Raw genomic sequence first — 60,948 nt, 5'->3', positions numbered from 1 at the left:
CCAAGGTTCTGACCCAGAACAGCAGCCGATTTGGATTTCAGAGAGATTAACCAAGGTTCTGACCCAGTGATTGTCTGGAGTCGGGGGCCTGTTTGTGTGTTTCCACAGGGAGAACAGCAGCTGATTTGGATTCCGGAGAGATTAACTAAAATCCTGACCCAGTGATTGTCTGGAGTCGGGGGTCTGTTTTTGTGTTTCCACAGAGAGAACAGCAGCCGATTTGGATTCCAGAGAGATTAACTAAAGCGATTTCTACAGACCAAAAAGAAGATGATTTAGCTCAAATCCATAATAGCTGATATCCAAAACTCCAATTTGGCTATCCTTACATCTGCGACAGAACCAGGATGCTTTTTTTAATATCTATTTTATTATTGCCCTTTCCCATATCATGAAGTTCTATTTTATTTTTTTGAGCTCATACAGACCTAGGTTAATGTTTTGCTGATCAGTTCTATTTTTTTTGACTATAGAGTTTTTAAACATTGCAATAGAGATTTTACCTGTAAAAAGTTATAAGGCCTTTACTATTGTGTTATGTGTTGTATGTATTATATTATGTGTGCACACTTGTGTTTTGTGTTATATGTTTGAATGTACGTATGTCCAATGTACATATTTCTATATATCATATATGATGAGCGCTCATGAAAAGATGGATCCAAATATTTTTTTTTTTATTCACGTGATTTAAATGGTTTAATTTAAATTGGGTAAATAACTGTTAAGAATTGTTTTAATATGTAAACAAAAAGGAGGTTAACAGATCTGTTTGTTTACTCTCACCTTTAGTTTTCATTATATTTAATAATTCTCTTCACTATAATATAAATTGTTAAGAAAATTGTTTTCTTTTAAGAAAATTGTTTTCTTTTAGTGCCTTCTGGAATGTTACCTAATTTTTTCTTTAGCCATTATTGCCAGAATTTCTATCTTCATCCCAGTGCCGATGAAGATAATATAAATTGTTAAGAAAATTGTTTTCTTTTAGTGTCTTCTGGAATGTTACCTAATTTTTTCTTTAGTCATTATTGCCAGAATTCCTATCTTCATCCCTGTGCCGGTGAAGACAAAGATAAAACTAATCTACAGTTTCTGCAATAGCCATCACTGAACTGCTTACAGAACTTGCACTGAACTGCTTACAGAACTATGTGTCATTTGTATGCATTGTGAACTATCTGTTGGTGCAGCGACTTGTGGTAGTGTTGGGGTATTTTTGCTGATGATATCATCGGTGGTACAATTTTCCCAAAAGGAGCCGTCAATTGACTTGGTATATCTTCCTCCCTTCTGCTTGTCATGATCATTCAGCTAAAATTTGGGGGTCAACAGAGGTGAGGCAAAGAACCTCACCCCCCCCCCCCCGCTGAGACCTCTCCACAGGTGTGGCTGTACTGGACCGGTAGTCAATGACGGGTAAGATCCAATTACAATGGTACCAACCTAAGACAGGAGGCTGACGCCCTGAGGTCAGCTCATCCGAAGACGGGTAAGGACCATATGTATTGGACAACCTAAGGCAGGCACGGTCCATAAGCCACATGCTTGTTGTTTAAACAGAGAGGGGGAGATGTTGAGAGCCACAGCCAAAGGGGCCCCAGCAAACTTCCAGCTGCCAGCAAGCTTCAGACTGCCCCAGCAACATCTAGCTGATTGGCTCCTCTGCAGTGATGTTCATTGGGCTGTTTCCCTGCCCTTCAGACTGCCAGCTGATGATTGGCTCACAGCTGCCCCAGCAACATCTAGCTGATTGGCTCCTCCACGGAGCTGCTCATGGGGTGACTTCTTTGGCTCTGCCCACGCAACCCAGCCAATCGGCCTCAAGAGGAGGAGGATTGTGGGAGGTTGAAAGGCTGGTGTGGGGGAGAGAGGCTTGTGGAAGCCGGTGGTGGCAGTTGGGCTCTGAGGGTTTTTCCCTGGAGCTGTTTTGTTTGGCGTTTGTAGTTCTAAAAATAAAGTTAGTTTCTTTTTGACAAGTGGCTCCTGATTTGTGCCAAGCCAGACTTCGGCATTGTCTTTCTGATTTCCATGTAATTTTTATTGTCTCAGTGGCCCTTTGTGAAAATCCAACCCATGTCTGTCTGTTCCTTGATCTATTTGTATTGGTGCTGCTATACATTGTTCTTGTCTTTCTAATCTTTTTCCTTTCCTAAAACCTTGTCTAGCCATAATAGTGGGTGCATTTTGATTGATATTATTTGTTAATGTCAAACCTAATTGATCTAAGACATCTCGTCCCCATAAATTTACGGGAAGATAATCCAATACATATGGCTGTATAGTTCCTTCACATCCTTCAGGATCCTTCCAATCTAATAGCATTGCACTTCTATCGGGATTAGTCGCCACTCCTAGGCCTCGAAGCGATTGAGTGGCTTGTTGTAATGGCCAATGTTTTGGCCATTCTTGACGAGAGATGATGCTAAGATCTGCACCTGTATCCAGTAGCCCATTAAATTCATGTCCTTGAATATTTAGTTTTAGCATGGGTCGAGAATCTAAATTTAAAGAAAGCATAGCCCAATCTACACCTGTGGAGCCTAATCCCTTGGAACCTCTTTCTACAACATGACTGGAAAATTTATCATGTAGGCTTGGTATTATTAGTAACTGTGCTATTCTATCTCCTGGTGAAATTACTGATATACCCTTTGGAGAACTGGCTATAATTTTTATTTCACCTTCATAATTGGAATCAATTACCCCAGGACTTATCAAAAGTCCTTTTAGAGTAGAAGAGCTGCGTCCCAATAATAAGCCTACTGTTCCTTTGGGAAGAGGTCCTTTTACCCCTGTGGGAATGATTTGAACTCCCATCTCTGGAGTTAGTACTGATTTGGTGGAGGCGCAGATGTCCAACCCTGCGCTCCCTCTGGTTTGTCTGATGAGGGATCTGATGTGCTGGGCACTACCCTGATGGGGTTGCTGGGGTTGCTGGGTTCCTCCAGTGCTCCGTATATTTGTGGTTTGGGGCCCCGGAGCATTGGGGCCCCCTGTCCATTTTTTGGCAACGGAGCCCGATGCCTTTGTCCACGATATTGTGGATAAACACCTTGTCCTTGTTCGTTTTTTGATAATGGAGTACCCTCTATGGTGGTTTGAGGACGGTATTCATTAGCCCAATATAATGGAGTACCCTCTATGGTGGTTTGAGAACGGCATTCATTAGCCCAATGTCTCCCTCTACGGCATCGTGGGCAAATACCCGGTATTCTACTTGTTTGATACCTAGTTTTGTTAAACCCTCCTCCTATGGGGCAATTCCTTTTAAAATGTCCTGTTTGTTGACAATTGTAGCATGTTCTTGGCCTGGCATCTAAAGCCTGTTTTACTGCAGCTGCCACAATTTGCCCTTGTTCATTAATGTCTCTGGCATCCAAAACCTGTTTTACTGCAGCTGCCACAATTTGCCCTTGTTCATTAATGTCTCTGGCATCTAAAGCCTGTTTTACTGCAGCTGCCACAATTTGCCCTTGTTCATTAATGTCTCTGGCATCTAAAGCTTGTTTTACTGCAGCTGCCACAATTTGCCCTTGTTCATTAATGTCTCTACATAATTTAATATATGTGTTTAAATCTTCCTGTTTCCATGGTCTAATGATATCTCTACACCAACGATTCGCTTGGTCATAAGCCAGTTGTTTTATAAATGGCATTGCTTGTTCTGTATTCCCAAAAACTCTGGTAGCTGTTTGAATAAGCCTATCTACAAATTCAGCGTAAGTTTCATTAGCTCCTTGTATTATCTTAGATAATTGACCTTGTAAACCTCCAGGTTCTTGTAAAGACTTCCATGCCCTAACTGCATCTACAGCAATTTGTAAATATACACCAGGATCATATGCAAGTTGTTGCTGCCGATCCTCATAAGGTCCCTTTCCTAACAACATATCTAGATTTCTCTGAGGATAACCAGCTGCTGCATTTCGACTAGCCGTCTCCTTGCAAAATTCCTCATTGGCAACCTTCCATAACAGGTATTGTCCTCCATTTAGCACAGCTTTACACAAACTAGCCCAATCTGCTGGCGTCATGCTTAAGTTGGTAATGGATTCGACCAAGCTTACAGTGAAGGGTGCTTGAGGACCATAGGTTGCTACAGCCTCTTTTAGCTCCTTCACTGATTTGAAATTTAAACCCTGGTAAGTTCGCTGCCCTCCTACCTCAAATACAGGGCATACTTGAGATCCTGTCTCAGGATCCAAACTATCAACTGCGGGGGTTGGGAGTCTCTTAGCATATGGAGGTGGTGCTGTTGATTGGACACTTATGCCCTCTGGTGATAGAGTGCTGTTAGTAGCAGTCTCCTGTAGAGGTGGCGCTGTTGGTTGAACACTTATGCCCTCTGGTGATAGAATGCTATTAGTAGCAGTCTCCTGTAGAGGCGGTGCTGTTGGTTGGACACTTACGCTCTCTAATAAAAGGGTCTTATTAGCAGTCTCCTGTTTTAAATTTTCCCCTGATAGATTTTTCTGCTCTAAACTTTCTTCCTCTGTCTCACTATCTCGAAAGACCTTCTCTTTCACTTGAATCTTTTCCTCTTTCTGACTAACTTGAGAGACTTCCTCTTCTACTTGAATCAATATGTCTTCTTCTTCCTCTACCTCTGTCTGAACTGAAGGCTTTGGACTAAGCAAACTAGATACCAACGTCCACAATGACAATGTGCCAACTGGCAGAGTCCCTGGGTTGTTCTTTTCTATTCTTTTTAAATCTTCACCATGATGGTTCCATTGTGATATATCTAACAGCTCCTCCTTAAAAAGCCATGGGCTATATTCTTGTATTACATCAACGTATGCCCTGACTGCTCTTGATTTTACTGGGAAGCTTCCTTCCTCTAACAATTTACTTAACACTCTTTCGGTTTGTTTTTTACTAATTGCTGATCCCGTATTTCTACTATAATACAACCCAACAAGATGACGCCAAACAAAACCGAGACAGAATCCAATAAAAAGGGAACCACACAAAATCATTATAACAGCCTTTCTATCCTCCTGACATATGCATCCGTCCTTTCTCCCTATCTGTTCCTCAAACGCAAATAGTTTTTCCTCAGATGTGAGTGGTTTTTCTTCCCTCTTACTCATCTCCAGGGACAGGAAAGTTAAAACAAAAACGAAGCAAAACAAAAGAGGAGACTTAGAATGGCTCCCCATCCTCTCGCCCTGCCCTCAGGGGCGAGCAGTTTACTTACCCTCAGTTGCTCCCCGTGCGAGCCACCAAATGCCGAAGTCTGGCTTGGCACAAATCAGGAGCCACTTGTCAAAAAGAAACTAACTTTATTTTTAGAACTACAAACGCCAAACAAAACAGCTCCAGGGAAAAACCCTCAGAGCCCAACTGCCACCACCGGCTTCCACAAGCCTCTCTCCCCCACACCAGCCTTTCAACCTCCCACAATCCTCCTCCTCTTGAGGCCGATTGGCTGGGTTGCGTGGGCAGAGCCAAAGAAGTCACCCCATGAGCAGCTCCGTGGAGGAGCCAATCAGCTAGATGTTGCTGGGGCAGCTGTGAGCCAATCATCAGCTGGCAGTCTGAAGGGCAGGGAAACAGCCCAATGAACATCACTGCAGAGGAGCCAATCAGCTAGATGTTGCTGGGGCAGTCTGAAGCTTGCTGGCAGCTGGAAGTTTGCTGGGGCCCCTTTGGCTGTGGCTCTCAACAAGTTGGTTTGCAAGTTTCCAACATAGTAAACAGTGTACTATTTTTGCCTGTGTATGGAGAGATTGAGGAAATAATTTTTAAAAGCCTATACATAATAAAAGTCATTGTTGCATGGATAAACAAACAAAACAAACCTTCCAATTGCTTCCCTTGACGTTCAAAGCTCTACACAATCTGGCCCTTGTTTAACAGTCAACCTTTATTGTGTTGCTTTAATTCTTATTATTGTCTTTTCCTTCCCCCGACTGGGCCCTTCCTTTTCTCATTAGAACGAGCATCTTTGAGAGCAAGGACCTTATTTTTCTTGATCCCTAGAGATAGAGCCCTGCCTGATACCCTTGGGTGCTCAATCAATGTTTACAATGCAAAAGACAGATGCAGATATTTAGACTAGGGACTGTGGCTATTCTTTGCTCAGTCCTGGTGGAGACTTTTGTGTGTTTCACTAAACAAGGGGTGGGAATCTTGGGTCAGGTGATGGAAGAATGAGCCAGGTTCTATGCATAGCCTGGTGTGTCTGGATATTGTTCTTGTCACACACTGACACCTGGTGGCCCTTTACACACAAAGCTCTCAGCCCTTTTGCAGTTCTCAATGACTAAAGTTCCGGTTCATTCCACTACAGAGCAGTACAACATAGTGTTAAGAGTTTGGGATGGGAAGCCAGCTCTGGGGTGTGTGTCTCTCCCCTTCCAGGTAAGTGGCATGTGGCAGGAGAGTGAATCATTTTGGAACACGATGATGAAGGCGACATCCTAGGGACAGCAGAAGAGGAGCTGGATCACATGACAAAACAGCACATGGGGAAGGACAGCTGAACACTCTTTCGCCCACCCCCTTCCCCGCTGGGGTTCAAAAGGGGAAAGGGGGATGTTATACGCATGACTTCACCCACACTCCATTCTCCAGCAAGTCCTGTGGCTGGGGAGTCACTGGGAAACTCTTTTCTGCAAGAAGGGCTATGAAATACAGCCCCTCCCCTTTTTTTCCTAGTGGCCAAAAATCTATTATGGAAGAATGGGAAAATGCATATTGGAAGTTAACTGTCAGTTTCTGCCACAAATTCTTAAACCAGCTGGGGCTAAATAATCTGAATTACAAATGGACTGATTTTTAATTAGGGCATTGAACGAGGTGATTCAGACCCAAACCCTTGGCCATTAGGCTTAGCTTCATTCTTTGTGCTTAAATGTAATTGATTACACCAAGTAGATTTTTGGATTTTGCAACTCAGAGCCTCGTCTGGTGACATTCTTTTAGAATCTTCTTTGGCTGGTCTCCTATCATTAAGATTTTGCTGAACTGGACTGTTAGCATTATTAGAAAATTTGCTTGTCTTATTAGCATCTTATTATATTTAGCAGGGCCATCTGGAAGTTTCATTTGTCAGGAGACCAGTGGAGAAGTCTGAGTAGTCAGCTCTCTCTTTTTTACATTTGACTGATTAATCACTTTGGAACACATTGTTGACTCCTACCCCTTCCATCGGGCCATTCTTTGTGACCATCAGGGCGGCTTCACTGTTGGAGTTCTGATCTGCCTGATGTATCATCGATGCTGACAAATCCTTCCTGTTCTTTCTATGCTTCCTGCTCTTTCCAGGCTATTCTCTACAGTCACAAATAGAAATAAATGCATATTAATTACTTACAGAGAGGCATCAACTTACCAGAAGAAATGAAAGCCTGAAATATATAAATATTCTTCAAATTAGGTTTGATGGCTCATGCCTGTAACCCCAGCAACACCAGAGGCTGAGCCAGGAGATCACAGGTTTGAGGCCAGCCTCAGTGACTTAGGGACATGTGGCCTCAAAATGAAAAATAAAAAGGGCTGGAGATGCAATTCAGAGGTAGAGTGGCTCTGGCTTCAATTCCTAGTATCCTCTTCCCCGCCCCAATAATAATCTTCTATTTGTTAAAAATCAACAAAAATCATTCATTCAGTTTTTTTGTATTTTAACTTTTTTTGAATCCTTTGAATTAACTTTTCTCTTTTGAATTCTTGCACACTCAACTTTTTTCAATTAACCACCCTTCCCCTTTATTCTTTCCATTCTCCCTCTTCTTATGCTTCTTCTTGAAACTAAATTATTTCATCACTGTAAGAAGGGAGCCCCTATAAACTGGCTCCTTGGTTCTTGCCTTATTTTTTAACAGCATCATGACTGTTGGGCAACAATAAGCTCATCATGGATCTTTCTTGCTTCCAACCTCAACACAAACTTCTTCCAATAAGTCCTGGTTCCTCCAATAAGCCCCTGTTTCTGAGAAGGTAGGTAACACAAATGCTTGTAGTGGGCACTCACTGTTTCAGAGGTCTCAGTCCATAGGCAGCTGGCTCCATTCTTTGGAGCTCAAGTTGAGTCAGAATGGCATGGCTGAAGGGTGAGATAGAGGAAAGAACCTCAGGACATCACACCAGAAAGTGGGGTTAGGGGGAGAGCTACAGCTCCTTTCACCATGGACAAAATATAAATCCCAAAGCAGTCCTCCAATGACCCACTCCTCCTGTCATGCCCCACCTGCCTACAGTTACCACCCAGTTAATTCCTATCGGGGGAATTAATACGCTGATTAGGTTAAGGCTCTCATAACCCAATCATCTCACCTTTAAATTTTCTTGCCTTGTCTCATACTTGAGCTTCTGGGGGAATACCTCATATCTAAACCATAACATTAAACCCCTGCCCCCCAAATCTCATGCCCATCTCACTTCCAAAACTCTCCATAGTCTTAACAGTTCCACGATTGCCCAGAAGCACAAGTCCAAATCTCCTCTGAGACTCAAGGCAAATTCTCAGGGTGAGCCTCTGTAAAAACCAAAAGCATGTTTCATATATCTAATATGTAAAGGTACAGAGTAAACCATTCTAAACCAGAAGGGAGAAATAGGGACATAGAAAAAGGGGATGGGCCCAAAGAAATCCAGCTGGGCATTCAAGTCCTATAGCTCCATGTCCAGCATCTGGGATGTGTGGCTTTGCCCCCATGTCTTTGCCAGTTGTAGCCCACAAGGCCTTTCTCTTGGGTTGTTTTTGCTCTATTCCTGCAGGTTTCCTCAGCAGATGTTCCTTGGTACTGGCATCTCTTAATCTGGGGTCTCTCCTGCAGCTTTGGCTTCCTTCTGACATCTCCACACATCACCCTCTCAGGGGCTGCTCACAGGGACTCTGACTCTGCTGCACTTTGCCTGTCCTCCCTGGACTTCCTTTGCAATCTCAGTGGAAACCTCGATGATCCCCTAACTCCAGAATCCTGTATTCCTGCATAACTGGTACCATGTACTTGCCACCAAGGTCTTGCCACCTCCAGGACCCTGGTTGCAGCAGCCTCTGAGTGCCCAGTGGCTGAGCATGATAAAATAACTTCCTAGGCCCCACCCCTTTACAAGCAGGATGCTACCATGGTCTTTTCTCAAAGGAATTTTTGCTTTTATACATTTTTATTGAGCCTGAGACTGGTGTGCTCTTGCCAATTCTGAGATACCCTCAATCTATTTTTCCTTTTGTTTCTCGGTCAAGTATTTAACAGTCTCTTTAGTGGCTATAATGCTTTCAACCAACTGCAACTTCCTTAGCCACAGTTTTACTCCCACTTTTCAAATATAAGTTTTTCAAATCTTTCTGCTCCTGATTATCACAATAAGCTTGGCTAAAAACTGCCAGCAACACCCCTGCCACCCACTGAAGGCTGTGCTGCTTTGAAAGTTCCTTCATCAGATTAGTTAGTCTGTCTCTTTTAAATTGAGCCTTACACAAAGTCTCAGGACAAGGGGAAAATATAGACAACTTCTTAGCCAGAATATAAAATGAGTTGCCTCTAGTCCAATTTCCAATAGAGCTCTCCTCCTCTGAAATCCTGTGAACCCAGTCTTTACTGTCTGCAGTCCTGTTGGCATGCTGGTCTTCTGAGCTCCCATCAGAATTGCCCATTAAGCTCTGCTTACATCAATTTAAAGTTTTTCCGGATTTAATTTCTGAACTTAAAAAAAAAAGCCTCCAAAAGCTTCTGAACTACATGATCAGGTTAGTCATAGCAATGACCCCACTTTCTTTGCACCAATTTCTGTTTCAGTCAGCTTTTTTTATTGCTGTGACCAAAAGACTTGTCAAGAACAATTTTAAAGGAGGAAAAGTTTCTTTGGCACTCACGATTTTAGGGGTCTCAGTTCATAGACAGCTGGCTCCATTCCTTGAGATAAATCAGAACATCATGGTAGAAGGATGTGGCAGTGGAAAGTAGCTCAGGACATCACACCAGGAAAGAGTGGGGGCGAGGGAGGGAGAGAGATAGAATGCTCAAGATATTTATTTTTTAAGGTTAGGGACTTGCATAGTGTTTATCTTTTGAAATCTATCCATAAAGAAGGTAATTTTTCAAAATATTAGAGGGTTTCTTCAATTTCCCAAAGGGCTTCTCATTCTTTTGCATTGAAAATATTATCTTTAAATACTGTATTTCCTAAAGTAGGCTAATGTAACATTAATTGTTAGATTCTCATTGGCTTTGCCATTGATTTGGTTAATTCTTCAACATAATTTGATTTACAAATTTGCAAGTGAGAAGTATAGTCTTGATAGGTATAATTAATTCAGGAAGAGATGAACACATATGGATTTTATAGTGAACGCCTGTAGAATGCATACATCCATTCAGACTTCTAGAACTTTTATCCCTTCCCTCTTTCCTTCTGAGAAGTCACTCTTAGTCCATGTGTTTCCTAAATTGTTAACTTCATGCCAGACGTCCAGGTTCAAGGCAGTCATGTTTATCTAGCTATAATGTTTTGTTCCTTGGTAGGCATTGGCTAAATCAGAACTAGCAAGATATAATGAAAATTGGGCTAGTGATTTGGGGTCAAAGACTGTCTTCACCTGAGTCTTCAGGGATTTCTAAAAGATGTTGGCAAATGGAGAAGATTATGTTGAGGATGGAGCCAATATCATGGAAGCAAAGCCAAGAATTAGAGAGAGACACTGAAACTTATGTCACCAGGGTTCCTAAGATCTAAAGTTTTATTTTTATGCCCTGTTTTGTGTAGTTTATTATAGGGATTAAGGTAACCTCCCAAAGTCACTTAGGTGGTTCCTCAACATATTATCAGAAATTTGTTTGCATAATTACTACATTATTACAGTACGCCTAGTGGTTATTTAGAGAAGTATAATTAAAAAATATATGTTGTTTAGAATTAATTACATTACATAGCTGGATGTGGTGGTGCATGCCTGAAATCCCAGAGGCTTAGGCGGCTGAGGCAGGAGGATCATAAGTTCAAAGCCAACCTAGCAATTTAGTGATCCCTAAGCAACTCAGGGAGATCTTGTTTTTAATAAAATATAAAAAAAAGGCTGGGGGTGTGGCTTGGTGGTTACTGGCTCTGGGTTCAATCCCCAGTACAAAACCAAACAAACAAAAGGCATTAATTATGTTACAGAAATAATTCTAACAAATGAAATTAAGTATGTTTAAGTATAGTCCTGTTTCTTGAGAGAAGTTTTTAATATTCAATTTTCTTATAGTTTTGATCTATTCAATTTTTCTCTCTTTGTTAATTTGGGTAATTCATAGTTTTCTCAAAAGCTTCCTCTTTAATATAAGGTTAACATGCATAATTTGCATACTGTATCCTTTTTAAATTAAAAAAAAATCTCCTCCTTAGGGCTGGGGTTGTAGCTCAGTGGTGGAGCACTTGCCTCACATGTGTGAGGCACTGAGTTTGATTCTCAGCACCACATAAAAATAAACAAACAAAATAAAGGTATTGTGTCTATCTACAATGTAAAAAATATTCAAACAAATCTCCCTATCTACAATTGTACTTCCCCTTTTTATATTTATATTTTAGTTATAGGTGGACACAATATCTTTATTTTATTTTTATGTGGTGCTGAGGATTGAACCCAGTGCCTCATGTATGCTAGAGAAGTGCTCTACCTCTGATCCACAACCACAGCTCCTAACTTTGTTCAAAAGTTATAGCCCAGATTTTGATTCTGATTTTCATTTGGAACTCCCTAATTTATCTTAATCATACTCAGTAAAAGTTTATCTGTTTTATTTATTTATTTAGAAGAGAGGTAAATAGAGAGCCTACATCCTGGGAACAAATTTTTACCCCTCACACTTCAGATAGAGCCCTAATATCCAGAATATACAAAGAACTCAAAAAATTAAACAATAAAATAACAAATAACCCAATCAACAAATGGGCCAAGGACCTGAACAGACACTTCTCAGAGGAGAACATACAATCAATCAACAAGTACATGAAAAAATTCTCACCATCTCTAGCAGTCAGAGAAATGCAAATCAAAACCACCCTAAGATACTATCTCACTCCAGTAAAATTGGCAGCCATTATGAAGTCAAACAACAATAAGTGTTGACGAGGATGTGGAGAAAAGGGTACACTTGTACATTGCTGGTGGGACTGCAAATTGGTGAGGCCAATTTGGAAAGCAGTATGGAGATTCCTGGGAAAGTTGGGAATGGATCCACCATTTGACCCAGCTATCGCCCTTCTCGGACTATTCCCTGAGGATCTTAAAAGAGCGTACTATAGGGATACTGCCACAACAATGATCATAGCGGCACAATTCACAATAGCTAGACTGTGGAACCAACCTAGATGCCCTTCAATAGATGAATGGATAAAAAAATGTGGCATTTATACACAATGGAGTATTAAGCAGCACTAAAAAATGACAAAATCATGAAATTTGCAGGGAAATGGATGGCATTAGAGCAGATTATGCTAAGCAAAGCTAGCCAATCCTTAAAAAAAAAAAACAAATGCCAAATGTCTTCTTTGATATATTGTCCTTTTTTGTTTTCTAATAAATGCATGAGCACTAGACATTTTCTTCTAAGCTTTGCCTCACCTGAATTCCATAACCATGTTTATTGAGCACTTATTCTATGCCAGGCATAGTCCTAGGCTTTTGGGATACAGAAAACAAACAAACAAACAAACAAAAAACAAAAAAAAAAAAGAAAAAGAAAAAGAAAATCAGGCAAAAATTCCTGCCCTTGTGAAGTTTGCATCATCATCAGGTTTTTTTTAAAAAAAATTGTTTTTAGTTGTAGATGGACACAATACCTTTTATTTATTGATGTATTTTTATGTGGCACTGAGGATCAAATCCAATGTCTCACTCATGTCAGGCAGGCACTCTACCACTGAGCCATGACTCCAGCCCATCATCAGGTTTTTATATGCAACATTCTCATTGCTATCTGGTCCTGAATAGTTAGTAATTTTTATTGTCTTTAATAGCTACATAGGAGTGTTTCTTAACATATCCAGGTGTAGATTTTTCTCATCACTTATCCTAGTTGATTTCTAATTTTATTCCAGTATGCTTGACAAACGTAAATAGAGGGATTTTTGCTGAGATTTCTTCTTTGTCTTTGGACTAAGTCATTTTCTTGTGAATGTTTGAAAAGATGTGCATACTCTGATGAATGTTTGTTAGGAGTGCATTTGGTTAGTCATTAACTGAGGAATAATAATAAATAAAGATGATAACATAAAGTAATTATAATAATGGTTGATACTCATACAACACTTAGGCATTTTTCCATGGTGCCCTAAGCATGTTACCTTTACTTATTTCATCAAATCTAATACATCTTCAACTTTAAAAATGATCAAGTTTTTATTTATCATGTTTTACTGAAAAAATAGTCACATGGAATCTTAACTTTGAAAGTAATGGATTTCATCTTCCATCTAGTGTAGGATGCCTTTCTATTGCAACCCTGACAAATGACCTTGAGTTTCTGTTTAATATCTTTGATGAAGGGCCCCTCATTATTCTGGTTCCACAGGAGGAAGCTTACATGAATGGTCAGTATTCCCTTCCTCCCTCTTTCTCTTCCTTTCCACCACAATTACCTTTTGCAGTTTTTCTTGCTCTTTTCTGTGAGTAAAGTGTGTTTATAAATATATAATGTTTTAAGAGGCCAGTACTCTTATAATGTCCCATAACAATTGCACAATAATGTATTGTGTTTATTTAACCATAAAGGGCATAAAATGCTTAAATAAACACAGTAAGTACAAACAAGTTCTTTTTTTTTGTTCATTTGTTTATCCAGCTATTTCGCCTTACTGAAAATATTTTCATTTCCTCATTGAGTTGTTCTGGGATCTTTGTTGAAAGTCAACCTTATATGTATGGGATTATTTCTGGATTCCTTATTCCATTCTATTGAGCTATTTGTCTTTAAGGGAATACAATACTGTCTTTATTACTGTGGCTTTACAATAGGGCTTGCAATCAGGCAGTGTTAGACCTTTACCTTTGTTGTTCTGTTTAAATAATGGTGGCTTTTATATCCCTTACATTTCCATACACGTTAGAATCAATATGTCAATTTCTAGAAAAATACCTATTAGAATTTTATTTGGGATTTCATTGAGTCAGAGAGTGGATACCTGATCAATTTTAGCTCTCAAAGCCATGGACATCTCTTGCTTATTTAAGTTTCAAATTCTCTCAGTAATGATTTTTTTTCCAGTGTAGGGATCTTCCATCTGTTTTGTAAAATTTAGTACTAAGCATTGCTATTGAAGGAATTTAAAAATTCCATTTCTAATTGTTTGCTGTTGGTATACAGACATACAATAAACTTTGCATATTATTCTTGTACACTGTGACTTTGACAAATTTACCAATGATCGACTGACAGCTGTTTTGTAGATTTTCTAATACACTATCATGCTGGCTATGAATAAACTAGTTTTTCTTCTTTACTTCAAATCATCAGGTTTTTATATGTTTTCTTGCATTATTATACTGTTAAAAAAACGTGTACATGAATTTTCATAATGGTACTATTCACAATAGTTAAAAGGTACAAAAATCCCAGCAGTCCATCAATAGGTGAATGGGTAAACAAGATGCAGTATAGTGGAATATTATTCAACCAGTAAAACAGAACAAAACAAAGGACCAACCCATACTACAACATGGATAATCATTCGGAGACATTGTTCTAAGTGAAAGAAGCCAGACACAAGAGATCACATAGTGTATGACTCAAATTATATGGGTAGGTTAATTCATAGATACTGAAAACAGATTCATGGTTGACAGGATCTGGGGGGGAAAGGGAAGCAGTAAGTGATTGCTGAATTGTCACAGGGTCTCTTTTGTGGGTGGGGAAATGTTTCAGAACTAGATAGAGGAAAGGGGTGTACAATATTGTGAATGTACTTAATGTCAATGAATTGTACACTTTTTAATGGTCAATTTTTTTGTTATGTGACTCTCACCTTATTTAAGAACATAAACAACAATAACAATAACAAAGATGGGAAGAGAGGATAATGATCTAACCCATGTAAAAGGAGAAAGGAGACCAACCCACCTGGAGCCTTCCTCTTGGAGGGAACCTGTCCCTGTGAGGCTGCTGCTCTGAGATCCCAACCCCTCGGCCACCTCAGGGCTGTCTGTGGCTTTATTGGCGCTTATCTGCGCCCATCCCTCTTACCCCTCTAGCACCTCTAGCTGGGCTCCAGCAGACGCCAATACCACATGCTCATTTCACATCTTGTCTAAAACTAGAAACCCGTTTTGATTTTCCTCTTTCTAAATTAATCAATTAATTTAAAAATATTTGTTCCCTTGACATGGAACACGAAGAACCCTCTGCATGAGAAAGTGGAGCTGCTGGTGGAGGTCCGAGGAGAGCTTGCGACCCAGTGGTTTCTCACTTGGCTCAAGAGCCAGCACGACGAAGATGCTGCCTGGAATTTTAATTTGTTTACTCCTAATCATACATTGTTTAATCTATACACACGACTGACTGCTGGTCAAGTACAGAAAGCACTGGGGAAATTGATGTTGAAATACATGTTAATAAGGAGCCTGATAATGATAATACTTTTGCAAGTTTATTTCAAGATGATTTAAACTAGATCTTTATTGAAATTATCTAAACAACATTCACACATAACACATATCCAGATGTCCCAAACAATTTGAAAACCAAGGCTAGGAGAGAAAAAATAGAAATGATTACATCCAATTTGCCTTTTCATTGGTTGGGAATTAGTTCTATCCACACCTGCGATGGAGAGAAAACAGTATTTTAACACTGTCTTCATTCTTATACTCTAGGGACAAAACGTTTGAACTATTAATATAAGTCTAGTGTTATATGTAGTGTCACCATGCAAAAAATTTAGGCATATATTTTTTTTTAAAGAGAGAATGAGAGAGGAGAGAGAAAGAGCGAGAGAATTTTTAATATTTATTTTTTAGTTCTCGGCGGACAGAACATCTTTGTTGGTATGTGGTGCTGAGGATCAAACCTGGGCCGCACTCATGCCAGGCGAGCGCGCTACCGCTTGAGCCACATCCCCAGCCCCAAATTTAGGCATATTTTTAAAAACACTAATTAGCTTAGTCCAGTGAAGGGCAGGTTCTGTCTAACCTTCTCCCATCCTGGAATGAGTAAGGAAGGGAAGGAGTGGAAAAAGGAAACCACCAGTTTTTCCTTCAAGGAGTAGAAAAAGGGAAGTCCCCTTCTCACTCTGAGAAAGAAAATTTCTCCTTATATTATCAATGTTTATAAATTTTCCTCAATTGGTAAAGAATGGAATTTTAAATTTTGCATTTCTTTGATTAGTTTGAAGTTAAGCATCTGCTCATGCTCATTGGCATTTGCATTGTATTTTTCTACTCAATTAGTCTTTAAGTCCATTCTCAATTAAAAAAATTGAGATATCTGTATTTTCTTGTTGATTTATAGATACTCTTTTGATGTTATGTATTACTTTTATTTATTGTGTTTTCTATTTCTCTTTTAAATTTGATTATCATTTATTTATTTTTCATCTAAGATCTGCTACACATATACATACATTTTTATTCGTAGAGGAAATTATAACCAACAGAGGTTATTCTGAGGGAAAGGAATTAGGAGGGTAGGGTCAGGGGGAAATTTCATCTTTTACTTTGTATCTTTCTGTACTGTTAATTTCTAAAATAGCAGATAATATTTTGCTTTGATTTTTTTTATGCTAGTGGGCGTTTATCAGTATTCAGCATATTGGGCCACATCCTCTTCTAAATACTTCTTTGTTAAAAAAACAAAAACAAAAGAATTTGAGGCCCAAAGGAAAGTGTCAGGAATAGGTCTCACTGCTCCTGCTCCATGAGCTCACTCAGTGCTCACTATTTTGATAAAAAAAGGTGCTGTTTGTAGAGACTGTGACTGTTTTGGCTAATTTCCCCATTAAGGAAAAAAAAAAAAAACTTAAATTAATGGAACGGACAAATGCCTGTGTAGAGCGCAAAGTGAAGGAAACTATTCAGGGCTAATCCACAAGAAAGCCAGAAGTAAAGATGAACTTATTTTTAAATTCTCATATAATTATTCAAAAAATGACATTTGCTGGTACATGGGTGGATCTGGAGACTATCATGCTAAGTGAAATAAACCAGTCCCTCCACCCCCCAAACCAAAGGTCAAATATTTTTTCTGATCTGTGGAAGCTAACCTACAATGAGGGTTGGGAAGAGGAAGAATAGAAATTCAGTGCATTAGACCAAGGGGAATGAAGAGAAGGGAGGGGGGGATAGGAAATGGAAAGACAGTGGGATGAATCTGACCCAACTTTCCTGTGTACATATATGAGTCCACCACAGTGAATCTCACCATTGTGTATACCCACAAGATTGGGGTCCTAATTAGAATAAGATATATTCCATACTTGTATAATTATATCAAAATGGATTCTACTGTCATGTTTAACTAAAAAGAACCAATAGAAAAAAAGTTTACATATAATAAAAAAGTACCAGAAATAATACAATGTTGAGGGTGAATTAATCTAACATTTAAATATTAAATATTTAATGAAATTAAAATATTTTCATTAAGCAGGTTAGGTTCAAGCAAACGCCACCTGGAAAGCCTAGTCCAGAAACTCATAGAGGAGATGATTTTCTGAACAACAGGGAACACCAAGTGATCTTCCACTCCAGTTGCAATATTGGTGGCAATATGGTGGCAGTCAGCCAGTGTTATCCAGATTACTGAGTGTTGGCCACATTATCAATTTTCAGAGTTGCTGGGGTGGGAGCACTGACCCAAACCAACAGAAGCTGGACAACAATTTCCTCCAGAACATTGGAAATATCACCCTTTCAGGCAATATTGCCTCTGCTTTTTTTCTCCTGGGGGATACTGGTCTTTTAGTTTTGTTACTGTAGAAATGGCATTGGTGGGATGACCTCCACAGTATCTGCAAAAGTATGGTAGGACTCCATACCACTCAGTGGAATTCCACACCACTGGTGAAATTCCATTCCAGTCAATTAATCACCAGGCCAATCTATTTCTGGAGAACCACCTCCTGCAATAAGAGCTCTCTTCTTCACTAAGGAAAGAGTAACACACAGGACATATGAACAGAGTGTGTGGTTTCTTTAATTTCCAGTTAGAACCACAAACAACTGTAACTGTTTTTCCAGGGCTTATCCAGCCTGTCATCTTGAGAAGTTTGCCAGAATCACTTAAATTGATCTCCCCAGCTAACTCAGCTGAACCCAGCATGGTAGCAGTGAATTGGTCAATATGAGCAACTAACTTGGTTCCAGTAATCTTACCAGTGAATTCAGTGTCTTCTCTTTCAACATCCTAATCACCACAATATTCATTTTGTTCAGAATATGGGTTGTAAGATCACTAAGGGCATGTCTTAGGATAGATTTCTGTGTGAGAAGGATATTATACCTTTTAAAAAAAATTGCTTCACTAAATTAAAAATACAGGCTGTCTCTTCTTGCAGCCCTTGGTTCAGGCACAGTACAAACTACTGTTTGATTATTCATGTCAGTTTTGGGAGCAGATAAGCAAAACTGAATAAACTTGATCTCAGCCTTTTCAGCTCTGGTTATGCCAGAATTTGTCACTGTTTGGATGAGAACCAGTGCTTCCACCAACTCACACTTGTCAATTGTCCCAACTATTTCAGTATCTCTATGATCTGCACCAGCAGCAGTGGCTGGGTCAGTCACTTTTATCACCACAGTGCACTCACTGGGGAAAGCAATATTGAGAGGCAATCTTTCAATTCAATGAAGTGGTTGCTCCATTTAACAGTATCTCTGTGTCCCCCTACCTCCCATTCTACAGAAAGAGACATGTCAGTCAAGATCTCCCTGCCCCATTTCAATACTCCTTTCCAAAGTCTTCCGGAATGACTTGGAAATGATGATTGGATGAATCTCTTTTTGAAGAATTTTGGCACAGGAGTCTAAGAGAGAGCCAGCGTGATGACCATGGATGTGGTAGCATCTCCTGCTTCTGAATCTTGAGCTTAGATAATTCCACCAGCATTTTGGCTTCTGGATGTATTTGTATTTGCTTCAATATGGCAGCACCATCATTTGTAGTGGCCACATCACTTTTCCATTTTGGATTGTTTTATTCATTCCTTTTGGTCTTTTGAGGCTTGTTCGAGCAACATCAACAACCACTTTGGTGGTAGAAATGTTACTGGACTGGCTTATGTGGTTCAGAGAGGCATCTTTCCTGCAGTTGCCAGTAGCCCTAGAGAATGCCAAATTCTCTGGCATAGCAAACTTGGGTAAGTTGTGTGGGAGGGATGGACAGACACAATTCCAGCTAGCCAAGGAGTAAAATTATGCATTCACTTTGATTATTATTTCTTTCCAAAAATAGGCTTTTAAAATTGTCAACAGTTTTAAAAACTGTTAAAATTATTTATTTTATTAAAAAATTTCCCTCAACTTTATTGAGGTATTATTGACATTTAAAAAATTGTATGTATCTGAGGTATACAACTTAAAGAATTGATACCTGTATACATTGTGAAGTATTCACCACAGTTAAGCTAATTAATATATCCATCATCTCACATAATTATTTTTCTTTTTTTGTGGTGAGAATATTTATTATCTACCATCTTAGCAAATTTCAAGTATACAATATAGTATTATTAACTATAGTCACATTTTTATACCTTCTCAATAATTTGTTTATCTCACATAATTGAAACTTTGTACATCTTGACCAATATCTCCCCATATCCCCCTGCCCCAGGACCTGGTTACTACTATTCTAATCTGTTTCTAATGAATTTGATATTTTTAGGTTCCTTGAATAAGTGAAATCATGCAGTATTTTATTCCTTTATTTCACTTTATAATGTCAGACATCATTTAAAAAAAGCAGTTTGTCTGTTTTAGAACTCCTGAAGTCTACTAAACTAAATGTATGAAGTAAAAATTGATAATGATATTAATAATATATTTCACACCCAGACTATTTTTTACTTTATTTCTTGTAAAAAATGCATTTCTTGAACAGTGTGTAAGCTGTAAAATGAAAATGTTTAAAAAATTGTGAGTACATAAAATGTGACATATATTCTGCTGAAGAATAAGGAAAGAATCTGTCTCAAGACCACTCGCTCACTATTCTCTCCAACAGAAACCCCTCCCTTTTCCTGGGAAGGAAATTCAAATTTCATTTATTTTATTTCATATATTTTAGGTGTACAAAATGACTTTTGATATACATATGCATAATAAAATGATTACTACCATCAAGCAAATTAAACAATCCATCATCTTTCTACTTATTATTATTATTTTTTTTTTGTGGTAAGAACACTTAAAATCTAATGTACTCTCCTAGTGCAGTTTCAGTATGTAAACCATTATTTAGCTATAGTTTTCAAGCTGTACTTTAGATCTCTTTTGAGTTATTCATGCTACATAACTGCAATTTTGTACCCTTTGACATACTCCCTGTTTTCTCCTCCTCTTTGATCCTGACTACCACTGTCCTACTTTCTATTTCTATGTTATTTTATACAATGTTTTTCTTTCTGTATCTGACTTACTCCACTTAGTGAAATGGCGTCTAGGTACATCCATGTTGTTACAAATGGCACTGCCTCTGTCTTTCCAAAGGACTAATTATATTTTACATATACACATAAGCATGTATGTATATATATATATCAATATTTCATTATCATATATATATATATATATGTATCAGTATTTCATTATCCCATATCACCATTTCTTCATCCCTTTCCATTCATTGTTGGACACTAAGTTTAGATATGTATCTTGGCTATTGGGAGTACTACTTCCATGATTGTGGGAGTGTAGATATCTCTACAAGCTGCGGATTTCATTTCCTTTATGTATTTACCCAGCAGAGGGATTCCTGAATCATATTGTAGTTCTACTTTTATATTGTTGAGGAACCTCAATACTCTTTTCCCTAATGGCTGTATCAATTTACGTTCCCACTAACAGAGTCTAAGGGTTAGTTCCTTTTGTTCCACACTCTCACGAACACTTGCTATCACCTGTCTTTTCCATAGTAGCCATCCTAACAGGTGTGAGGTGATACCTCCATGTGCTTTTGATTTGCATTTCCCTGAATATAAGTGATGTTGAGAATTTTTCATATACCAGTTGGCCATCTGTACATCTTCTTTGGGAAAAGTGTCTATTTAATTCCTTTGTTCATTTAAAAATGAAGTTATTTACTTATTTTTGCTATAGAGGTGTATGAGTTCTTTATATATTGGATATTAATCCCCTTTCAGGTAGGTATATAATTGCAAATATTTTCTGTGGAGAGCCGCTCTGAACGATTCCTGTCTTGGGTCTTGGAGAGCAGAGGCTGGTGGTGACTTGGACATTGCCCCTTCCGGGAAGTTTGGGGACCCGTCTTCAGACATAGGCGCCGCCCTACAGCCCTTGGTTGGAATTACACTCACGGGTCCCTTGTAACCCCGCCCCTTCTTACCTTTTTTGGTTGGAACTTTCAAAGAAGGGGGGTCCTCCCAGTAAAAGCCCACTTCCCAGTATGCTCCTTGCGCGTGTGCGCGTGCGCGCGCATGCGCTCTCCCCACCCACCGCTCGTGACTCTCCCTGGGTCTCCCACTTGGGGAGCTTGAGGCCGAGACGGGAGCGGCCGACCTGAAGCGTGTTTAAAGGTAAAGCCTGTGTCTGTGTTTTATTTGTGTCCCTTTAGATGAAAAATAACTTCATCTAGGAGAGATTTCCACGACCTGTGTGTGTGTTAATGTCAGTCAACTGTGACAGAATACCTGAGATAACTTAAAGGAGGAAAGGCTTGTTTTGGCTCATGGTTCCCGAGGTTTCAGTCCAGGGTCATCTGGCTCTGTTGTTTCTGGGCCTGTGATGAGCCATGAACGTCATGGCTGTACACTTCTGCCAACTGGGGAATTATTTTAGGATGTACCTGTAAAAGTCCAAGCCATCAGTAGAGAAATATTTAAAATCACAAGGATACCAGATTGAGAAAAAAGTTTGACCTCTAGTTGTTAAACATATTGAAGTTTCACAATGACTTTGTGTTCTTTTTCTGTGTACATCGTTGTATACTTTTTAGTTTGTCTAAAATAGTGTTTACTCACTGTTTCACCCAACTTTTCTATTTTTTATGAAGTCACTTTCATCCTTCAATGCCTGACTCAAAGTTCACTTTTATGGTAGAGCCTTTTGTGAACTTTGTCATCTGCATAGGCACCATTAAGTATTTTTTTTCTAGTACCCATCGAATATGGCGATTTATCCATATATAACCCTCATGACTATTATTTATCTTTCAGTGGTTATAGCATTTGTAAGGACAATGAACTTGTTCTTCATGTTACTCTGTCTCTGAATAGTTCAAGATGTTCTTTGATTGAAAAACTGGGGAATGAAATTATTTCATCACTTTAGTTATTCTCTTACCATGACCTTACTTGGCATGTCTCCTATTCTTGTTTTCTAATTTATTGGAACTCAAAATCATTGAGTTAGCAGTGGTTATATTGGCACTGAAGCAGAACCTCTGTTACTAATTGAGTCAGTTTTTCCATTACTGTCTCTGCTCCACATCCAACCATCAGTTTTGATTTGTGATCCTGGTGCTGGAATAAGCAAAGAAAGTTTCTGTTTTGCTGGTTGGGTCCTGGTAGGCATCACCAGAAAGGAGCTCAGAGGGTTTCCTGACTGCTTTCTGTGGGGTTCCTTCCTGTCTGTTGCTCTTTGGTGACTGTTACCCTAGTGGGGCCTCTTCACACAGTGGCTAAAGTTCTTCTAGCAGTAACTGACTCATGTTTGTATCTTTTCCCAACACGCACAGAGTTAGCCTCATCACCCATTGTCCTCTCTCCTTCAGAGAAACTAGCATGAGGTGTTAGAAATGCTTCTCCTCAGAGATCAGGTCATAGCGACGTTCTTCCATGCTCAGATGAACCAGCACATATGCAAGTGCCCAACTTCAGTAATCCCACATATTTCTTTTAAATTCTCAGCCCTTGGGGTGGTGGAAACTCCTTAAGTTGTTTTCTTTTTCTCTCCTTTTAACTTTCAGATTATTTATAACCTTTAATCTCAAAATTCTTCATGATTTTTCTCTGATTAACCAAGAGAAATAATTTATCTGTCATAGGAAACTAATGAAAAACCAGAGATTTACACTGAACATTGTGCTTTGCTTTATTTTAACTCAATGGTTTCCATGAACTTTAGAAAACAGAATAGAGTGTAACCAAGCAACTGGTTTTGGCTTGTTATTCTCTCAAGTGGAAAATCCCATGTCTTCCACACTTGTATCTTTCTTTTTTCTTAAAATTTAGGTTTTATTTATTGTATATATTTAAGGTGTACTACACAATGTTTTGATGCACATAGTGAAATGATTGCTACAACCAAGCAAAGTAGCATATCCATTACCTTCCATGGTTACTTCTTTCTTTCCTGGGATAAATTCCACTGGGTCATGGTGAAGAACCCTGCAACATGCTATTGGATCCAGTTTGTCGCGACCCCTCGCCAGCAAAGGAAACACGACGCAGGATTCTTTTTCAGCAGTTTACTCAGGACCTTTGAATCATGATGAGAAAACAGGAACAAGCAAGGAAAGAGCGCGAGCGGCCGGTCTGCCCTAGCTTAAGTACCCAGCCTCACCAATGAACTAGCACCACGTGGAGAAGTCTAATAGGTACAGCACAGCGGAAGCAGGCCAGAGCCCAGCCCCACAGCCTTACAAGGAGTTGTTTACTTCTAACAACTCTAACCGCTAAGTCATCAGAAGCAGGAGGCCAGTGCCATTTTCAGGGTGCGGTCGCCGGCTCCCAACACCAGTTTGCCAGCATTTTGTTGAGAATTATTGCACTGATATTCATCAAGGATGTTGACCTGTAACCTTCTTTCTTTTTGTATTCTTGTCTGGCTTTGGTGTAGGTAATGCTGACTTTGTAAAATGAGCTTAGGGCATTCTCTCTTCATAAGTTTTTGGAAAAGTTTGAGATGTTTTGGTATTAGTTCTTTAAATGTTTGTTGAATATAACAGTAAAGGCTTAAGGTCCTGGACTTATTTTTGATGAGATATCTATAAATGTTTTCACTTCAATCTCCTTATTCATTATTGACCTATTCAGACTTCCCATTCTTTCATGATTCAGTCTTGGTAGGTTGTATGTGTCTAGGGATTTATTAATTTCTTTTAGGTTATTCAGTTGGTTGGCATACCATAGTAGTCTCTTATGCTTTCCTTTTGTTTCTCTATTATCAGTTGTAATGTCTCCTCCTTCATATCTGATTTTATTTGAATCTCCTCTCTTTTTATTTGTTTTTAGTCTAGGTAAGAGTTGTCAATTTTGTTTGTCTTTTCAAGAACCAATTCAATATCATCAATCCTTTATATTGTTTTTCTAGTTTCTACTTTATTTATTTGTATTCTGAACTTGTTTATTACTCTTTTTATGAACTCTGCTTAGGTTATTCTCCGTTTTTGAATCCTTTATGTAGAAAGCTAGGATGCTTGTGTGAGAAATTTCCTTTCTCTTCATTAGGCATTTATTGCTAAAAATTTCCCTTAAGAATATCTTTTTTTCTCCATCCCATAAGTTTTGATATTTTGTGTTTCCATTTTATTTCTCTTAAGATTTAAAAATGTTTCTGGTTTAATTCCTTCTTTGACCTGGTTCTTCAGTAGCAAGTTGATTAATTTTTCTTAGGGCCTGCCTCTGCCATCTTGATGTCACTGAACTCCTAACTCAGATATAAAATCAACATATAAAAATCAAGAGTTTTTCTGTACACCAACTAGAAATCCACTAAAGAATAAGGAAAGAAATATCATTCACAATCATCTCATTAAGAGTAAAAAATACAACAAAATTTAAAGTAAATTAAAATAAATCAAACCCTAGGAACAGCTCTAACCAAGGATATAAAAGACCTCTACAATGAGAATTATAGAATTGAGGAAAGAAATTGAAAAAGAAACTAGAGTTGGAAACATCTCTCTCTCCTATTCTTGGACAGGCAGAAATGATATTGTTAAAATGGTCATATTACCAAAAGTAATCTACATATTCAATGTGATTCCCATCAAGATACAATGACATTCTTCACAAAACTAGAAAAAACAGTTCTAAAGTTCTTATGGAAGAATAAAAGACCTAGAATAGCCAATGTAATTCTAAGGGGTGGGGTGGGAGCAATGTTGGAGGTATCCCAATTCCTGACTCCCTATTATACTATAGAGCTATAGTAAGAAAACCTGCATGATATTAGCACAAAAACAGACATGTAGAATGCAATAGACTAGATGACACAGAGACAAACCCACAATGATAGTTATTTGATCCTTGATAAAGGTGCCTAAAGCACAGTTTGGAGAAAAGACAGCCTTTTAAACAGAAGGGTCTGGAAAAACTGAATAGCCGTATATAGAAGAATGAAACTTGATTTCCATTTCTCACTGTGCACAAAGGTCAACTCCAAGTGTGTCAATGACTTTAGAATTAGACTAGAAACTCTGCAACTGATAAAAGAAAACAAAGGGTCAAAGGTCCAACATATAGGTATAGGCATCGACTTCCTCTAAGTACTCCTAAAGCTCAGGAAATAAACCTCAGAAGCAATAAATGGGACAGCATAAAATTTAAAAGCTTCTGCAGAACAAAGGAAACAAAAGTGTGAATGAAAGGTGGAAAAATCTTTTCCAGTCACTTTTTTGAGGATTAATATCCAGAATATAAAAATAACTAAAAAAATGCTACCAGAAAACCATATAACACATCAATAAATGGGCAATCTAAACAGACATTTTGCAAAAGAAGAAATATAAATAAATGGTCAACAAATAAATGAAAAAAATTTCAACATCTCTAGCAATCAGAGAAACACAAATCAAAAGTACACTGAAATTTTATCTCACTCTAGTTAGAATTGCAATCATTAAGATTAAAAGAAACAATACTAGTGAGGATGCAGAGAAAAAGAGAAAATTATGCATTGTTGATTGAATTTTAAATTAGTACATGCATTATGAAGGACAATATGGAGTTTCCTCAAAAGATTAGAACTGGAACCACCGAATGCCCCATCTATACTCCTTGATATTTATACAGAACTAAGGTTAGCATATTATAGTGATACTTGAATACTCATGTTTAGCAGCACAATTCACAAAAGCCAAGTATTGTAGCTTGGGATTGGGGCGCAGTCCACTCTAACACTGAAACAATGCCCACCTGTGATTATCATTTCAGACAAAGGTGGGCCTTTAAAATTAGTTTCAGTAGATGTCAACTTGCTGAGCTAACTACTCTTAGACATGCTAGTCAAGGCCAAAAATTCTTCCAGGAAGCACAGAGAGAAGTAAATGTGAAATGTGGAAACAAAGGTCTCAGAGATGTCTGGCTGGAGAAAATACCACTTAAAAATCAACTTCTGCCCATTGCTAACAAACAAACAAACAAACAAACACAGTTATTTCAGTAATAGTCTAATTGTTCTTCCTGCTGCCTCTCTTTCTCTTTATTCTTCGTAAAGCAGTCAGAGTAATGCTTAAAACATTAAATCATAAACATTGCAGCAGAAATCTTTTGGCATTCCAGTCTGACCAGGCCTTCGTATTTGTGCATCTGGACTCTACCTTCATTTGTCTCACCATCTCCTCTTCCCCACTCCTTTGTTCACACTTTCCTCCTCTGCCTGTGTCATGAAGCTGGTCCTTTCCTTGGAGAATGTCCATCTGCTGTTCCCTTTGCCCCTTGAACTCTTTATCATCTCCCATTCCACAACATCCTCATCATCTTCTTTCATGTCTTGGTTCAAATGCCTCTTCTTCAGAAATTTCCCTGACCAATCTATCTGAAGAAGGTCCATTCCTGGTCTAAGCCACTCTTAGTCCCCTTACCCCATGTGTTTCCTTTATAACATTTATCCCTATCAGACTTTTTAAAAAGCTTTGTTTACCTACTCCTTGACTCACTCTTCCAACTAAAATGTAAGCTACAGGAGAGCAGAAGGCCTGTCTTATTCCTCTATGAAATTATTGCCCTGAATTCCCAGGGAAATAATTTCATGGAGGCTTTCCTCACATGTCGACACATCTATCAGATTATCCTTCATACTGCTCAGTAATCACTGGCCTTAACCATTTGTTTTTCTAGGCCATGTGCTTACTGAAAAAAGAATAATTTGATTATTCAAATTTGTAATGCAAACACAAGTTTGCCTTCATTAACATTCGTTATATGAATTAAGAAAGACACATAAGAAGAAAGAAGAGGGAGGGGGAGGAAAGAGAGAGAGAGAGAGAGAGAGAGAGAGAGAGAGAGAGAGAGAGAGAGAAACTAGGGCTCTCCTAATCTAGGCACATGGGACAAGAAACATAAAGTTTAGGAAGGAAAGGACATGTTGGTTCTTTCATGGTTGAACAGACCCAATAGATGTTGACTATTGAAAGAGTGACCTAAGTATCTGAAAATTCCTGACAGAATTCTTGGAACTCAGAATGAAAGCTAGGGTGTCATATATTACAAGTCCAGTGGCTTCCTATGCTGTGTATGAGGTTGACCTAGATGGTATATTTTGGACCTAAACTGTACACACACACACACACACACACACACACACACACACACATCCAAGCACCCCACACACAGACTGGGTTTTGAACCCAGAACCCAGGGGCACTCTACCACTGAGCTAAATCCCCCATTTTTTTTAAAGACAGGGTCTCACTAAGTTGCTAAGGCTGGCTCAGTTTCTCAGGTCACTCAGATTACAGGTATGCACCACACTGTGCTTGGTGCCTCTGTAAAATTTTTGTGAGAAAATCACAGATATGGTAAACTTTATGAAGCATAATGTATGTGAGGCAGGTGTTAGGAGATGAAAGTACAGGTGTCTCCAAAAGCTCATGTGTGAGATAATGCAAGAGTGTTCTGAGGCAAAATGACTACATTATGAGAACATTCACCTAATCAGTGGATTATAATCCACTGCTATGGATTAACTGGGTGATTGCTGTAGGCAGGTAGGTTGTGGCTAGAGGAAGTAGATCACTGGGGGCATATCTTTGTGGTTTATATATTGTCCCTGGCAAGCAAAGATCTCTTGGCTCCCTGTTGCCATGTCCTGAGCTGCTTTCCTCTGCTATGCCCTTGTGCCATGAAGTTCTGCCTCGCCTTGGGCCCAGAGCTACAGAGAAGGCTATCCATGAACTGAGACCTCTGAAGCTGAGCCAAAATAAACTTTGTTTTAAACTATGTTGTTCTTGTAAGGTCTTTTGGTCATAGATGAAAATTTTTACCCAAAAGAGTTTAAACACTTATTAATTAACTCCAGTGTCTCTAACACACCTTGTAAGATTCTTTGAAATGAGGCCCTGTGAGTTGACTTTTCCTTCTCAGAGATATTTAGAAGTTCTAACCCCAGATACCTGTGAATGAGGTCTTGTTTGGAAATGGGGTCTTTGAAGATGTAGTAAAGTTAAGATGAGCTCATTTTGGGTTAGAGTGTGCCCTAATTCTGTGATGGAGGCAAGGATTTGGTTAATTCATCTGCAACTCAAGGAATCTAAGAATTGTTGGCAACTATTAAAAGCTAGAAATATGCCAGCAATAAAGCCTAGGGGCTTTATTGGAACATGGTCCTGCTGATGCCTTGATTTTGAATATCTAGATCCAAGACATCTGAGAGAATCAGTTTATGTTGTTTTAAACTATGAAGTTAGTGGTGCTTTTTATGTTAGCACTTAGGGAATTAATATAGAATTTAGGGGTGGGAATGCTGTTATAACAATACCAAAAAATGTGGAGGTGGAACTAGAATCCAGTAAGAAGTAGAGGATATGATAGTTGTTTTGAGGAATATAGTAGAAAAAGTCTAGATTCCCTTGGAACAAAATACAGATGTTAAGGTTGGTTCTGATGAAGGCTTGGACAGATGTAAGGAGAATAGAAAAAGCTTCCATCACCATAAATGGAATGTTGGTATCTAGAAATATGAATAACAGAGGTTCTGCTGGTAAGGTATCTGTCCCTTCCGGTTCAGTAATGCAGTGTTCCTGCTGGTAAAATTATTAAAAACGTTGTTGATTCCTCATAGGTGTCAAGGAGATCCACATCATTAGACATTATTCATAAACACTGTTTGGATAACGCCATTTCTATTCCTGTCTTCTGCTGAATGGTTGGTTAATAGATCCATTAGTCACTCATTTATTCTGAACTATTACAAGGCAATACTTTTTATAAAGTGCACAGAAAACTTGGCCAAATTGAGTTCTGCTCTTGGGTCCAAAGTAGAATTTGTAAGTGATAGACTTGGATATTTATCAGAGAAAATTTCCAAGCAATGTGAAACTTGTTTTCTCTTTGCTATTTATGGCAAAATGTGAGAAGAAAGAGGTAAATCCAGGATTGAACAGTTAACCAAAAAGGAACCAGCACTTGATAGAAAAATTCTGAGCTTGTTCACATAGCATGTCTGGAAATAGAACCCAGGATGTGACTGAAAAACCATTTGCTAAAGAGAATAAATATATGACTTGTTGTTATAATCAACCATTCAGCATAAGCCAGGAATAGAGATGGGGTTATCTGGTAGAATTTTTTGATAACCCTCTTGTCAAATGAAGTGAATCTCTCCTGACACTTGTGAGAAATCACAAGTTTTTTTCTTTCTTTCTTTTTTTTTAGTTTTGCCAGCAGGAACACTGTCAGATTAAACTGAAAGGAACAGGAGCAGAAAACAAAAGAGAAATGATTCTTAGTGTAGAGCCACTGATGTGGAAGCCAGGGGTTTGACTGTTATCATGGAGGGCTCAGAGGACAGAGGACTGAGCCCCAGAGAATTATTCTCAGGTCTTAAAACCTAGTAGAACTTACTCTGCTGTATCCCCCATATACTCCCTTCATTCCTATCACCATTTCCTTTGTGTTTTTTAAAAAAAACATTTTAGTCATTGATGGACCTTTATTTTATTTATTTTTTATGCAATGCTAAGGGTTGAACCAGTGCCTCACAGATGCTAGGCAAGTGCTCTTCCACTGAGCTACACCCTCAGCCCCTCAATCTCTTACTTTTGGAATGGGAATATCTACCCTGTGTCTGTTCCACCATTGTATTTTGGAAACAGGTAACTTTTCTCCTAGTTTTTCAGGTTTCTCACCCATTCCTTACTTACATGATTAAATGATAAGATTTGGGACTTTTGAGTTGATGTTTAGTTAAGATTTTGGACTCAGAGTTGATTCTGTAATGGGTTAAGACATTTGAGGATGTCAAGTGGAGTGAATGCACACAGAAAGAATATGAATTTTGGGGTGCCAGAGGGTAGGCTGTTGTGGATGAACTGTGCCATCTAAAGATATATGTTGAATCCTAAACCTTGGGACCTATGAGTGTGGACTTGTTTGGAAACAGGGTCTTTGCAGATGTAATAAAACTAAGAAGTTAATACTGGTTAGAGTGTGCCCCTCTAATGACTGGAGTCCTTATTGGAAGAGAACTTTGGATATAGATATATAGTCAGAACATCATGAGATAATGTAGGTAGAAATTGCAGTGATGCATTTACTAGAAATCCAAGAAATCCAAGAATTTTTAGCGAGGAAGAGGAAATGAGTGATCTTCCCTTAGAGCTTTTAAAGGGAGCATGGCCCTGATGGCTCCTTGGTTTTGAACTTCCAGACTTCAGAATTCTGAAAGAATAAATTTTACATTGTTTAAAGTCATTAAGCTTTAGTACTTTATGACAGCTGTAGGAAACTAATATGGCCTCATTTCCCCCTATCCTTATCTTTGGCTGCTTTCACTTGGAATACCACACTCAAAAATTACTCAGCTTCTACTAGTTTTTGTACCACTCCAAATTCTCTCTCACCCATGAGCCTTTCAGCAATATTATTATCTCATCTGAATAATATTTTTCATTTATTATTGCACAATTAACTCTCAGTACTTCAGTAATTGATAAACAAATTTATGTGTCATCTGAAATGTAACTTTCTCCAGAATGCTGTTTTGATCCCTGTACATTATAGTAGGACTCCTGCTTCACCATCCTTTCACATTCTTTTTATCATGTAGCACAGTGCCTCTTTATTTTGGCATATGTCAATCACAAAGTCAAAACTCCTGGACCATACACAGACTTTCTCATCATAGCTGGTCTGTGTAGAAAGATCTGGTTTCTTTTACTCATTCATGTTTGTGAAAATCCCACTAAGATGAAGGAGCTGCTCCTGAGTGTGGAGGATATTATAACACTCACATGACTTCAGTTTTTTGTCCAGTGTGATACAAATTCACACAAGGACATTTGGGATCATTAGCCCAGTGCCATTAGCAAAAAATGTCATATAGTTGAGGAGGTAAATCTGTCAGCAATGACCAGAGATGTTTTCAGTGAAGTTCTTCAACCCCATGTGAAGAGACATTACCATGGTAGAGGTAGGAGAAAGCCATCTGAAGGATTTGGAATTTCCCTATGCTTCCAGCTTGATTTAGGCTCCTCAGAGAAGGTTAACAGGTCATCCTTGGCAAAGAATGATTTTATGGAGATAGAACACAGTTCCCTACTACTAATTCACACACCCAGCATTAATTCTAATATCTCTTATCTCTCAACGATCCCTTTCCGCAACACTTTAGGAAAGCAGTATTAGTTCAAGCAAATTTTTCAATAGAGTCCCAGAGAATTATTTAAAATGTTTCTTCTAACAATTGACAAACATACTTATTAAACTCTTCTTCTGTGAATGTCCCTGATTTCAGTAGACAACTAGAAAACCAGAAGGGACTTGTAGTTTGATAAACTTGAAGCAAACAAAAGTATATCTGCTGAAGGGTGTACAGCCATTTCCCACTAAAATGGAAATTTTGATACAGATTTGAACTGGTTTTCTTTCTTTTTTAGAAAGAACAAAGGGTAAGTCTTCAGTAACTGTTTCATTATGATTAAAACATTTAGTTAAAACAATCAATTGTGAGTTAAATTAAATCCAGATGGAATGTTTAATGTAAAATATTAATTTTATTAACTGAAGATTTACCTCAATGGACATCTAACTAGGAGTTCAGAATGATTTTAAGTTTCTGGAAATTGGGAAATGGATCTGGGGCAAGGAGTGGAGGCAGGGGAGAATTAGCAGTCCTTCTGATGAAGCAGTTTACATTCTGTCTTATTTTTCATTTATTTAACATACTTTTAGAACACCATCTGTATGCTTGCTAGGAACACAGAGTTAACAGGACATGTTGAATGTTCATAATGGTCTCATAGTTCTTTAAGAGAGGAAGAGTTCAGGTCATGAGGGCAGGATGTACAACTTGCTGTGGAAGAATCAACAAGATGATGTTTGTGGTACTGAGTAAATGGCAAAGTTGGGAAGTCTCAGCTGTAGAGATGAGGTTTCAATCAGGTATCTGAGGATGAGTGGACTCTCAAGAGTTAAAGAAGGGTAGGTGAAATTAAACACTGGGAAAAATAATTTCAGGTGGAATGATAATAAGCACACATCTATGAACAGAGTTGGAGAGGAACATGGGATCATTGTGCAATCACTGCTTTCTTAACGTAGTCAGGTACTAAAGAGGGTGCATAACTGGAGAAGAGATTTTAAAGGAATGAACAAAAGAGTTGACTTTATCCTGCAGATCAGATATTTTCAATCCTCAGTTGCTTAATAAATGCCCATTGAGAAAGTGAAAATGAGATTCTGTTCTGGAAGTGATCATGAGACAGGAGGCTCAAAACTCAGACTTGAAGAATCTTGTGTCATGGATTGGCAGATATTTTCTGGGGCGAATAAGAAATATACCTTTAGATAATAAATAGTTTAAGATTTGTAGCACAAGATGCAAAGTTGAAGCTATTATGTAGGTATTTATATAACAAAAGAAAAAGCAAATTTCCATATTTTTTTGTTCTTTTCCATAATTTATTTCTACAGTAAGTTTTTTTTGACAAGATTAAAATATAGCAACAATTGAGTGCCGGGTTTCTGTTCTCGCAACTAAAAGGCTCAGGGGTCACTCTAGTGAAACTGGGCTAACTGGGCTGCACGAAATAACCACACAAGAGACACAAATACCTTTTTCTTTGGGGTCGCTGTGACAGCTCCTCTGACCTTAAGGGTCCACAGAAAGAGAGAGATTGAGAGCAGTGCTGACCCCTTTTATTGAGGGAAGCTATTCAAATGAGGCAAGGGGTGAGGTTTCGGGGGCGGAGTCTATCTTCATGATGTCCGCTGTCAGCAGGTTGACTGACACCTGGGTAGGCCACACCCAAGGGCACAGTAAGAGGAGGGGACACACACAAGGCACTTCCATGGAAGATTCTATCCTAAACAGGGCAAGGGGTTAGATTGCAAAGGAACAAGTGAGCATAGCTTCACCCTTGGGGCTGTAGCAGGAAACACCCATTTCTGTGACTGAGCGCCTCAGCACCCAGCTGGGGAGGTAACTCAGTCACCCATAAGGTTGGCCTCCCACAATTGAGTATGAGTTTTTGTAATATAAACCTGCCAATGAGAATGGCATTATTTTTCTTTTGAGACATTTCTTTTACTTGAGTTCAAAGTTAGTGCTACCTCTCAAATTGCACATGTTCATTTTTGAATGATGATCCATTATGAACTTGTGCATATTTAATCTTTGCAATTGTCTTTTCACACAGGCAGATACTGCTAAATACTTATATTAATCCATGAGCATATGCATTGTCTGAAAGTAAAGAATTCTATTAGACTGTTCTCTAGATATTAAGTTTCACAGAAGCTCCTCAATTGCAAAACAGCATATTACTGGCACAAAAACAGACACATTGATCAATGGAACAGAATAAAGAGCTCAGAAATGAACCAATGCAGCAACAGTCAACTGATCTTTGACAGATGTGCCAAGAACACACATTAGTAAAAATCATTTCTTTAATAAATAATGATATATAGTTCGTAACTTAGCGGTTCCCCCAAAGCTCATGTCCTGAAGGCTTGTGCTGTAGTAGATGGAGGTATGGAGAGGTGGCTATTGGGATGTGGCTTTAGAAGGTGGGACCTAGCTGAAAGCTATTAGGTCATTGGCAGTGTGTTCCTAAAGGAGATATTGGGATCCCAACTCATTCCTATCACTTTCTGCTTCCTGACCACCAAGAGGTGAGTAGCTTTGTTTCATCATCCACTCTCTGCCATGGTGTATTGCCTTGCTGACATAGCAACAGGACCAAGCAACCATGGTAAAACTGTGAACCATTTTTTTTTGAGAGAGAGAGAGAGAGAGAGAGAGAGAGAGAGAGAGAGAGAGAGAGAGGTTTTTAATATTTATTTTTAGTTTTCGGTGGACACAACGTCTTTATTTTTATGTGGTGCTGAGGTTCAAATCCAGTGCCCCATGCATGCCAGGCAAGTGCGCTACCACTTGAGCCACATCCCCAGCCCATATATTTTATCATTTTGACTTTATTTTCTCAAGTATTTTGTCACAGTGACAGAAAGATGAACAATTCCCCTCAACCATGTTTTGGTACTCATTATCTACCTTCTCAGTATTCCTCTGCCACCCACCTTCCTAACATTTAGTGACTTTTATGTTCTCCACTTCCATGTGATCAACTATTTTTGCTTCCATGAATGAGTTAAACCATGCACTTAATTGTCTATTTATTATTCCACTAATTTTCTGACTTATTTCACACAACATCATTTTCTTGAGTTGCTGCAAATGACAGGAGTTTATCCTTATTATGGCTGAATAATATTCCAGACACTACTTATGTCTTTTTTTCCTCAAGTTTTTTCTTTCTCTTTCCTTCTTTTTTTAAGAGTAACTAAGTGATTTTGGGTTTTGGTTGGTATAGCATAGAGATCCTGGGGAAAAGAACAAAATGGCATTAACACCAATGCTAGTACCTATCTCTTTAGGGTTGTAACTAAGTATGTTATTAATTTCTGTGTTATCAGCTTTTCTTTAGAACATAAATCAAAGCTGTTAACTTAAATTTGAGGTATATACACAATACATACATAATAGTATGAGAAATACTTTATATATGTAGTTATTACATTTTCAATTTTTGGAAAAATATATGTGCTAAGTTTTATTTTGAATGGATGGAACAAGAAGGGATCAGCCTTCAACTACAGTGGGTTATACTGATAGTAAAGCTCTTAAAGTCAAAAGTACTTTCCTCTCCCTGTTTATTTACCACAGGCTACATAGTGTCCTGGGAAAAATGTCAGTCAGAGCCTAAATATCTTAACTTTGGAAGGAACTAATGAGAAAACAAATTGGAAGGTAAGACTTCATCTTTGTTTTAAAAATAGGTAATGTTGATTTTTCTTCCTATCAAAAAGTTTAGATCAGTTATGATAAATATATCTAAACCATTAGATCAATATATCTAAAACATTCATCTCTATAGATTCACCAACTTCTAACAATGGTCCTCATTGATGAGATTCTTGAATGGATGAGATCACATCCAAAGATGAGAAGATCTTTACTGTCCTCTTCCCATAGACTCTTTTTTTTTTTAAAAAATAAATTTTTAGTTGTAAATGGATACAATATTTATTTATTTATTTATTTATTTTTATGTGGTGCTGAGGATTGAACCCAGGGCCTCACATGTGCAAGGCAAGTGCTCTACCACTGAATTACAACTCCATCCCACCATAGACTCTTTTTAAAGGAAGTCCAAGCACTGCAAAAGTTAGTGATTTAGATATATTTTTCATAATCTGTTCTTAACTTTTTTGATAAAAAGAAAAATAGACACCACTTATTTCAAAGAGTGGGAGATTTATGCTACATCCATGAATTTTTTAACATCTTGCTTATTAGGAAAAACTGACAACCCTAATTTTTTTTTTTTTTTAGGTTCTGAGGCACTGAACATTTTCACAGAGTTCTTCTCTAGTTATAGAAACCCTCTTTATGTCCATTACAGCTAGTACAAACTCTGTGTTAGCAGAACAGGTGTTCCAGGGAGAATGGATGGATTCTTTGTCCATTAATACCCAATGTTGGGAATGTGTATTATTCATCACCCTCTCTTCTACATTGCCTTTTATTGTACAATCTACAATTTAATTCTCAGAAAATTTGTAGAGAATGTTAGTTTTCCCTGCACTTTCCAACTAAACAATGATTAAACAATGATTAATCACTCCTGGTGATTAAAACGTCTTCATGTCCAAGTGAATATATCTCCCATTCTTGGGCAATGAACCTGCCTCCAGTTACCCAAGTTGCCTGGCTTCCTCTGGCCCAGGCTGAGGTTGGGGAGAGACACCTCTGGTTTCCTGCTTCAGTGCTGGGTGCCACCTGCTTCTAGGAAACTGGAGGGAGGCAAAAGCCTAGGCCCCCTTGCTGCTGGCCAGGCCCCAGCTGTGTCATTCACCTGCCTCAGGGACATCACTGCTACATTATTTGCAGTGAGCTTCATAGACTACCACATGCCCAGATCCTCTTTTTTTATTGTTCTTTAAGAAAATTCTATTCAAATGATCATCTTTGACATCTTGTTAAATACATGGCTTGTGTATTGGGCATAGTATTGCAGTAAACATGAGCACGCAGATATCTCATTGATAGAATGTTTTCCTTTCCTTTGGATAAATATACCTAGTGGTGGGATTACTACATCACTGGATAATTCTGTTTTTTGTTTTTTGAGGACTCAATATGCCATTTTCCACAAAGGTTATATCAGTTAATATGTCCACCAACTGTGTATAAAATTTATCCCTTCTCTGCATCTTGGCTAGCATTTGTAATTTTTGTCTTTTTGATCATAGCAAATTTAACCAGGGTGAGAGATATCTCCTTGTAGTTTTGATTTGCATTTCCCTGATGACTAGTGAACATTGTTCAACTATGTTGAACATTTTTTTCATATACTTGTTGGCCATTTGTATGTCTTTTTTGAGAATCATCTATTTAGCTCATTTGCCTATTGTAAAATCAGTTTTTCTTTGTTATTGAGTGGCTGACATCCAATCATCTGGATATTAACCCCTTTTCTGATGAATAGTTTCTAAGTATTTTCTCCCATTCCATAGGTTGTCTTGACTGGTTCCTTTGCTGTGCAGAAGCTTCTTGGTTTGATATTATCTTGTCTGGTTTTGCTTTCACTGTCTGTGCATTGCGGGGGTTCTATCCAAAAATTGTTTTTCTAATTTCAATGTCTTGAACTGTTTTTCTTATGTTTTCTTTTAGTGGTTTCATAGTTTCAGCACTTACATTTAGGTTCTTGATCCACTTTGAGTTGATTTTTGTATATGGTGAGAAGTAGTGGTATAGTTTAATTCTTCTATATGTGCATATTCAGTTTTCCCAGCATGATTTGTTGAAGCGATGGTCTTTTCTTCAAGGTATGTTCTTGGTGCATTTGTAAAAAAAAATCAAATGTCTATAAATATGAGAATTAATTTCTGGATTTTCTGTTCTGTTCCACTGCTGTGTGTGTGTTTTTATACAAGTACCATGGTGTTTTAATCACTATGGCTTTGCAATTTGTATCGAGGTCATGTGTTGTATGAATTTCCATTTCATTGTACCTCACCTACCTGGAGAATAAATAATAGTGTTTTTAAATATTTAGTTTTTAGTTTTAGGTGGACACGATATCTGTCTTTATTTTATTTTTATGTGGTGCTGAGGATCGAACCCAGTGCCTCTTGCATGCTAGGCGAGTGCGCTACCACTTGAACCACATCCTCAGCCCCTAAATAATAGATTTAATATTTTTTGTTGTTTTGGCAAATGAAAGTTGGTACTTCATTTTAGTATATATTTCTTTGATCACAAATTTGGACATCTTTTTTTATATTTATTTTTTATGTGGCTTTTTTCCTTTGAAAATTATTTGCTCTTGTTTTTTGCCCATCTTTGTATTGAAGTACAATTTTATTACTAATTATAAATTAAATACATATACACATGCATATATTGAAGTCATCAATCATGTCAATAGTTCTTTAATATAGGATAATATTTACAATATTTCAAGTGGTTTGTTTAAAATGTGAAGCCAGAAAGAATCCAGAGGAAAACAGTAAAATATTACCACCAAAAGAGACATTGTGAAATTTTTTGTGAATTTATTTCCAGAGAGCTCATTAATATTATTTATTACATAATATTTCAATTGATATTGATTTTTGACACCAAAAATTTCATATATTAAGTGTCTATTCATTCAGGAGTATGTTTTTGGATTTATTATGATTTGTGGTGGCATATACTACTACTGTCTGGATCACTGTAATTTTTATAAAATGTAGCACATGTTTTATGATATATGAGCCAGCCCCTTTGTTATTTCTTTTTCTTGTTTTCAAATGTATTTATTTACAGTGACATATAAAATTATGTGTTCATTGTGTACAACATGATGTTTTGAAGTACATAGTCATTGTGTAATGGTTAAATATAGCTAATTAACCCACCCCTTTGTTATTTCTTTTTCTTGTTTTCAAATGTATTTATTTACAGTGACATATAAAATTATGTGTTCATTGTGTACAACATGATGTTTTGAAGTACATAGTCATTGTGTAATGGTTAAATATAGCTAATTAACCCATGCATTACCTCACATGAAATGATAACTATCATTTCTTTGTGGTGATAGTACTTAACCATCTTCTTAGCATTTTTCAAGAATACAATATGCTGTCTTTAACTATATTCACTATGTTGTACAATAGATCTCTTGAATTTATTCCTCTTACTTAATTGTAATTTTGTATCCTTTGATCATCCTCCATCCACTCCCCCACTCAACTGCCCCAGGCTCTAGAGATCACCATCTATTCTATTTTGAGATCACTTTTAGATTTTACATATGAGTGAGTTACACACTATTTGTCATTCTCTGTGTGTACTTAACTTAAAATAATGTCCTCCAGGTCCATTTGTGTTATTGCAAATGGCAGAATTTTCTTCATTTATTTTTAAAAATATCTTTATTTTGTTTATTTATTTTTATGTGGTGCTGAGAATTGAACCCAGTACCTCACATGTGCGAGGCAGGCGCTCTGCCACTGTGCCACAGCCCCAGCCTCTCTTCATTTTTTAAAAAAATATTTATTTTTAGTTTTAGGTGCACAATATCATCATTTTATTTTTATGTGGTGCTGAGGATTGAACCCAGTGCCTCATGCATGCTAGGCGAGCACTTTACCACTTTTTACTTTACCATAAACCCTAGCCCTTCTTAATTTTTATGATTGAGTAGTGTTCCATTTCATGTAATACAAATACACTTTATCTATTCATCTTTTGATGGACACTGAGATGTGCTACAATAAACATGGAAGTGCAGGTATCTTTTTAGCATACAAACTCTCTCTCTTTTGTATGTATACCAAGTAATGGGACTGCTGGATCGTGGAAACAAAACTTCTTTTTTCTGTTATTAATTTCAAGATGAATTTCAAACTATTTTTGCAATGTCTCCCCCCAAACCAACAATTGTTTGGTGAAATTACATAAACTCACGAATACTTTGATAATATCTTGTATATTTAGTGATTGTAGGTGGCATCCATTTGTTCATTTTATTTTTGGCTAGTTTTGTCGGTATAATGAACAATCTAGACTCCCCCCCCATTTTGCTCTTCTTTGGATTACTCTTGGGAACTCCTTAAAACTGTTTCTGCTATGGGAACATGGTGGAACATGGAGACCACTGAAATTCCCACAATCATTAATGAGATCATTTAATTTAGTAAAGTAAGCTGGTTTCTGGTGTTTTTATCAGTGCATTATTGCTATACATAATAGTGGGGTTCATTTTAAAACATTTATAAGTGCATATGACATAATTTGCTCCATTTCAATCACTAGTATTTCCCCTTTCATGCACCTCCTCTATCCCCCTGGTCCCCTTTCTCTACTGGTCTTTTATTTATTTTTTGATTTTAATTGGTACATTTTAATTATACATAAAAGTGGAATTCATTGTTTGTTTCTTGTCTAGGGACAGATTACAAAACTATTAGAAGACATATTAAGATTATACTCTTGTGTTACTCCTGCTGTGCTCTTGCTTTCTGTCTGAAGATAAGGGATTTTTATTTCACTGAATTCAAGAAGGCTTTACTAAAAATGTATTCAGGAGGCTTTAAAAATCAGGAGGAGTCCCAGGGAGAGTATCACATGCCCACTTGGACATGAAATTGCAAGGCCTACCTCCTCCATGATTGATATGAAAAGTGTAATTGGGAGGGGCATGAGAGGATTAGATGAACTCTAGATAGGGCAAAAGGGAGGGAGGGGAAGGGATAGGACATGAGGGTAGGAAAGTTGGTGGAATGAGATGGACATCATTTCCCTAAGTACATGTATGAAGACCAAATGGTGTGACTCTACTTTGTGTACAACCAGAGATATGAAAAATTGTGCTCTGAATGCATAATATGAATTGTAATGCATTCTGCTGTCATACATAACAGATTAAAAAAATGTAATTAGCCAGAGGCATGCGGTTAGTCCTATTCTAAAAAACCTGTTCATACCATTGGAACTGATGTTCAGATTCATCATGGATATGGTCAGGACAGCTTTGTGTCTGAACCATTCCTTAAGGATATAGTCACAGTCAGAACCTAAGTCCTGCCAAGAGTTTGCCATTTCAAACCTTCATATTAACTGCAAAGAATCTTTGGCTTTTAATGGTATTCTTGTGGCATCAGGAAGGTAAGATGATGTAATTCCTAAGGAATGAGGGAAATACTTTCTTTCCTCAAACCTTGGTCTCTCTCACCTTGGGGCAAAAATGTGTTGACCAGAATGAAAACTCCTGCCAGGAAGGAGAACAGTTTCTGGTTTGTTCAAAGACCCATGTAATTCAGAGTCCAAAGGGAAACAAATCTGGCTGTGAGCATGATGGCTCCAAAGAGAACCTGGAACAGGAAGATATTGCTCCCCAGGTGCTGCAGGTTGAGTACGAGGCCATAAAAGGATACAGCATTTGAAAATCCGAAGTGAAAGGAGAAGAGACATCTAATAACATTTAGAGCCTAAGGAACATTCCCTAAGATTTTGAAGGAGACTCCTACATGATGATTATATTGGCCCAAGATGGTGTGTGGTCAATGATAATTATAGAATAGAATAATAGAACAATAGTTTTTTAGGCAGTGATCTTAAATTACCATAAATTATTTTGGAACATAATGTTCCACAGTAAGATTGTTTATTTTATCTCTGTTTTTATTCTTTTTATAAATGTAGACATCTACTTTTATAAAATTTCTTCTTAGCAATACCTCTGTACATGTCCCAGAGATTTTTTTAAAAAAATATTTATTTTTAGGTGTAGGTGGACACAACACAATGCCTTTATTTTTTTATGTGGTGCTGAGGATTGAACCCAAGTCCCGTCTGTGCTAGGTGAGTGTTCTACCGCTGAGCCACCATCCGAGCCCCACCAGAGATTTTTTAATGTTGTATCACTATTCTTGTTTGTTCTAGGAATTTTTAAAGTTTCTCCTCTCATTTTGTCTATGACCCATTCCTTTTAAAAGTAGAATTGTTTATTCTCCATGTGTTTATGTGATCTGTATATTTTTCTTGTTGTTTATTTCTAATTTAATTCTATTATGATCTGATAAGATGTAAGAAATATACTGATTATTTGGGTTTGCCAAGACTTGCTTTATGACTTAAAGTTTGGTTTATTTTGGAGAAGGTTCTGTGAGTTATTGAGAAGAATGAGAATTCAACTGTTATTGGATGAAATAGCCTATAACTGTCTGTTACATGCATTTTATTTATGGTAATATTTAGGTAGGAATACTGCTGTTTTTTTCTGTGACCAAACACCTGACTATAACAATTTAGAGGAGAAAAAATTTATTTAGTCTCATGATTTCAGAGGTTCAGTCAGCTGTCTCCATTGCTCTGGGCCCAAGATGAGGCAGAAGAATGGCATGGCAGTGGAATATTGCCTACCTCATCATAATCAGAAAGCACAGAGAAAGAAAGAGGGGCCATGGGGACAAAATATAATCTGCAAGGTCACACCCTCTGAGATCTACTTTATCCAGTCATGCCCCATCTGCCTGTAGTTACCACCCAGTTAGTCCAATCACATTATTAATTATCAATTTAGCTGGATATGGTGACATATATCTGTAATCCTACAACTTGGGAGACTGAGGCAAGAGGATGGAGAGTTCAAAGCCAGCTTCAGCAAAAGAGAGGTGCTAAGCAACTCAGTGAGACCCTGTCTCTAAATAAAATACAAAAAAGGCCTGGAATGTGACTCAGTGGTCGAGTGCCCCTGAATTCAATTCATCAAGTGAATTAATCCAATTATTGGGTTACAGCTCTCATAATTAAATCATTCTGCCTCTGAACATTAACACAGGAGGGTTTGGGGACACCTCATCCTCAAGCCATAACATTTCTATTGATTTTATATCTAGATGACCTATCTATCGGTGAGATGGATGTGTTGAAAATACCAGTATTATTGCAGTCAGGTCTTGCCCAGGGACTGTGTGGAGCTCAGCTCTTCTAGACTTAATGTCAAGAAGAGTTTGTTTTATGTAATTAGGTGCATCAACATTTATTTTGGGCATAAATATTGCTATTATTATATTTTTTCATTGGGTTGGTTCCTTTACAAGTATGTAGAAATCTTCCTTGTCTCTTCTGATTTTTGCATGAAATATCTTTGTAATACATGAGCATAGTGATTACTATCTGTTTTTGGACTTTGATTGCATAGAATATCATTTTCCATCCTTCCACTATCAGCCCATGGCTGTCTTTGTCTATAAGATGAATCTTGCAAACAGCATATAGCTGGGTCTTGTTTTGTAATACATTCTGTTAATCTACATCTTTTAATTAAAATGAGACCATTGTGTTTAATATTTATGAAGAGGTGACTATTATTTTCTGCAATTTGATTTGTTTCACGTATTTCACTCAGTCTCAAATTTCATTTACTTAATTTCTCCCTAGCGAGTGTGATCCATTCAGGAGCTTTGTAGTTTGTGTGTGAGTTCTCTTGTGTATAGTATTTCCTTAAGCAATTTCTGTAGTGCTGGCTTAGGGATCATGAATTCTTTTATTTTATACTTATCTTGGATTTTTTTCTTTTTATTTCATTGTGAAAGAGTGGATATAGCAATCTTGACTGGAAATTATTTTATTTCAGGGTTTGGATTTTCTAATGCCAAGCCCTCCTGGATTTTAGAGTCTAAGCTGTCATAATTTATCCTTATTGGTTTACCTCTAAATGTGACTTTTCATTATTCTTTGGTAACTTTTAAAATTCTTTCCTTCATCTGTATTTTTAAAAATATTTTACTTATAATATGTCATGGAGAGATCTCTTCTGATCCCACCTATTTGGGGCTGTGCATGCCTACAATATCTGGATATTCATCTCATACCTAAAGTTTAAAAAATTTTCTGTTTTTATTTCGCCAAAGGTTATCAATGCTATTAGACTGAATGTATCCTCATTGAGTAATGGGCCTTAAATTTACTCTCATAATTATGTCCTAGAGTTCTTATATATTCTTATTGTCGTTTCATAGTTTTTCTTAAGTACTGTCTGAATGATCACCTTATCTCTAAGAGTTGAGATTATGCCTTCTGCATGCTCTAACATAATAAAAAGGCTTTCATTTCAACTGAATTTTTTATTCAACTTATTATGCCTGTTATTTCCAAGATTTTTTCTTGTTTTTTCCCAATATCTAACTTTTTGTTGAATTTCTCATTCATATTCTGTAATGCCTTCCTTAGCTCATTCAGTTTTCCTGACTTTTCTTGGAATTCAGTCTTCTTTTTAAAAGTTATTATTTTGATTTATTTATCCAGAATTTCATATATTTCAATATCTTTGGAGTCAATCCTAGGGAGTTATAAACCTTTGAGGGTTTCATTTTACCATAATTTTTCTGATTTCCTATTTTGAGACTTGTGCATCTGTTGAGATGGATTTTTCTTCCACTTTTATGTGAGGACATTTTTAGGGTACAAAATTTTCTTGGTGTAGTGTTTTTGGATACCAGGTTGTTATAAATAGTTGAATACATTTCCAAGTGTATTTCATAGTACAGTTTTCCTGCTAATTGTTTTGCAATGTATTTTATTGTACTTTGATAGCATATATTGTGTTGGAGCTTGAGAATTCCACTTTCTATGAGATCTCATAAAAGTGGGGTCCTTCTGGTAAGTCAGGCAATTGTGTTAAATATATTAGTGCATAAGGGGTATATCTTCTGTGATTTTTTTTCTAGACTTGCTAATTCTGTGTATATTAAAAGGGTCTGGGAGCAATCTATGTTAAAGCCCTTTATAGATATGGTGTCCACAGTTTTTGTGCTATTTCTCTCTGCTGTTTCTATAAATACAGATGTTCATGAGTGATCCATGAACCCTCCTAGTCATTCCTACTTGTGACCTGGTTGTCAGTTTGGGGTTTTTGTCTCCTATTGTTTGTGATATAGTGTTGCTGAAGTTTGAGTGGATTAGGTTGTATATAGATCAAGGTGTGCTGTCTCCTAGATGGATTGGGGGTGTATCTCAGCAGCATAATATCTACCCCATGAAGTTAAAGTGTTATACCAGATTTCTAGCATCTCACAGAAAAAGAAAAATATCAGCAGCAGCAGTAGCAAAAAGTATAGAGCACTAAAATACCCAGGTCCTAAATATAACATCTTCAATACTAATAGCCACAAAATCAGGAATGGTGGGGTCATAACTTAGCAACAGCAACAATGACAAACAGCTATGAGCTAGACATAGCACTAAAATTAAACACCAGGTGTCAACTATGACTTCCACAATAGTAATAACTGTGACAACATGAATGGTGGGGGCATAAATTATATAAAATAGTTTTAAATAACGGTAAAAATTCAATCCATTAAGAAAAAAATGGGAAAAAGGGCAAAGAAAGACTAAAATATTATAAAAAAGAAAGAAAGCAGAAGAGAGGTATAAAGTGATGGTCATAAAGAAGGAGGAAAAAATTTAAAAAATTAAAATTAAGTTGAGAGAAAGAGAAAGAAGGAGAGGGAGAGAAAGAAGAGAATTTTGAATATTAGAGGGAGAAGATAGGAGGGAGAACAGCAATAGCAAAAACTCACTAACCCCCCAAAACAAATTATAAAATAAAAATATGATAAAATATGAAATATGTATATACATACACATATATTCATACATATGTATGTATCCATATGAAGAACTCTGAAAATACAACTAGAAGAACACAAAAATTCTTAACAAAAATAAAAGAATTGTCTTCACTGTGGTGGTTGAAACTGGACAAGGATGGATATTTACTACTTATGCCAGACTGTCCTTCCTTCCATTTCTTCCAGGGGTATGAACCTCTTATAGCAAAGGTTGGGGGATTATTAAACCTTTCCTTCTTTTGTATTGATTGCTACACCTAGAACCAAATATGGAGTGGCCTGACTCAAAGTTAGTTGAAATGACTCTTAGTTTCTTGCTCATCAGTACAAGGTAGGTTGGAAAGAGAAATATCACTTGACTAGGAGAGGGATGATGCAAATTTCTAAATGGAAAGTTTCCACAGTTTGGATCTATCCATGATTGGAACTTTTTCATATTCTGGAGAGATAAGATCAACAAACCCATAGGGCCAGGCAGATGCCAGTTTCTTCTGGTTGTCCCAATCCCAGACACTTCTTGACAATTTTACTCATAGGGTAACCAACTTCCCTCGGTGGAGGGGGCACAACAGGTCATAGCACACTCCACCACCTAGGACTATGGCCTTACAAGACTCAATCCTTGAATATAATCATGCCTGCCTGTTTGTTTCCTGAATCTCTTCAGCTGATTGAGTGAGCATCACACTCCAAGGGAAAGTAAGTTGCCATCCCCGCTGTATCTTTGAGCTGATTCTCCTAGATAAAATCTTCTGTGTGCCTGTTTCAATGGCATGCATTCTAGGCCATATGGTAGATGCCAGCCAGGATGCTGTGTCAATCTTTTCTATTGGTTCCTGTAGCAAAGGTGTTCCCCACATCAAGTGTGACTTCCATGAGTTGGCTTCCCACTTTGGCTCTCTCCTCTCAACTTGAGAAATACAGAGACAGAGCACTTTTCAATCATCAACTCCAAGTATAGATCCAGAATAAGCTAAGTTCAGACTTCCTTTCTATTCTATTGGTGTCTCCATGACATTTTTTTCTGCTGCTTCTTTCTTTATACCTCTCTCATCTTTGGTGACCCAGAGCTGTAGCCACCACTAGCTTGGCACTAAAGTACATTTTCATATCCTACATTTGAAACATCAGTATTTCTGGGCCTCTTTGTGTCTCTGACTGTTCAGTATTGAATTTTACTGAAATCCATTAAACATCTACCTCACTGAGAAGCATTATTATTCAGTTTTATTCAGCCATAAAGAAGAATGAAATTATGTTATTTGCAGGTAAATGGGTTGACTTGGTCAGCATAATGCAAGTGAAATAAGCCAGACTCAGAAAGTCAAAGACTGAATATTTTCTTTCATATGTGGAAGGTAGAGAGAAAAAAGGAATAAAATAGAAGGAGCTCATGAAAATAGAAGGGTGAACAGTAAAGCAGAGGATGGTAGAGAAAGGTGGGGGAGGAAAGGATGCCAAGGAGTTACTGGATATTGAAATTAACTGAATTATGCTATGTGTATGTATGAACAAACCACAATGAATCCCACTTTTATATATAATCATAGTGCACTAATTAAGAAAGTAACATGTATAAGAGAGACCAGACGAGTAGAGGAGGATATTAGGAGGGTGGGGAAAGAGGAGATACTGGGAAATGAAATTTCACAAATTATGTTATGTGCATTTTTGAGTATGTCACAATGATCCTCACTCTTATATATTATTATTCTGCACTCATGAAAGTATGATAACATTTTTGATTTTTTCTATTACAATTATTTCATGATAATTTTGTGCCTAGTATGCAAAAATGGTGACTGCAAATTGCCAATCTCCATTCAGACTTCCTTTCTATTTCATTTCTTGCATCTTGAATGGCAAAATGGGTGTTAATGGGGTTAGGACCAGTATTGGGACCATATAGATACCCAGTGACACCACCCTTATGTTCTCATGTTGGCTTCCCTTGGATAGAATGTGGAGACTCTTCATACCTGGAGGGCAAGAGGAGGACAAGCAAGGGTATAGACACAGCCAGGTGTAGTGTGTACCACTTTTGAATGGCAAAAGCCAGTCCTCCAAGGAAGATTTGCCCAATATTGTAGGAGACATCATCAGGACTATTCTCACAGACTTCCTTTGGGATGTTGTCCATCTGACACTGGAAGAAAACATGTACATAATTGATATTTCAGCAAAGGGTAATTTCAGTCAATTCAGACATGGAGAAAATGAAAGTCTCAAATTATTGACTTACTGAGACAAAAAGAATGTATCATAATAGTCGTGACACTCAACCCAGCCCAGAAGCGTAATATGCAGTAAATGAGGAAGGTGGGGGCGAAAGCTGCTGCGGTGTCAACGATGCCCAGCTGGAGTAAGCACCACAGGTAGACCACCTTCCACCCAAACCTAAGAAAGATCAGAACAGGTTAGCTTATTTCAGAACAAAAATAATATGTGGAAAACAAGAAAAGATAAAATAACTTGAGATTTAGGGTAAAATGTTTAATAAGTAGGACATTGTACTGTGGTCTAGCGGAATCATAATACTAGTCAACAACAAAAATCACAGACGTAAGCATCCCTGCTAATCTGAGAGTGATGCCATAATGCACAGCAAAGCACATGGCATAAGAGGACTTTGAAGCCATGTGGACATGATGAAACAATCATTGGAAAAATGAGAAATGAAAATCCAATAAGTACAATAAATAAATTCTCAAAATAAATCAGGTAGAGTACAGGTCCTTTTTAGGGAGATACTCTCATGATGGCTACATGACTTTATACTCTTGCCCAAAGCCATGTAACACAAAGATTGTGTTCTGTTGTAAACTATGGACTTTAGTCAATACCATATAAATATCGGTCTATCAGTTATGATGAACATATTACGCTAATGTAAGATTTTAATATTATGTGGGTTGTTTGTGGGAGGGTGTATTGGGGACTGTCTGTACTTTGGACTCAATATTTCTGTAAACTTAAAACTGACGTAAAAAATTAAAGCTTATTGCCAGGCATGGTGGTTCATATCTGTAATTATAATGACTCAGGAGGTTGAGATTCAAGGTCAGCCTCAACTTAGCAAGATCCTGTCTCAAAACAACATTTTTTTAACAGGATGGAATTCTTAGTGGTGGACTGCCCATGGGTTCAATTCTTAACACCACAAAAATCTTATACATCTAAAACATTCCCCAAATCCAACTACATCTTTCTGTCTCCATGGTCTCCCTTAATTAGCACTCTTATCATCTTTCTTCTGGACTATTTCAATCGCCTTCCGGATGGTCTTGTTACTACTCAGTGGAGAAATAGGCATTTAAAAGGCAAAGTTATAAAATCCCTCTTAAAATTAACGGTTGGAACATGCAACAAGAGTAACTTGAGGAGGGGGCCTGGGGTTGTAGCTCAGTGGTAGAGTGCTTGCCTTGCATGTGTGAGGTCCTGGGTTCGATCCTCAGCACCACATAAATAAATAAAAAAATAAAGATATTGTGTCCATCTACAACTAAAAAAATAAAAAAGAGTAACTTGGGTGGAGACATCACTAAATAGGGAGTCATGGAAGAGAGTTTTCAGGAAGTAAACATTTGAATCTGAGTACTTAGAAGTTGGGTTGAACAGTGTACAGGGAAATGCATTCTAGGCAGAAAGAACAGCAAATATAAATGTCATGTGGCAGAATCCAGCTAGATGTTCTGAAGACTAGCAGAGAATGGAGAAGGGGGTAGGCAAGATGAGGAAGAGAGGCAGGGGCCAAATCTCAGACTGGCAAGACTTGAGAGGAAACTCAGGGTTTTATTCTATGTGTGATAGAATACCACTGGGTGTTACCTGGGGAAGAACAATTTTAAGCCTGAGAAGACACAGGTCAACATAGGGTATGGATGGAATGTGTTATCAACAACAGTCAAATGCTAGCTGCAAATGTGAGCTACAAATGCTCTAAAGTGTTCTAAGAAACTGGGTGGTTATTTGTCAAAAATGCAGAGGTCCCTTCATTTGATATGGGGGTTGAACTTCATAACATCTGACTACTAAGAAGCAGGGGGAGGTGAGGGTGAGTAGAAGGAAGTTGGATAATGGCACCAAAGCACAAGTGGATGGCAGTAATAAATTCTAATGTTCTACAGCAAAGCAGGTGACTATAGTTCACAATAATCTATAGTGTATTTTATGAATCACTAGAAGAGAGGAGCTTGAACACTGCAAACCAAAATAATCATAAGGAGACGGAAATGTTCATTACCCGAATTTTATCAGTATATATTATATATATAATGAAATATCACACTGTACTTCATAGTATAATTACTGCGTGTTTATAAATTTTTAAAAAATGTTCAAGGAGATGGAAATGTTAACCACACTGTCTTGATCATTACACACTGTATGTATTCAATGTATATAAATACATCAAATTTATGCCCTCCAGACATTTGTCAACTAAAATAATTAATACCAACTATGTTTCTTTACTGTCTTCTATCATTTCCTACTTTAGATCTGATAGGGCCATCTTACAAATCTCTGTCATGAGCATTGAAGTCAATCTTCTTACATCTGGTCTCCTGGCTGCTACTATTGCCTTCTATCAAATTATACTCATAATCCAGTAGTCACATCCCCACCATTGTTAAATATCTTATTAAGCATTTCTTTGAGCTTTACATAATACACAAATATGCAGATCTCAAATGTTTACAAGTTTAATTATTTTCACAAAACCACTGTACTTATGTGACCAGTCTTCAATCAATATAACATCACTCTCATGAAGAAGCTCCATGACTCTCTCCTGGACACCATTCCAACCCAAAATATGTAATATCATAAAACTTAACACCATATATTAATATGTATGCTTTGATCTTTATAAAAATTGAAATCATGTATTATGTAGTTCTGTGTCATGTAATGGTTCCCCTGTTATTTTTTTAATATTTTGTTTCAGGTATAGTTGGACACAATACCTTTATTTTATTTTTATGTGGTGCTGCGGATCAAACCCAGCACCCCACATGTGCCAGGCAAGCGCTCTATTGCGGAGCCACAACCCCAGCCCTCCCCTGTGTTATTACATGTGACAATAGTTTGTTCTTTCCCATGGCTCAATAGAAATTTATATGAATTTTATTCTACTGTTTATGGATATTAACTTGAATCTATGCTCAAAGAAAACTTAATTATTCATGTTTCATTCAACTATTTTGTTAATTCATTCTGCAATACAAATTGGTAGCACAGAGGCCTAAAAAATGGGGGAAAATAAATTCTTTGACCCAGAAATTTATATAGGCAACAATTAACTATTGTATGCTCAAAGTCACAATGTTAAACTAAGACTACTAGGTGGCTTTGAACATCTGCATTACCATCTGCGATCTTGTGGGAGACATGCTTGGGTGGGAGACATGCTTGTGTGAGAGCCATGGTTGATTGCCTTCTCTAAAATCTCTGCCAGGAAGCTAGAAGCCAAAAACTTCTCACATCCACATTACATCCTCCTAAGTTCTTAATAATTATTACCTTTTCTGGTCACAGACATTACGTATTAAAGTCATTTCACAAGGACCAGCATTCAGGTTAAAGTTCCAGTGATTTACTATCCCATTAGGCCCACGGTGCTACTCAACCCTCAGATTTTATAATAGTGATTACCCTCTGTATGTGTGCCTACAATGCATGTATGAAATGATGACCAGTATAAAAATATCTATTCTCATTTATGTTACAGGGTCTAGGTGGTTTAGAATATTGCCAAGAACAGGAACATACTTGTAAACATGCAAATACCTTCTCCCTCAACTCTCCTTTCTCTCCCTTTGTTGAACTAACTATTACTCATACACCTCACATTCTGGATTTTCTCTGCAAATTTTCCCTGAAACTGATATGATTGACATTGCCTTTCCTGTCTTTCTTAATGCAGCAAAATGAGTTTTTCACAACAAATTGTAGCATCTGATTTATGTACCAAGCACTAATATTTGATTGTAGTTTCCTGAAGTCAGAAAGTGAGGCCACTACACAGTTCAATGCAAACACACAGAGCTCAAGTAAGATTTCTTTTCTTTTATTTATTTTTTTAGTTGTAGATGGACATGATACCTTGATTTTATTTTTATGTGGTGCTGAGGATGCAAGGAAGTGCTCTACCACTGAGCTATAACTCCAGCCCAAGATTTATTAAATAAAGGAATAAATACTTACTGAAAACTTAATCTGACAAACAGTCCAAAAGAAAGTGAGGTGACACCTGTCTGAAAGAAGGCTATATATCAGACTTCCCAACAGTGACCCAGTCATAAACAGAGTTTGAACCATTGGTTTTAATGACTGGGATTCACAAACCAGGTCCCACTGGAAGAGAATCAAAAAAAGCACAGTGGAGTTTGAGGTTTTAAGCCTTTAAAAATCTTTGCACTCAGTGGAAAAGGAGCACAAATTCCCAGATATGATGTATGTGATCCTCTGCTTTGTGATCCTGCCCGATCTCCAGCTTCACCGACAGTCACTCTCCCCTGGTCGCCCTTCCTCCACTTATTTCAGCCCTTCAAGTGCACTTGCCTCTCTCTTGCCTCATAACTTTCCAATATTCTGCATTTTTTCTACATGTCTTTATTCATTTTTACCTTCAGGCCACCAACTCTCTTTATTCCATTAACTTATACACATTCTTTTGCTACTACAATTTAAAACATATAAAAACACATTTTTAAGAAATTTCAGATACCAAAAATTTGAAAGCTTATTTTTTTTCCTCATCATCTAAGTGACTTAGGGTCCTGCCTTTGACTTTTCTTAGCAGTCCATACTTCAACTACTACAATATCTCTCATCCTTGGCCACACATTGAATCACTTAAAGAACATCAAAAACACTAGTGTTTGGATCCTATGCCCAGAGATTCTGATTTATTTGCTCTCAGAGTCAGTTTTTCAGCACTGAGAACCACCGACTTAGTATAACATTTGATCACTTTTAAAATTATAGATCTTTCTCATTAGATTAAAGGATAATTATAGGTATATGTTTTGCTTGTTCAATTCATTAACTCCAATACTGTATGTTCTCAACAGCATTGTAGTGTAGATAAGCAATTGCTACCTGCATAAGAAAGGGAGAAAGTGTTGACTACAGCACACATCTGGGGACAAAATGTATAAAGCAAGTTCCTTCTTGCTATTAACACCAAATAAGCAGATGATTTAAATGAGGCTTCTTACCTCAGTTATGATGGTGGAGGGGAAGTAGCTTCTGTCATACACCCAGCCATCCACACAGGGCTCCGTGTCTGCCTCAGCTGTGTTGGTGACAGTTTCATTCAAGTGAAGGAGCTGCCACTGGGGATAGAGGAAGCGACGACACTTTTCTGGTTTTAGATTTGGATCTAGGGGAATGGAGATCCTCTAAGGGCATCTTGGCTGAGGATCCCAGTGTCATTACCAGAGACAATGTCATTGTCAAGACTCTGGACCCAGTAGCGATGATCAGGAATTGCTGCAGTGAAGTTCTCCAGTATAAAAATGAGGGTATGTTAGGAGGTTGGTAATACAAAAGAGAACTAGCTGAAAGATTTCGAATCTCCCCAGGCCTCTGGCTTGATCCAGGAGCTCATCAAAGGACATTGAGGCTGAACAGGAGATCATCTAGAGGAATCACTTTATGGAGGTAAATTCAGAAGGAGAAAATGCTTCCTTTCACCAAGACCTGTAATGTGTTGATCCTCATTCAACTTTCTCCTGATGGGCTGTGACTCACTGCTGCCTAATAATGGAAGGATTTCCTCAGAGTCTCCGGGTTTAGACTGACAGATAGTTTTGTAAGGGTCCAGCGTAACGTCGGAGTAAGAGACCACAAGAGACTGTCTTATGCAAAAGCAGAAGGGTGGGTTTATTTGGAGACCAGCATGCTGGGACCCGAGCTCTCTATAGCAAAGAGAGATAGAGCCCTGAGAACCGCTTGAGCAGAGCTTATATACTTTCCCTGGAGAGGGCAGGGAGAGAAGTTACATTTTGTAGTTTGGCAGTTGGAGACAGCTCTTTTTGGGAACAAGATTAGCAGACAGTCCATAGTTGGGGACAGCACATTCTGGGAACAAGATTAGCAAACAATTCTTAAGATTTCAACAGTGTTTTGTTAAGCATATAGAGAAACGGAGTGACAAGTACTTATTTTATTAACCTTTCAGTTTCAATAAAGTTACAGAAATATTTGGCAAAGAGACTTATACTTACTGACAACTGAACCTGCTTAAAAGATACTCTTTGAATGATTCTGATCTTTGAGCTTTCTGAGAAGTCAACAGTGGACTTGTAGTGGGTGTAATCTCCTTATGACCCTAAATATACCTTTCCATGATCTGTCCTTTTCATAAAAGGAATGTTGGAATCTCAAAAGTAAAAAGCTTTATGATATCACTGTGTAAAGAACAGATCATGGCTTTTTATTGGTTAGGACTGAATTTTCACTGAAAGTTACTAAAAAATATTCTTGGTTAAAATAAAGGAAAGTAGAATATTGAATATAAATGCTGACTGTTGGTATCTTGAATTTTGCTTAAATTTAAATAGTGACATGATTTTAAAATTTTTGAAATAGGATAATAAGAATAAGGGACAGGGAAGAAGGAAACAGTACTTTTATGCCATAGTTTATTTAATCAGATTTATTGATTCATTCAAATAGCATTTTGGATTAACTTTTATATCTATATATTTGTATGCTTACTTATAAATTTGCAAACAAAATATGAGTTTGCAGTTGCAAGGTCTTCTGTTCCAGTTAATCGAGAGATGAATACATACGCAATCTCACAGAAAATGTTCAATGATTCCTTGGTAGATATCATGAGGACAGGGGAGTCATCCCTCTAGAATGAACTTTTGAACTTTTGAAGGAGGATTCCTGAGAAAATGAATTAAAAAGACAGTTTCCAAACAGGACAATAAGTGCATAATCACAGTAAAAAATTGTGACCTAACTGTGTACCTGCAAGATATTCAAAAGATGAAGAACATGCAGGGCAATAATGGGAGGAGATGGACTGATTGAATAAAACCAAAACAAGGAACCAGACAAAGTATCTGGAATTAAATCTGCAGACTAGAGCTTTTGTTCTTGAACTTGAAATCCATTATATGTGAAACACCTTAAAATGCAGATTTCTGTTCCAGGTTTCAGAGATTCTTTTAGGAAATGACTTTTTGAAAATTTAAATGAAATGTTCTTTAAGCAATACATAAGGGACATTAAAAATGTACATAATTTTGGGTACTATGTGATGTTTTAATACATGTATACATTGTGTAATATATTTATTTTTATTAGGTATTTGGGATTGAGTTTAGGGGCACTTGACAACTGAGCCACATCCCCAGGCTTATTTTTGTGTTTTATTTAGAGACAGGGTCTCACTGATTGCTTCATGTCTTCCTGTTGCTGAGGCTGGCTTTGAACTCGTGATCCTCCTACCTCAGGCTCCAAGCCACTGGGATTACAAGCATGTGCCACCAGGCCTGGCTACATTGTGTAATATATATATTACGTCAAACATCTATTTCCTTAAGCTTTTATGATTTCTTTCATTGTAAAAACTATTAAAATTCTTTCTTCTTTTAAAAATATACAGTAGTATTGTGATCTAGAGTCTCCCTACTGTATAATGGCACACTAGAAATTCTTGCTTCTTTTTTTTTGTTTTTTGTTTTATTAATTTTTTAAATTTGTTTTAATTATTTATACATGACAGTACAATGACTTTGATATATCATACATTTGAATCAGATGGGATATAATTTCTCATTTTTCTGAGTGTACAGTTTGCAGAATCATATTGGTTATGCATCACATATATACTCACAGTAATAATAATGTCTGTTTCATTCTACTATCTTTCCTATCCCCCCAACCCCTCCCCTCCCCTCCCATCACTTCTCTCTACCTAATCTAAGGTAACACTATTCTTGTTTTTTCCTTACATCTTCATACATGTATTTTGTATAACGATGAGGGTCTCCTTCCATCATCCATGCAATTCCCCTTCTTCCTCCCTTTCCCTCCCACCTCTCTTCCCTATCTAGAGGTAATATTCTTCCCATGCTCTTCCTCCCTACCCAATTTTGAGTCACCCCCCTTATATCAGAGAAAACATTAGACATTTGTTTTTTTTTTTGGGGATTGGCTAACTTCACTTAGCATAATCTGCTCTAATGCCATCCATTTCCCTGCAAATACCATGACCTTATTATTTTTTAGTGATGAGTAATATTCCATTGTGTATAAATGCCACATTTTTTTATCCATTTATACATTGAAGGGCATCTAGGTTGGCTCCACAGTCTAGCTATTGTGAATTGTGCTGCTATAAACATTGATGTGGCTAGAAATTCTTGCTTCTATTCTACTCTTGTGTTGCACCCATTGATCAGCCTTTGCCATCTGTCCTCTATATTCTCCCTATCTTTGGCAACAACTCTTATACTCTCAATTTTTAAGATTTTACATATGAATGATACGTAGTACTCTTCCTCTGTGCCTGGTTTATTTCATGTAACTTAATGACCTCTAGCTCTACCCATCTATGTTGTTGCAAATAATAGCATTTCATTCTTTTTTTTCATTCCACTAGCTTCTAGGCATTGAAAAAACTTAAAATGTTTTTATTAGTGCATTATAGTTATATGTACCAGTGGAGTTCATTTTGACACATTTATATATGCATGAAATCTATGTGGGTTTGTCTTTATGTCTTCTATTCTGTTCCATTGGTGTTTTAGTTAGCCTTTTTGTTGCTGTGACTAAAAGGTCTGACATGATCAATTTTACAAAAGGAAAATTTGTTTTGGGCTCACAGTTTTAGAGGTATCAATCCATGGACAGCATGATCTATTCCACAGGGCTCAGGGTGAGGCAGAACATCTTGGTAGAAGAGTGTGGTGGAGGGAAGCAGCTCACATGATAACCAGAAAGCAGAGAGAGACTCCACTTGCCAGATAGAAAATATATACCCCCATAGATGCCCCCAATAACCCACCTCCTCCAGCCACACCCTACCTGCTTTCAGTTCCTACTCAGTTTATCCCATCACGGGATTAATCCACTGATTGTATTAAGGCTCTCATAATTACTTCTCTGCTAAAGGTGCTTACATTTTCTCATACATGAGCTTTTGAGGGACACTAATATTTAAACCGTAATATTCCTTCCATGCCCCCCCCAAAGTTCATGCTCATCTCACTATGCAAAATACATTTAGTCTATTTCAGAGTCCCCATTGTTGCAAAACTACAAGATTGCCCAAAAGTTGAAGTCCAAACTTTGTTGAGACTCAGGGCAAGCTTGCATCATAAGCTCCTGTAAAAGTCAAAAGCTATTTATAAATATCCAACATATAAAAATACAGAGTTCAGGAAGACTGAAATGTAGCTGGGTGAACAAGTATAGTTCTATGTTTGGCATCCAGGGAACATGGCATGATGTGTTATGCTGATACCAAGACCCTCAAATAACTCTCAGACCACACATTGCCATTCCAATTAAGACTTTATTGCTGGCTGGTGGTGGATATTCTACTCTCTAAAAGTGAGATGGTTAGAGTGGCCCACCGCCTTCAGTTTGGCCTCATATTTAAGCCAAAAAAATCACAAAATGCATGTTAGGGGATTTAGCCAATGCAAGCAAGCCAAGTTACAGAAGCAGGAGATTGCAGTTAGGCAGCGGGATGCATAGCCAGTCAGAATAAGCCCAGTTACCCCTAGTTACAGAAATAGTTTTTCAGATCTTTCTGTTCTGCTTTCTGCTCCTGATTATCACAATAAATTTATTTTTTATTAGTTGTTCAAAACATTACAAAGCTCTTGACATATCATATTTCATACATTTGATTCAAGTGGATTATGAACTCCCATTTTTACCCTGTATACAGATTGCAGAATCACATCGGTTACACATCCACTTTTTTACCTACTGCCATACTAGTATATGTTGTATTCTGCTGCCCTTCCTATTCTCTACTATCCCCCCTCCCCTCCCCTCCCCTCCCCTCCCCTCCCCTCCCATCTTCTCTCTCTACCCCATCTACTATAATTCATTTCTCTCTCTTGTTTTTTCCCTTTCCCTTCACTTCCTCTTATATGTAATTTTGTATAACAATGAGGGTCTCCTTCCATTTTCATGCAATTTCCCTTCTCTCTCCCTTTCCGTCCCACCTCTCATTCCTGTTTAATGGTGATCCTTTTCTCATGCTCTTCCTCCCTGCTCTGTTCTTAGTTTCCCTCCTTATGTCAAAGAAGACATTTGGCATTTGTTTTTCAGGGATTGGCTGGCTTCACTTAGCATAATCTGCTCTAATGCCATCCATTTCCCTACAAATGCCATGATTTTGTCATTTTTTAGTGCTGAGTAATACTCCATTGTGTATAAATGCCACATTTTTTTTTATCCATTCATCTATTGAAGGGCATCTAGGTTGGTTCCACAGACTAGCTATTGTGAATTGTGCTGCTATGAACTGTATGTAGCTGTATCCCTATAATACGCTCTTTTAAGGTCTTTGGGGAATAGCCCAAGAAGGGGAATAGCTAGGTCAAATGGTGGTTCCATTTTTAGCTTTCTGAGGTATCTCCATACTGCTTTCTAAATTGGCCGCACCAATTTGCAGTCCCACCAGCAGTGTACAAGTGTACCCTTTTCTCCACATCCTCACCAGCACTTGTTATTGTTTGACTTCATAATGGCTGCCAGTCTTACTGGAGTGAGATGGTATCTTAGGGTGGTTTTGATTTGCATTTCTATGACTGCTAGAGATGGTGAGCATTTTTTTGTGTACTTGTTGATTGATTGTATGTTTTCCTCTGAGAAGTGTCTGTTCAGGTCCTTGGCCCTTTTGTTGATTGGGTTATTTATCTTATTGTTTAATTTTTTGAGTTCTTTGTATACTCTGGATATTAGGGTTCTATCTGAAGTGTGAGGAGTAAAAATTTGTTCCCAGGATGTAGGCTCCCTATTTACCTCTCTTATTGTTTCTCTTGCTGAGAAAAAACTTTTTAGTTTGAGTAAGTCCCATTTGTTGATCATTGTTTTTAATTCTTGTGCTATGGGTGTACTATTAAGGAATTTGGAGCCTGACCCCATGAGATGTAGATTAGAGCCAACTTTTTCTTCTATCAGACACAGAGTCTCTGATTTGATATCAAGCTCCTTGATCCATTTTGACTTAACTTTTGTGCATGGTGAGAGAAAGGGATTCAGATTCATTTTGTTGTATATGGATTTCCAGTTTTCCCAGCATCATTTGTTGAAGATGCTATTTTTTCTCCATTGCATGCTTTTAGCACCTTAGTCAAATATAAGATAGTTGTAATTTTGTGAATTGGTCTGTGTGTCCTCTATTCTGTACCATTGGTCCACCTGCCTGTTTTGGTACCAGTACCATGTTGTTTTTGTTACTATTGCTCTGTAGTACAGTTTGAAGTCTGGTATCCCTATACTGCCTGTGTCACTCTTCCTGCTTAGAATTCCTTTTGCTATTTTGGGTCTTTTATTTTTCCATATGAATTTCATGATTGCTTTATCTATTTCTACAAGAAATGCCATTGGGATTTTGATTGGCATTGCATTAAACCTATAGAGTACTTTTGGTAATATTGCCATTTTGATGATGTTAGTTCTGCCTATCCATGAACATGGTATATTTTTCCATCTTCTAAGATCTTCTTCTATTTCTCTCTTTAGGGTTCTGTAGTTTTAATTGTATAAATCTTTCACCTCTTTTGTTAGGTTGATTCCCAAGTATTTTATTTTTTTTGAGGATATTGTGAATGGAGTGTTTTTCCTCATTTCCACTTCAGAAATTTTGTCGCTGATATACAGGAATGCCTTTGATTTATGCGTGTTGATTTTATATCCTGCCACTTTGCTGAATTCATTTATTACTTCTAATAGTTTCTTTGTAGACCCTTTTGGGTCTTCTAGGTATAGAATCATATCATCCACAAATAGTGATAATTTAAGTTCTTCTTTTCCTATTTTTATGCCTTTAATTTCTTTCGTCTGTCTAATTGCCAGTATTTCGAGAACTATATTGAATAGAAGTGGTGATAGAGGGCATCCCTGCCTTGTTCCAGATTTTAGAGGGAATGCCTTCAATTTTTCTCCATTCAGAATGATGCTAGCCTGAGGCTTAGCATAGATAGGTTTTACAATGTTGAGGTAAGTTTCTGTTACCCCTAGTTTTTCTAGTGTTTTGAACATAAAGGGATGCTGTACTTTGTCGAATGCTCTTTCTGCATCTATCAAGATGATCATATGTTTCTTATCTTTAAGTCTATTGATGTGGTGAATAACATTTATTGATTTCCGTATATTGAACCATCCTTGCATCCCAGGGATGAATCCAACTTGATCATGGTGCACAATTTTTTTGATGTGTTTTTGTATTCGATTTGCCAGAATTTTATTGAGGATTTTTGCATCTAGGTTCATTAGATATTGGTCTGTAGTTTTCTTTCTTTGAAGGGTCTCTTCTGGTTTTAGGATCAGGGTGCTGTTGGCCTCATAGAATGAATTTGGAAGAGCTCCGTCTTTTTCTATTTCCTGAAATACCTTGAAAAGTATTGGTATTAATTCTTCTTTAAAGGTTTTGTAAAACCCCGCTGTATACCCATCCGGTCCTGGGCTTTTCTTGTTTGGTAGTCTTTTGATTTCTTCTTCTATTTCATCCATTGATATTGGTCTGTTCAAATTGTGCATATCCTCCTGACTCAGTCTGGGCAAACCATATGATTCAAGAAATTTTTGATGTCTTCACTATCTTCTATTTTATTGGAATATAGGGTTTCAAAATAATTTCTAATTATCTTCTGTATTTCTGTAGCATCTGTTGTTATATTGCCTTTTTCATCCCGCATGTTAGTAATTTGAGTTCTCGCTCTTCTTCTCCTCATTAGCATGGCTAAGGGTCTGTCAATCTTATTTATTTTTTCAAAGAACCAACTTTTAGTTTTGTCAATTTTTTTAGTAGTTTCTTTTGTTTCAATTTCGTTGATTTCTGCTCTAACTTTAATTATTTCTTGCCTTCTTCTACATTTGCTGTTGTTTTGCTCTTCCTTTTCTAGGGCTTTGAGATGAAGTGTGTGCTCATTTATTTGTTGGTTTTTTCTTTTTTTGAGGAATGACCTCCAGGCAATGAATGTCCCTCTTAAAACTGCTTTCATTGTGTCCCATAGATTCCAATATGTTGTGTCTGTATTTTCATTTATCTCTAAGAATTTTTTTATTTCCTCCTTTATGTCTTCTGTAACCCATTGATCATTCAGTAACATATTGTTTATTTTCTATGTGATGTAGGATTTTTTCTTCCTTCTTTTTCATTGATTTCTAGTTTTATTCCATAATGATCAGATAAAATGCATGGTATTATCTCCACCCCTTTATATTTACTGAGGGTTGCCCTATGGCATAATATATGGTATATTTTTGAGAAGGATTCATGTGCTGCTGAGAAAAAAGTATATCCACTTGATGATGGTTGATATATTCTATATATGTCAGTTAAGTCTAGGTTATTGATTGTGTTATTGAGTTCTATAGTTTCTTTATTCAACTTTTGTTTGGAGGATCTGTCCAATGGTGAGAGAGGTGTGTTGAAGTCACCCATAATTATTGTGTTGTGGTCTATTTGATTCTTGAACTTGAGGAGAGTTTGTTTTATGAACATTGTAGCACCATTATTTGGTGCATAAATATTGATAATTGTTATGTCTT

At 37.5% G+C, this 60,948-nt stretch overlaps 1 protein-coding gene, 1 long non-coding RNA gene and 1 pseudogene across 2 annotated transcripts; 1 reads left to right on the top strand and 2 right to left on the bottom strand.

The window, feature by feature from the left end:
* Positions 1–17,725: 17,725 nt before the first annotated feature.
* On the bottom strand, positions 17,726–19,273 carry LOC101955691 (T-complex protein 1 subunit delta pseudogene; annotated as a pseudogene).
* A 2,327-nt stretch (positions 19,274–21,600) lies between these two features.
* On the top strand, positions 21,601–36,466 carry LOC144376723 (uncharacterized). Its single transcript, XR_013437188.1, has 3 exons — positions 21,601–21,681; positions 35,219–35,302; positions 35,888–36,466. It is a non-coding gene; the product is annotated as an uncharacterized LOC144376723 (long non-coding RNA).
* A 10,485-nt stretch (positions 36,467–46,951) lies between these two features.
* On the bottom strand, positions 46,952–53,289 carry LOC101955405 (steroid transmembrane transporter SLC22A24). Its single transcript, XM_078044862.1, is given in 8 exon segments — positions 46,952–47,049; positions 47,140–47,280; positions 47,283–47,332; positions 47,425–47,583; positions 51,440–51,543; positions 52,410–52,594; positions 52,597–52,708; positions 52,710–53,289. Coding segments are annotated over 8 exon segments (972 nt in total). The 5' UTR covers positions 52,833–53,289.
* Positions 53,290–60,948: the final 7,659 nt, after the last annotated feature.

The sequence above is a fragment of the Ictidomys tridecemlineatus genome, chromosome 4 (genome assembly GCF_052094955.1).
Source record: "Ictidomys tridecemlineatus isolate mIctTri1 chromosome 4, mIctTri1.hap1, whole genome shotgun sequence".
Taxonomy (NCBI): Eukaryota; Metazoa; Chordata; class Mammalia; order Rodentia; family Sciuridae; genus Ictidomys; species Ictidomys tridecemlineatus.
This window is presented reverse-complemented; position numbering and strand designations above follow the sequence as displayed.